Genomic DNA, 62,648 nt, shown 5'->3' on the forward strand with positions numbered 1-62,648 from the left:
GCCTCTTCATAGCTTACTTCTACCCTGAAGTAGTGAAATCAGGAAATTTAACTCCTTTCTGGGGATGTGAACAGTGGAGCAAGAAACAAAATTATGGGCATTTGGTCCTGTTTGAATATAAAACTCTTCAAATTAGGTCTATTCCCTAAGCTCAAATTCCATTATTAAAATAAGTCAGCTGGAACAGGATCCAGTGTATTAATATTAACATGAGAACACCAGGCCTTCTGTGCTGTATCCATATTCCCAGAGGTGCAGTCTGTACTGTTGGCACAACTGACAGATAAATAAAGTCACTCCTCCCCATTTGCTTCAGCTAGTTCAGAAATAAGGAGAATGGCTGATGTATTTAAGGATGAACTTTCATAGCTGGATAATGCTGACACTCCTGTCCCAGACTGTGATCTCAGTGTGAAGGACTGTTGTGGATAAAAGGGTCAACATACACAATAGCATGGGATGGCTGATGACAGGTTCACTTGCATCAGAATGATATTGGCACCCACACATATGAGTGAGCTTCTGAAAGCCTCATCTTGTGGCTGTCTTGGAAAAAAAAAAAAGCCTTAATATGAAGTTATGTGATCGGTATATGGTTTCTGCAATGGGTCCAGGTGGAAATGGTATTAAAAATCCTCTTGGTTTAAGGCTTATGCTGCTAAGCATTAATGCTGCTGATGATTTAAATGAGTAATCCATTGTGAGAGAGGGGAGAAATAAACAGGAAACTGTTCAAACTCAGTGAGATCCCAGTTGAAAAACCTATAGTAGTAATTCTGAGCACATTTTCATTCAAAACGAAAGCAAATGTGAGTCTTTTTCATGAACTCAGTATGCATGTGTGGAGACCAATAGCTACTGCTTCAGAAGGTGGGAGAAATATAGTGCAGGAGGAAAGGCAGAACAGAACAGCATTGTACTGGCCTCTCACACAATCCACAGTTTTGCAGCTGCTTGTACAAAAAATATCCACGTGTTAAGCTGTTCTACGTATTTACTCAAATTGATAGTATCTGTGGTACTATCTATCTACTACACACTTGGTTGTATTACAGGGATGATGTTAAGGTTTTATGTTGTTAAAGAAATGTTTGCAAGGATTCTTGAAGTGCACACCTAAAGATAAAAGGTAGCATTAGCAAGGGTATAGTCTATTGCCATTATATTTCCTGTTAAGTTACTGCTTTACAAAGAACACTCCTAAATCCACCTCTTAAGACAGTTTTATGGGGTACCTCCAAATTTGGCCTGTTATAACTAAATAGTTACCTATTTCAGTCCTGTTTTAATTTATCCCTTAGAACCAGTCTAACAGGTATCTAATAAATAGCCGCTGAGTATTAAGACTTTTACTGACAATACTTCAACTCCTGCACACATCCACAGCATTAATTTGACATAATCATCCAGCCTTGTTCAGAGAAAAAAGTTCAGGGGTAAAAGGATGCTTTCCAGATCCTCCAAATAATAATTATAACTCCCTTGGTTTTCAGCATGGCCTCATTTCACCCTAAATCTTTTCTAGAAGAGACTATTTTCAAACCATCTTGAAATATCCATGACCATATTTTTCAAATACTAAAAGCAACGCAGTGCTAACATAAACATGCCCTTATCTAGGGCTGCTGAGGATGTAGGAGATTTCCTGAGCATATCCTGAGCTTGAATCCGCTCAGTCACCAGCTGATAAAGTAACATGGCACTTTTGCAATTAAAATAGCAGCATTTAAATGGATTCCTTTAAAACAAGAATACTAAGATATAAATTTATTTGAGATCCTTTGTTGATTTTTATCTGTGTCAAAAGTAATCCTTGTTGTATTGTAAAATCAGAATGAAAAGAAAATGCAAACACAGAGTCAGGGTAATTCATAGACTGAACTGAAATATCTACTGCCAGGCTAAATGACCAGCAGTGAAAGACACAGTAGCTTCACAAAATCCTGTCCAAACATTAAAAGTGGAGGGAAAATATTTAACATGGTAAAGAGATGTCATAACTGGGGAGAACTGGAAAAAAATTAAGGAAAGTATATATGGAACAAAATATCAGTAAGAATTTGCTGCTCATTGTACCCATGCAAATGTTTGATTTTGTTATTTTTTCAATATTTCATTGAGGTCAAAGGGAATACAATGTATTTGGGTTTAGCTGCTGTATTTTCCATCTGGCATTTTGTGATGATTCCAACACAGAGGTACAGAAGAGAGGAAGCCTAGTCAGATAACTGTGCTCGTGGAAAATTTCAAATCAAATGAGTGTGCGCATCTATTTCCACCAGGAATCTAAATCACCATTTGCCTCTGAATCACTAACATCCTGCAAAGATTCTCATTCTGTCTGCTTGTCCAGCTATGCAGATTATTCAGATATTCATTATCAGCCTTTTCCTACATAAATAGCTGAAGACTTAGACATATCTGCTGCACACAGATGTGAGAGGAAATATTGTTATGAAAGCAGTTTAAAGATCAAGACTTCACATTACTGCAATGTAATAAGTGTAATGAAACAAGGCTCTGGGATGGTGTGAATACATTCACAAATCACTCTTCAAACATCAGTAAACACAAACATGAGTGCCACATGATGAGCTGCTGTTATTCATGAAGGCATATGTTGCATGCAATTTTTCCTTCTTAAACTCAATATCTTGCTTGTCAGAAGCTCTTTTGAGAGATTCAAGTAAAACCAGCTGTGGGTCTTTTAAAATTCAACATATGGGGATAAGTTTGGAAGCATCTAAAATGGAAATTAGCATCTCACCTTTGCAAAGAAGCTAATATGGAATCTGACATCAGCTTCTTTACTAATTTACATGTCAAATTCCCAGTTAGCCTCTTTGCGCAGGAAAAAGTCCGATTTCTGTTTGAAAGGCCCTTGAAGAGTTCATACCTTCTGTTTTTATGTGTTTCTGATGATTTCATGTTAGAATGGAGAGAGACATAATATGGCAAATTATATCTGAAATATTCAAGTAAGATATGGCTTTGGCTTCACAATAGTGTAAACATCAGAGAGTAAAATAACCTTAATAAAAATTCTGGATGAGTAAAATAAATAAGTATAACAACTCATTAATACAGCACATGACAACTTGGTTTGTTCTTAACTTGCTCTGAAAGCTTTGAATCATATTTCAATTTGAGGCATATTTTACTTTATCATAATTATTTAACATGTCATTTTATATGTAATAATTTCTTATTTTGCTATTTGGTATATGTGGCATTTCACAAATTGCAGGATGAAAACTTCTCTGCTTGGGAGAGTGTGCAATGCACGTCAGACTCTTCTCTTAAGCAAGAGTCTTACTGCCAAAGGACAGAAAACACAATTAGAATGAAATAGCATTAGAGCAAGGGACAAATTGGGCAGAGATATTAAGGGGTAAGAGCATTGAAGGTACATCGGGAAAGAATCTAGGATCTCATATATAAAGAATGTGGCTCAGTGTCACAGTGACAGAAAACATTTTAGGAATAAAACAACCATGCAAGAAGCAGACTTTTGTATCTCATAATCATCAGTAATCCCTCAGAAGAGGGAGTTTAGAAGACTAGCTGAGAGAAACAGATCACTTACTGCAAATAATAAATTCAGCTGAGGAGAAGCACTGATTGTTAGAATATGATTGACACTGGCTCTGGAGACAGATGTCCTCCTGCCCTCCCAGCTGGAAATGCTGACTGGGTGGAGCTGCTTTAGAAAATTAGCTGCTGCCATTGTACAGCTAAAAGAAGAGTGGACATGCAGAGGTGAATTTTCAAAGCAGTGTGTTTTGTTAACTACCCATTGACAAATAGAGGCAATTGTTAGTGAACCTCCTGCACATCCCTTTGAAAACTACTCAGTTTGTCTGAGGTGATATCTCACCATTTATGCCAGAAAAGGTGGCTTCCAAGATAGAGGTGGACTTTGCTTGACAATGGATAAAATGGGTGATCTCAGGAACCCTTTGCCTTTTGAAAAAACTGTGTGAGGTCTCTCATACTGCATTTCACATTCAATTTAGGTTTTTTTTGTCTTCTTGAAAGATCAAAGAATTTTTTGTTATGTCATCACACATGACATGGGTAATGAAAGCTTTGAGAAGCTAGAACTGACAGTTTGCAGCATGGCCTCTAATTCTGTAGCTGTTCAGTATTCTCATTTATATGGGGACAACATGGGGGAAATGATTAAGAATCCTTCACCTGGCAATCCTTGAACTCTCACCATTGTCAGCTGAGAACAAGTATAACCTCATTATTATTATGCCATACCCAAGTATGCTAACAATGAATAGATATGACTCTTAAGTGTTTCTCCACAGTAGCTTTGCAAAGTGCTGGAGCATTTGTGAGCTAGTTATAAATCACGTAAGTGTAAAGTTTTGAATCCCATGAAAAAATCTTTGGAGTAAATATCGCACAACAAAAAAAAAAGATTGACTCAAATTTTTAAACAATTCCACTAGCACGTTCTTGAACACATTGCTGTCTGAACATGTCTTGACTGTCTGTCTGGAAATTAGTAACATCAGATGTGGCTAAATCTCACATGAAACATGACACAAGAATTTATATTATTTATTATAGGTTTCTGGGTTTTGTTTGGTTTTTTTTTCATTTTGTTTCTTTCTTTTCCCTCTTCTTTTCTTCCTAGAAGTCTCTCTAAGGTGTGCAAACAATTGTACAAGACCATGTATACCAAAACAACAGTCATCAAGGAATGAATGAGTTATAATTTTGCTACAGTTAAAATTGTGCGTTACACTGTCCCACATGATGGAAACAACTCTCTTGCCTCTATGTGCATTCTTCTTGTTCTGAGTGCCACAGGAGAAAAAAAATATGAGGTTATACATTTTCACGGCATCCAGCAGCTTAAATGTGATTCAATCAATTACATTTTGGTTGTGGTTTTGAGGTGTGTGTCTAATTTTGCTGATGAGGTTTGTAATGGCACAGGTGCTACTTGAATTTTCACATGTGCAGTGTTAAATTGTTCTGGGCATGTCTCCAGAAAAAATGGTCTTTGTGTTTGTATTATCTGGACCTGAGCCAATATGAGGCCATGAATGAGATGCAACTCAGAAAAAGAGACTGAGTGTATTGTGCAAATAAGAATTTCATTCTGAACTGTGATCAATATTGCGTTGTATGTCAAGTAGGTATATGCGTTTCCATTGAAATGTCTACAAATATTTAGAAATCTTTTTCTTTCATACCAAAATGGGAAATCAAGTATCAAAATACTTGTTTGAAAATAAACAGAACAATTTGGGAATTAGAATGGTAACAAATTGGGAATTTGAGTGCCAAGACACTCAACTTTGACTTTAGCATAAAATATTAAAGCAAAAGCTTATATTTTGTCTCAATTTCATATTATTCTTTTTCCTTCACAGCTGTTTGACATGGAAATACAGTTTCATTGCTTCATGGCTTGTTTTTATCTGCATAAGTAGTGTCAGCTTCCCATGATAAATAAATTTCTGGAAATTCTGTGAATGTAACATGTAGGAAATTTGAAACCATTATGGGAAGAATAACAATAAACCTATAGAGAAGAGGTCTTTTAAAAGATGAGAACCAACTTTGCTTAACTTTGCTTACTTATAAATATTTTTATTTTTTTTTAAGGAAAAAATTACACCTTAATTTTACATATTTAAAAATTTGGTCCAGAAAAATATCATCTTTGGTAAGAAATATGGGAACTATTTTGAAGGATTGAGTTCAGAAGTTTAGGTTGCTTGCAATAGTATGTCTGTGCACAAAGAATGCCAGTTAAAACTTCGTTATTATTTTGTTGCCTTCTGTGATGTGAACACAAGAAGTATGAAGTATGCAGGGAGACTACCTGGTTTCACATGTTGTTTAAGAATAATATTATTAGTTTGGGGAATGAACATAGCCAGAGAATCTTAATTATATCTTTCCCAGTTTTCATCCCATTAAGATGCCTCCAACAGCCTTTATTTACAAGTTTAAATTTCTTTTACTAAATTGAGGCTAAATTGAGAATTTTTGAACAGTTCCCCAGTCCATGTTTTTTAACACCAGGTCCTCTGTGGAAGCAGTTTAGCTGCATAATTTGACATAGTCTGAATGTCAGTGCAAACATACCACAAATACTGAGTGACTGTTTAACCAAAAAAAAAAAATGTAGAGTGTACTTTGAAAAATTTATTAACAGTCTTTCACCCTTCAGTATTTTTATAAACTGTTTCCCAGTGAAAATGAGATGGTCCCTTAAACTGAAAAGTGATTAATTATATAAGCTATGTGACAGAAATGTTTATCATTATAAAAGAAAAACATTTACAGAGCGATTTCAGTAGTTTATAGTAAGGAAAGATAACTAATAGTTTGTTGCTATTTTGTGATTTTTCAGTGAGATAATCCATAGCTGGTGGCTTGGGCCATAGTTTCTATTTTTCAGCTCACCAAACATAAGAAACCTCCACTGGGTGGTTTATCTTAAAAGCAGATATCTTTTTGGTTTTCATTATTCAGACAGTAAAGAGGGAAGATCTTTGTGCTACATAGGAAAGTCTTAATGCAGCATATAGTCCTAAAGTAACTGCAGATACAGCAGAGAGCATTTACACTGCTCTTATCTTGCACTTAATGCACACAGAGTTTGCAGAAAATCCCTCATAACCATGATAAGTGTTGTGAAGGAGGATTTTGTAGAAAACAACACTCCTCTGAAAGCTTCAGAGGGCAGGACTGTCTTAGAAGGGTCAGATCCCAGGAAGTGTGCCCTGTGCTCCCAGTGTCTCAGCTGGCACAGTTGTCTCCCAGGCAGTCCTAGGTGTCCTTGCCCCTGTGCAAATGCCTGAGCATGCTCTGCTACTGCTGGTCAAAGTAACAGTAAAATTCAAGTTCCTGGCCCTTGCACTCCAGCTATTCAGACTCTGATTTGAATGCTTTTTCAGAAGGCAGTCTGAAGCACTGACTGAAATCATGAGGACTCTTTCTTCAGGAAAATGGGAAGAGCAAAATAGCTTTTAGTGAAAAATAATAATGATTTTGTCAGGATGTGTCTCAGCACTTATCCGTGCTGGCACCATAAACACAGCAGTAATTAAAGGTTGTCCCCTCTCTTCCTTTTTTCTCTTCTAGGAATGTCAGTGTGCAGTGTGGTGTGATGACATGACTCTTGATCTGATCTCCTGAAAGCAATTGCATTGCTGCCTCATCTTCACTATGCCCTCTTCTGACTCTGCTTGAATTTAGTCCCACTGATTTCAGTTTAAACAGATGGAGTTGGCTGAAAGCCCTTTGAAGACTGGCTTACCTATTCTAATGGAGAGCATAATGAAAGGACCTACTTACAAGTCCACAGCAATTCGGTGATGGTCAACAAATCTGTGATGTCATGTCCATTAGTTTAAAATGATGGATAAAAAATGGACAAAATTTCTGAGATGTCAGAGAGAGAGAGCTCACAGAACAATAGAAAACTTTGAGTGGTCTGCTTTGATTTAGACAACTGACTGCAGTGTTGCAAACATTTTTGCATGCAGAAACGGATGGCAAAACAGAGTTCAGAAATGAACCTCAAAAAACATAAAAGGTTCATAAGCCTTCAGTAGAATGAAGTATTGAAAATATTGGAACTTATTAGAAAGGTGACCAGAAAAAGGTGAAAGGTGACTTATATAATGAATCATACTGAGAAAATAAATGGGGAACTCTCATTTTGTCTTTACAGTAAAGTCATCTGACATAAAATATCAAGAGAAATGAAAACCACCAGATCTAACACTTAATAAATAAAATACCTTTTTTTTATTACCTTGTAAACACCACTGTAACAAAATGTTACTGAGGCCATGGGCTTAGCAGGATTCCAAGGAAAAGTAGATTTTATATAGGAACATATGCCATAATGCTAGCTGGGAAGGCTTATTTTTGAGGAAAGATAACCCTTCTACTCCTCATGAATTAAATAAAGCCATTGGAATAAATTTTCCCTTTATGTTCTGACATGAGGCAGTACTTCTGTTTCTATGAAACAAATTTGTCACGGAGTTAGGTGTTCACTCAGCGATCAGGCCAATGGGTCTTGTGAAGTTGTCACCTCTCAGACAGGAGATATTGACCTTCAGGTTACACTTGGTAACTAAGCTTTGTTTGCTTCTAGTCCAGCACAAAAAAGTGGCTTGAGAGAAACAGTTTCATGTTATATTTTAGCAGACCTAGGAACAGTGCTAGTCTTCCTCGCAAGTTACTTCACTCAGATGAGTGTCCGCAACTTTCCCACACTGGTTGAGATGTGCAAAGCTGTTTGACCCACCTCTTTCCCCTTTCAGAAACACTTTTATTTCCCCAGTGGTTTATAAGTTAAAAAGTACAAAATCCGAACTCTGAATAATTCCAAGTAAAATAATCAAATGCAGACTTGTTAATAATATATATATCAATTATATTGTAATATATGTATATAATGTATATTCTCACAGATATACCTGTGTATATACAAATGCATATTCATTCGTATATGTGTATATTACATGTGTATGAGAATATATATACATCCAAAACTTTACCTTCCCTCCGATTTCTTGCTTGCTATTAATAAATACAATGAATTTATATTATATTTCAACTTCATCAATGTGAAAAATCGCCTTATGATACATTGAGTTTGTAACCAACTCCTCTGAACACAGGACTGCAGATGCCAAGTGTTGTTTTACAGAGATATGGTATGTAACTTGAATTCAGTATTATTTAAAAAAATAACTCTGTCCCAGAGGAAGAAATTATTTCTCTTGCAAAATCAGCAGTGTCAAGAAACAAATCTTGTGAGGTGACAGTTGCATAGATTATTTGTTATGTGGTTTATTTTGAATACCTGTCTTTTAATTTTTCTATTTCTCTAAGGCAAGTCACTACATGCTAGCTGAGATGGAAAAACTGGGCTTTTTGAAGTAACAATCTAAAAATAAACCTCTTTTCCTCCCCCCCCCTTTTTTTTTTACACAATTGCCTACAGAATTTGTACAACCAGTAAGACTCAGAAAAAATTCCACATTTATCCAGTCATAAATACATGGAAGGAGAGTCCTTGCTTTGAGTTCATTTTGGGTTCAAGCCCTTATTTCCCAGGCGGATGAAATTCAATGAGGCCCAAAAGAAAAAAAAGAAAAAGGTTGCTCTTAAAACAAACAAGTCTCAAGAAGCAAAACAGTTTAACATTGAATCTTTCAATAGCAAAAACACATGCCCAGAGTTCCTATGCCTCCATTCTAACAATGCAAGGAGGTTTTGTAGGATGTTTATTATTCCCAGGAATAGAGAGCAAAAAAAGATATTATGCTTTCTCTCTGCTCAGAGAGACTATGACTGACTGTGATAATGACAATTTGGTTAGATGGGTAGGAAAATGGGAGCAGAAAAGCCTAGAGATACGGCCAAGTACAGTATCAAACCTCTTTCTGGAACCCAGAGAGAGGACACTGGACCGGGCCAGTCCATGGTGGAACACAGCAGTCTCAGGGTGATGTTTGTGGAGAAGGAGCTGTGATCCCTGGCAGGGCCTGTGGGCAGCTGGGAGGCCAAGGAGCCAGGAGGCAGAGGAACAGGGGGTACAGAGGAGAGGTGCTGAGGAGCAGGAGGGACTGAGGGGCAGGATTTCCGAGGAGCAGGGTGCTGAGGAGCAGGAGGCTGGCAGGCTGGTTACACCCCAGGAGGATGGTGTCCCCAGATTCCAGCAGAAGGCCAGTGAGGCTGGGAGCAGGCCACTGGGCACAGATTGCTGTCTTTCAAGTTCACATAATCAAACACATTGTGCCTTGTTGGTGCCAGGTGTTTGGCACAGACTGTGGGGACCGATTCTCCTGCCCAGGTGCTTGAGGGTGGCCCTGTGTGGGCTGGACTGGGTGGCCTCTGCCCTGTGCATCCTCCAGGAGACCATGGCTGCTGCTACAGGAGGTGAGCTGCTGGAGCTGAGCCCTGGCAGCGAGAGCTGGGCAGGTGTCAGGGCTATCCCCATGCTCTGCTCTGGTGTGTCCCTGCTGCCCTGCTCACCCCCCAGCAGAACACAGCTTTGGGTCATCTCACACTGCCATTCTCCCCTGCTTGGGCAGAGCTTCATCCATCAGATATGGTCTAGGTTTTTGAGTTTTAGCTTTTTTTTATTTAGACAAACCCAGACAACTGCTCCATGCATTCTGTTCCTTTTCTGTTTCCTGTTATAAAATATTGTTTTGTGAATCAATATGCATTAATTTTTTAAAAATCATCATTCTTTATTTTCTTTGCATCCACATCCCTCCCTTTCCTCTCAAACAGAAAAAAAAAAAAATAAAAAAAATATTAGGCCAAGTTTTCTTCTCCCCTGTCATTTTTGTTTCATCAGTTTGAAGAGAATAACTGAATGGCCATGTGGCTTGCTAGCTTGAATTTATATGTGTGGGCAGTGTGTTGTGTCAGACACCCAACAGCATTACCTCCTGCAAGACTTCCCAACATCCTGATTTTTAATGACTGGGGCTACTTCAAAATCTAGGTTTTCATATGTCTCTGAACTTCAACTCAGTGCTAAATTCAATACTTTGTACACAGAGAAGGACCATGTGTTGGGGATGATGGAAGACCAAAAGCAGGGACAATTGTGATGACTACCATCTGCCCCTGTAGGTCAGATCATTGTGGAGTCATGCTGGATGCTTCAGAAGCAAATCAAAATGTGAACAGCACAATAGATTTGAACTATTGAAGTTCCTGATTTTGCTTCCCAATAAACTCATGATGTAGTAGCTACATAATGCAAAAGAGGAAAGATTACAACCAGGGAAATAAAAAAAAAAAAAAAGTGCATTGTCATTATCCTGGCTGCTTGCCCTGGTTTAGGGACCCAGGACACTGCTTTATCAGCACATGAGTCAATGAGGACTGAGGGTATTCTCAGGCAATTTATTTTCTCAAGAACTTGAGGGTTTCCCAGGTTGAGGCATGTGAAAACTACCATGTTAGAGCTGACTGTCTCTTCTAATGCCCAGTGTTGGAAAGTGATGGTGAAAAAGGATGTACACAAATCTACAGGAGCCCAGACCCTTTGATACTTTGTAAATTATTTGTTTACTGTACTTTTGAAATTTCTGTTATTATTTTAATACCTTATTTTTTATCAGTTTGTGACCCAGAACATAAACATTTACCATCTTTTTCCTGATTTCTTTTAATAATTCTGCACGATTTTTTTTAGACAAAGGCCTCATCAGTGGAATGTATGATGATAGAGTGTGAACTAAGTTTATCATGACAAAAGATACATCAGTTTGATGTATTAACCCATCACTGCCTTGGAGGCAGTGAATAATTAGTGTAACCTGGCAATGAACAATATAAACTGAACCACAGAGATGGTCAGTGTTATCATCTTATGTTTCTGTAATGCAGAAAGGACACCAGGTTATCATGATTGTAGCAGCAGGAGAGTTTGTAGGATGAGCTCATGTGTAAATAGTTGCTCAAAAACACTGTGAACATTTATGAGGCTCATTATTTATCATTAATTATTTAACTGCAGGTCCCTATGTGGGCAGTGAAATCCTGCTGATTTACTACTTATCAGGAATAAATTACCACTTACAGCTTGGGGTTTTCATGCTTTTCCTTTTGTCATAAATAAACTAAACTAATAAGACTGTATCCTTCTTCATATTAAACTGACTGTTAGCAAGAGGCTTTTTGGCAAGTGACCTAATGTGAGACAAAATATAGGATAAATAAAAATTGTGTATTTTTACGAAAGCTCAAGTTGTTTGCAATAGATCTGAGAACTCAACGAGGGAACTCAGTACTTGCTTACATTTACATTATGTTTGTACTGATTTTTGAAACTGCTCATCAGCCACAATTAAAGCCAGATTTTTTTTCTGAGGAGCAGTTTCAAATTTTCAGTGCCTAATTGAGGACCAATAGTGAAATTCTTATTCTGGCATCCCTCAGATTCTCAAAATTGCAGCTCAGCTGCTGTCTAACCCTTAAGCCTCTGTTGCTGCCAGTAAGTCACTAAAGATGCTACTCGGGGCCACAATAGAAGTAAATCCTGATATCTTGAGAATGCTTTAATCCCTTCTTCATGTTTCAGAAGGATTCAAACCCCATGTAGTCTTCAGTGCATCTTTGGCAGGTATCCTGACTAGGCAGGCCTGACCTGAGGGATGACAATATTCCACAGCACTGTACCCAAGACACTGGCACCCAGAGTTGCACAGATCATTTACTCATTTACACGCACATGCTGCATGTATGTGCACAGAAATTTGGGTAATCCCAAAGTCCAGAAGTGGGTGCACTCTGCAGCCAAGAGGCCAGCTCTGTTACTTGGCTTGGCCAGGATGGCTTGGTAGTCAGCTCAGGGCTAAACCTTGTCAGGACTTGCATCCCAAACTGAGATCACACCTGTATTGCAGTAGAAGTGCTGCGAAGGTTGGTAACATATCCCTAGACCTAGAGACCTGGCTTCAAACCTCTGCTAACCCAGAAGAGTGTGTGAACAACTAAACCCCACCTAAATTTCTGGTCGTCTACAGAGGAGTTCCTCTAATATGACTACAACCCCTTGTGATGGGCTCTTAGATACATGAAATAAGCAGGTTTTATAAAGAGACACAATTTTGTCCCTGTAGAACCCAAGGGTGTATTTTATCTGAGCCAAACATTGTGCTTGAAAATGTGATGTCATCTACAGTTATTTTCTTTTATATGTATGAATATATGTGTGTATATATATATATATATATATATATGAAAAATATGTATACCTACCATGTACACAGTATACATACATTTTTACATGTGCATACATTGCATATATTTAATTACATGTACACTGACAGATACATACACACACACACACGCAATTGTATGAAATTCTGGTCTGTCAGATTTAAACCTTTTCCAGGCATAGGCAGAATGCCTTTTTTGTTTTACTCCAGCTTTTCATGCACAGCATTATAATTTCTATGTCAACTACTGCCTATTCTTATGAAATGTGCAAAATACCTAGATCACAAACTCATCTCAAAAATCTTCCCTTACTTTATAGAACTTGTGAAATCAAGGAGTAAGCCAGGTGTTTCATTTTAATAGTGTTATTCACACATAAATTATAAAAGGTGTATTTTTAGTTTAATAGATGTGTTAATAATAAATAAAATATTCTAAAGCTGACTCAGTGGCATGCTACAACACTTAGGAGTGAAATAGCAACTCTGCAAAAATGAGTGCCTACTTTTTTAGGATAACTTGCAGGATACTTGAAAAATATGTTATTCAAAACAATTTTTTTTTTTCATTTGTGGTTGGTGTTCTAAAATCTAATTTAATTATATGCCTGTAGGAGGAAGTGGCTAGTTATATGTAATTGCAATAAAAATGTCATTCTTGGGGCTAATTATGTATATAAAATTGTTTGGGCCTTCATCAAATATGTGTTCATAGTGTATAATAGTGAACATTGGTGGTATTATCTTAAAAGAAAAATGTGTTGCCAAACTGTAGTGAAAAATGAGATTTTTACAAGCAGCCTTAAAAGAAAATTTGTGATATTTCTACTGCTGAATTTAATTTATATTTTTAATGTTGATCAGAAATTTTTGGGGTTCTGCATTCTTTGGCTAAATTCAAAATGCATACACAACTAAGGGAAAGTAAAACCTGATGTATGTGATTTTAGCCACTTGCAAATACAAGGGGTTCAGCCCATTCTGTACTCACATGCATGCTGATGCAGGTATCTCTTTCTTATTACCTGTGAAGATGCACACAGGCCATCCCTGTAGAGTTTATCCTCCCACCACAGTCAAATTGATGTGAAAGGTCTTGCCAGTGGGTTATTTAAATCCTGATATTCTGTTCTGGCATGTCAAGAATGCAGGGTATAAATCTCTTGGCACTTACCTTTCTACACTGCCCACTAACATTTTCTACTGCTTCTACTGTCTGTCCTCATGACATTTCCTGGAGAGCTTAAACTGAAAGTGCTAATTATTAATTTAGGGCTAGATTCTGGCTCCTACAGCCACAGGCATGCTGCAGGGAATGAAAAGGGACTCCAAATTGCTATATGCACATTCCCTACCACTGAGATCCCCAAACATCCACTCCTTGACTCACATTAGGAAACCCTCACAATTCTTTTTAATCAAACTTTTCCACATTCATTTTTATTTCAGATTTCAAATAAAAAATCAGATTGTTAAAGTTTGAAATTATTTTTTTCCAAACATGCAAGTACATTTGCTCAGTTTGAACAATAGATTGGATTAATCACTGGTGAGGGTTTTTTTCACACCACAGAGGGGATTTAGCTCTAGGAAAGAAATATTTCATCATCCTGAGGCCAGTAAGGCTCAGTGTTATTATGTCAGTATAACAGGTTAACTGAGGCATAAAGGTGAAGTGACTTGCCTAAGGTCATGCAATAGATCAGTGGCAGAACTGTAAATCATAGAATCATGTACAGAGTCATTTAAATCCCTGAAAAATTCCTTGTTCCATAAGATTTTCTTACTCCCTCTTGTCAAGTATAAATAGTTCAGGCTTTCTTGGGGAGGCAGAAAGCCCTCTACTCTTTCACTTAATGGATTCCCAAGATAAAGCGTATTCACTGACCTGGCTCTAACAAGAAAACTCTCAAGCCAAACAGAAAGAGACTGTTTTATTCAAAACATTCCTTGAATTTCCTGCAACATCACCACGGATTGATTTACACATTTTTACAAATATACTTATTTTTAAGTAATCAGTTGTTCCTACTTCCCTGGTCATCAAGTCTCTTCCCCCAGCGGGGTCCCTTCCTACGTCTCTGCTGTATGAATTACTCTCTACACTGACAATTTTTCCTGTAATAGATTCTTATCTTCATTTATAGCCACACTATTAATGCATGCTATGGTAAATCAGAGGTCCTGGTTATGCACAGCTTATGAACTGTGATGGAATAATACCCCTAAACACATGAAAAAGCCCTCTGGCTTTCATCATCTCCCCCTTTAAGTCTTGCTCAAGTTATACTCTGAAAACATATCTGCTCAAGAATTGTTTGAGAGTGAAGATGGACTGAGGAATCTAGTGATGAATACTGTTAACATTATAATACCTCAAATGACAAATGTGTTTATAGAACCGTATATATATTGTATTCTCTCTGGTCTCTGCCTTGCGAAAAAACCAGGCACCTGCACTGATGTATTGGTATGAAAGAGAGGTGACTGCTAGGGAAGACAGGAGCCTCCCTTAGAATGGAAAATGTAAATCCCCTCCATCTAAGTCATTATAATTTTGAAATTAAGGAACTCGAAAGCAAATATATGGGAATGGAAATACCAGTCCTTGACTAAAATGTATAAGGCAAACAAACAGCAATAACCACGGGATTAATAACAAAACAGAAGAAGGGAATCTGTAAGAGAATTCTTGGCTGAGATGGAAAAGGATAAAGAAGAGGCATTGTTTAACAAACCCCCTCAGGTAGTCATCCCAGTGCACCTGCAGGGCACAGAGGAAGAGCCAGCAGAAACAGCAAGACTGAGCAGATATCCTGGGCCAGTAAATGAGCTGTATCAGAAGTTTTCAGATGCTGGCTGAAAATGAAGGGTATAACAGAAGGAAATGGGGGGAAGAGGAAGATGACGAAGGAAAAGAAGAACAACAACAATAACAAAAACAAAAAAAACCAACAACACAATATTCTTGCAGAGAAAGAAATCAAAATCAGCAATACAAATGTGGAAAAAGACAATTAGGATGGAAATGAAGAAGGCAGCAACATTGATGCAAAGGCAGAAAGCAGCACCGGAAATGAAGCAAAGGAAGCCAATGAAGTCGCAAAAGAAGAAGTAAACCATGGTGAGAATTTTAAGGAAACTCATGCTGCTGGAAACGAAGAAGAAGCGGAAGAAGGAGCAGAAGAAGAAGCGGAAGAAGAAGCAGAAGAAGAAGAAGATAAAGAAGCAGAAGAAGCAGAAGAAGCAGAAGAAGAAGCAGAAGAAGAAGAAGAAGAAGGAGAAGAAGAAGAAGAAGAAGAAGAAGAAGAAGAAGAAGAAGAAGAAGAAGAAGAAGAAGAAGAAGAAGAAGAAGAAGAAGAAGAAGAAGAAGAAGAAGAAGAAGAAGAAGAAAAAGGAGGACACAGCACTGTTGCACAGGAAGAAATCGAAAGCAATGACGCAAAAGTGGAAGAAGACAATAAGGATGGAAATGAAGACGACAACAACGTTGATGCAAAGACAGAAAGCAGTGCTGGAAATGAAGCACAAAAAGGCAACGATGGTGCAAAGGAAGAAATAAACCGTGGTTTAAAGGAGGGCGAGGAAGCCAATGCTGCCGGACTGGAAGAAGACAAACGGGATGCAAAGAGAGAAGACGACGGCCACAATATCAAGGGGAACCTCGCAAGGCCTTTAGAGGAGCGCATAGAGTTGCATGTAGTGGACCTGGACAAAGGCTGCTCGCTGGTAGTGGAGCTGATGGACAAGCTGAGAGACATCTTTGGACACGACTTTTCCAACTATTTCTACCCGGTGCCACAACAAGCCATCGGAGTGGGCAGTGCCTTTGAAGGCTGGAGTCCCCATGCACAAGATGTTGTGTACCGTGTGCTTGTACCCCTGAGTCCCCCTCCAGGACACGCCTTCCACCTGGAGCTGGACGCCGCAGGGATGCTCCAGAGGAACTCCCGTGTCCGTGTGGAGCTGCTGTGCACCTGCAGAGGGGAGCAGCTGCGGGAGGACATGCTGTGCTTCCTCCACCACTCCGAGGAGGAGCTGAGAAGGAAGCAGGACCCCAGCCTCCTGCAGACCCCGTGCACTGGCTCCTACCTAGACGTGGAGAAAACTGTCCAGTGGTTCTACCGATTTGTGAGAGCAGCCCGGCTGCTTTTGCCTGCGTCCTGCCACTGGCATTTAATGTTGCAGCCCTGCAGCCGCTCCTGTAAATTTCAGCTCAGCAAAGACACAGAAAGCTTCACGGTGGAGGTGATCTTTGGGGTGCAGCAAGGAGACACAGATATCTTTGTGGGCAGCCAGCCTGCAGAAGTAGGCACGCCAAGCACAACGTGGCGCGAGACTTACGCCGTGGCAGAGGCAAAATTCTTCAGGCACGTTTCCGGGCAGGCTCCCCAGGACAGCTGGCACTGCAAGTGCCTGCAGCTCCTCAGCTGCTTCCCGATGGGCGGAGGTTTTTCCAGCTACGCCTTGAAGACTGTGGTGATGCACCTCCTGAGCACCGTACCCCCGACACGCTGGGGCAGGAGGGACTTCCGTCAGTGACTGATGGATATCCTGAAGTACCTGCGGTGCTCGCTGGAGACAAAGCAACTTCACCACTTTGTCGTGGGCAATGAGAAGTTTCCCAAGGAGATCAAACTGCCCTCCGGCTTGTGGCTGGCTCAACCACCCAACCTCTTTCAGCCCCTGGCGAGCAGCCCGGATGCCCACACGAAGGTCGTGCAGGAGTACATCCGCCTGCTGCATCGGCTCAAACAAGTGCTGATCTGCGGCCATTGAAAGGGATCTTCCTGCACGGAGCTGTGCTTGTGGGGCCCCTTGGCAGACCCTGTAGATATTAACCTCCCGTAGTTAGCGCATTTTTACAGTACGTGTTAACCCCCCCATAGTTAGTGCATTTACTATACGTATTACAGCCCCGTAATTAGTGCTTTTCCCATATGCGTTAGGACCCTCTAGTTAGCGAAAGTACCAGACAGATTGCGACACTTTAGGTGGCGCTTTTCCTGTAGATAGTAATGCCCTCTAGTTAGTGAATTCAGCGTTCCAGACCCTTCTTTGTTATTGTTTCAATAAACGCATTTATTCCTTAAATGGACTGTGCAAGCTCTTCTTGAAATCCAACAGACCTAGAATACTGGCAAATTCCACCAGTGGTGAATTTGTGACTGGCTGGGAGTAGGCCCTGTTATTAGCAAGCCTTTGGAACAAAGGCACGCCATTCTCTCTCCACATTGCTCCTCTCAATGCTCTCCCAGGTGCAGAAGCCACTGAAGACCCTGGTGGCTCCAAAGATGAGGTTTGCCCTGTGTTCCCCTTGCACATGCTGGCCATTTCACAGGGGCTCTGAAACTGTCCCTGGCAGCTCCGGCTGGGCAGGGACAAAGCAAGAGGCACCACTGCTCTGTGCATCCTTCTGTGTTCGCTGGGGAACACAATTCAATGAGGATCCTGCCTGATCCCAGACACTCTGCAGGGCGTTGGCGCCACAGAAACCAACTTGTTGGGCATGCGGAAGGAGCACTGTGCACTGTTGACAGTGGGAGCTGCCCACTGGAAATCACCCCCCGTCAGCTGCTCATCACCCCTGGGAAACCGGGCAATCAAGGTCCTCTCGCAGTGGCACAGCAGGAACTGAGATCCTGCCATGGAGAAGCCCCATGTCAGCAGCAGCAGATTCACCACTGCAACCCCCAGGACAGTCACTTAGGTGCCAAGAGCACCCCCACAAGCACGCATGTCAGCACCGAGGCAAGCGATTCCATCTCAGAGCAGGAGATTTCTGTGCGCAAAGCCTTCACGGGCCATGCCACCCAATTTCAGATTGAAAAGCTTTTGGGGGGCTTCTTCCCGTTTATTCAAGCGAGCCGCCGGGGCTCCATTATGACCCGTTAGTGTGCTCTTTGCGTGGCTCACGACTTTGCTTGCACCGAGGCCATTATGAGTCCCAGGGCTGAGGTAGAGATGGAGGGCGGGGCTGGTCTGGCCGGGATGCACTCTGACACCTGTGACATCACAGCACCTGTGTCACAATGGGTACAGCTAGCAACATTAGGAGCAGGTGACGCTGGCCCAGCACAGCCTCGGCGAGCGGCGAGTGTGCACGCAGACGGGAGGCTGTGCTGAACGCCGAAGGAGGACGCCGACGGCAGAAACGCGAGTACCCGGGCAGCCGGGTCTCAGCGGGCATCCAGAGGCCACGCTCTGGCAGGAGCACCTTTGCCAGGGCGCGGTGCCACTGCCGGGCCAGCGGCGCAGGCCTTGCAGCCTGCCAGCTGCCTGGCCCCCTTCCTCTTGCCTGCTTTCACATCCCCGGGGGCTCCTGTCCCCATTTCCCTTATCAGTACCCCCTTTCCCATCCCCACTCGAGCCCTGCAAAGCACCTGAGGCCATGCTGGCCACGGCATTTCTCCTCTGGCTTGCGCAAGGCCTCATCCAGTACCCGCAGCAGGCTGGGGACGGGCTGGATGAGGCCTCACGGGAGCGCATGCAGCAGCGTGCTGAGTATCTGAACCAGCAGATGGCTCAGCTGCTTGAGGAGCTGGAACAGAAGAACCTGGAGCAGAGTGGTGGTGCCTGGGGAGCCCTGCTGGTCTGGCAGTTCTGGGCTCTAACTGGAATCGTGGTCCTTCTTGTGGCACTGTGGTTTGGACTCGGGAAAATCAGACGCAATCCCGACAACAGTGGCGTCAAGAAGAGGTCCAGCAGCAACTTGGTGGAGGAAGAAGTTGAAGGAGAAGGAGGAGAAGAAGAAGGAGGAGACACCATTGTTGCAGAGAAAGAAATAGAAAGCACCCCTGTGGAAGAAGGCACTATGGATGGAAATGAAGAAGGCAGCAACGTTGATGCAAAGGCAGAAAGCAGTGCTGGAAATGAGGCAGAAGAAGGCAATGAGGATGCAACAGGAGGAGTAAACCAGGGTGAGAAGTTTGAGGAAGCCAATGCAGCTGGAAATGAGGAAGAAGAAGAAGAAGAAGAAGAAGAAGCAGAAGAAGAAGAAGAAGAAGGAGAAGAAGAAGAAGAAAAAGGAGGACATAGCACTGTTGCAAAGGAAGAAATCAAAAGCAACGATGCAAAAGTGGAAGAAGACAATAAGGATGGAAATGAAGACGACAACAACGTTGATGCAAAGACAGAAAGCGGTGCTGGAAATGAAGCACAAAAAGGCAACGATGGTGCAAAGGAAGAAATAAACCGTGGTTTAAAGGAGGGCGAGGAAGCCAATGCTGCCGGACTGGAAGAAGACAAACGGGATGCAAAGAGAGAAGACGACGGCCACAGTATCAAGGGGAACCTCGCAAGGCCTTTAGAGGAGCGCATAGAGTTGCATGTAGTGGACCTGGACAAAGGCTGCTCGCTGGTAGTGGAGCTGATGGACAAGCTGAGAGACATCTTTGGACAAGACTTTTCCAACTATTTCTACCCGGTGCCACAACAAGCCATCGGAGTGGGCAGTGCCTTTGAAGGCTGGAGTCCCCATGCACAAGATGTTGTGTACCGTGTGCTTGTACCCCTGAGTCCCCCTCCAGGACACGCCTTCCACCTGGAGCTGGACGCCGCAGGGATGCTCCAGAGGAACTCCCGTGTCCGTGTGGAGCTGCTGTGCACCTGCAGAGGGGAGCAGCTGCGGGAGGACATGCTGTGCTTCCTCCACCACTCCGAGGAGGAGCTGAGAAGGAAGCAGGACCCCAGCCTCCTGCAGACCCTGTGCACTGGCTCCTACCTAGACGTGGAGAAAACTGTCCAGTGGTTCTACCGATTTGTGAGAGCAGCCCGGCTGCTTTTGCCTGCGTCCTGCCACTGGCATTTAATGTTGCAGCCCTGCAGCCGCTCCTGTAAATTTCAGCTCAGCAAAGACACAGAAAGCTTCACGGTGGAGGTGATCTTTGGGGTGCAGCAAGGAGACACAGATATCTTTGTGGGCAGCCAGCCTGCAGAAGTAGGCACGCCAAGCACAACGTGGCGCGAGACTTACGCCGTGGCAGAGGCAAAATTCTTCAGGCACGTTTCCGGGCAGGCTCCCCAGGACAGCTGGCACTGCAAGTGCCTGCAGCTCCTCAGCTGCTTCCCGATGGGCGGAGGTTTTTCCAGCTACGCCTTGAAGACTGTGGTGATGCACCTCCTGAGCACCGTACCCCCGACACGCTGGGGCAGGAGGGACTTCCGTCAGCGACTGATGGATATCCTGAAGTACCTGCGGTGCTCGCTGGAGACAAAGCAACTTCACCACTTTGTCGTGGGCAATGAGAAGTTTCCCAAGGAGATCAAATTGCCCTCCGGCTTGCGGCTGGCTCAACCACCCAACCTCTTTCAGACCCTGGCGAGCAGCCCGGATGCCCACACGAAGGTCGTGCAGGAGTACATCCGCCTGCTGCATCGGCTCAAACAAGTGCTGATCTGCGGCCATTGAAAGGGATCTTCCTGCACGGAGCTGTGCTTGTGGGGCCCCTTGGCAGACCCTGTAGATATTAACCTCCCGTAGTTAGTGCATTTTTACAGTATGTGTTAACCCCCCCATAGTTAGTGCATTTACTATACGTATTACAGCCCCGTAATTAGTGCTTTTCCCATATGCGTTAGGACCCTCTAGTTAGTGAAAGTACCAGACAGATTGCGACACTTTAGGTGGCGCTTTTCCTGTAGATAGTAATGCCCTCTAGTTAGTGAATTCAGCGTTCCAGACCCTTCTTTGTTATTGTTTCAATAAACGCATTTATTCCTTAAATGGACTGTGCAAGCTCTTCTTGAAATCCAACAGACCTAGAATACTGGCAAATTCCACCAGTGGTGAATTTGTGACTGGCTGGGAGTAGGCCCTGTTATTAGCAAGCCTTTGGAACAAAGGCACGCCATTCTCTCTCCACATTGCTCCTCTCAATGCTCTCCCAGGTGCAGAAGCCACTGAAGACCCTGGTGGCTCCAAAGATGAGGTTTGCCCTGTGTTCCCCTTGCACATGCTGGCCATTTCACAGGGGCTCTGAAACTGTCCCTGGCAGCTCCGGCTGGGCAGGGACAAAGCAAGAGGCACCACTGCTCTGTGCATCCTTCTGTGTTCGCTGGGGAACACAATTCAATGAGGATCCTGCCTGATCCCAGACACTCTGCAGGGCGTTGGCGCCACAGAAACCAACTTGTTGGGCATGCGGAAGGAGCACTGTGCACTGTTGACAGTGGGAGCTGCCCACTGGAAATCACCCCCCGTCAGCTGCTCATCACCCCTGGGAAACCGGGCAATCAAGGTCCTCTCGCAGTGGCACAGCAGGAACTGAGATCCTGCCATGGAGAAGCCCCATGTCAGCAGCAGCAGATTCACCACTGCAACCCCCAGGACAGTCACTTAGGTGCCAAGAGCACCCCCACAAGCACACATGTCAGCACCAAAGCAAGCGATTCCGTCTCAGAGCAGGAGATTTCTGTGCGCAAAGCCTTCACGGGCCATGCCACCCAATTTCAGATTGAAAAGCTTTTGGGGGGCTTCTTCCCATTTATTCAAGCGAGCCGCCGGGGCTCCATTATGACCCTTAGTGTGCTCTTTGCGTGGCTCACGTCTTTGCTTGCCCGGGGCCATTATGAGTCCCAGGGCTGAGGTAGAGATGGAGGGCGGGGCTGGTCTGGCCGGGATGCACTCTGACACCTGTGACATCACAGCACCTGTGTCACAATGGGTGCAGCTAGCAACATTAGGAGCAGGTGACGCTGGCCCAGCACAGCCTCGGCGAGCGGCGAGTGTGCACGCAGACGGGAGGCTGTGCTGAACGCCGAAGGAGGACGCCAACGGCAGAAACGCGAGTACCCGGGCAGCCGGGTCTCAGCGGGCATCCAGAGGCCACGCTCTGGCAGGAGCACCTTTGCCAGGGCACGGTGCCGCTGCCGGGCCAGCGGCACAGGCCTTGCAGCCTGCCAGCTGCCTGGCCCCCCTCCTCTTGCCTGCTTTCAGATCCCCGGGGGCTCCTGTCCCCATTTCCCTTATCAGTACCCCCTTTCCCATCCCCACTCGAGCCCTGCAAAGCACCTGAGGCCATGCTGGCCACGGCATTTCTCCTCTGGCTTGCGCAAGGCCTCATCCAGTACCCGCAGCAGGCTGGGGACGGGCTGGATGAGGCCGCACGGGAGCGCATGCAGCAGCGTGCTGAGTATCTGAACCAGCAGATGGCTCAGCTGCTTGAGGAGCTGGAGCAGAAGAACCTGGAGCAGAGTGGTGGTGCCTGGGGAGCCCTGCTGGTCTGGCAGTTCTGGGCTCTAACTGGAATCATGGTCCTTCTTGTGGCACTGTGGTTTGGACTCGGGAAAATCAGACGCAATCCCGACAACAGTGGCGTCAAGGAGAGGTCCAGCAGCAACTTGGTGGAGGAAGAAGTTGAAGGAGAAGGAGGAGAAGAAGAAGGAGGAGACACCATTGTTGCAGAGAAAGAAATAGAAAGCACCCCTGTGGAAGAAGGCACTATGGATGGAAATGAAGAAGGCAGCAACGTTGATGCAAAGGCAGAAAGCAGTGCTGGAAATGAAGCAGAAGAAGGCAATGAGGACGCAACAGGAGGAGTAAACCAGGGTGAGAAGTTTGAGGAAGCCAATGCAGCTGAAAATGAGGAAGAAGATAAAGAAGGAGGCAGAGGCAACACAGCGGCAGAGAGAGAAATCAAAAGCAACAATGCAAATGTGGAAGAAAACATGATGGATGGAAATGACGAAGGCAGCACCATTGATGTAAAGGCTGAAAGCAGCGCTGGAAATGAAGCAAAAGACGGCAATGATGATGCAAAAGAAGGAGTAAACCATGGTGAGAATTTTGAGGAAGCACATGCTGCTGGAAACGAAGAAGAAGATAAAGAAGAAGAAGAAGAAGCAGAAGCAGAAGAAGAAGCAGAAGAAGAAGAAGAAGAAGCAGAAGAAGAAGAAGAAGAAGAAAAAGGAGGACACAGCACTGTTGCAAAGGAAGAAATCGAAAGCAACGACGCAAAAGTGGAAGAAGACAATAAGGATGGAAATGAAGACGACAACAACGTTGATGCAAAGACAGAAAGCGGTGCTGGAAATGAAGCACAAAAAGGCAACGATGGTGCAAAGGAAGAAATAAACCGTGGTTTAAAGGAGGGCGAGGAAGCCAATGCTGCCGGACTGGAAGAAGACAAACGGGATGCAAAGAGAGAAGACGACGGCCACAATATCAAGGGGAACCTCGCAAGGCCTTTAGAGGAGCGCATAGAGTTGCATGTAGTGGACCTGGACAAAGGCTGCTCGCTGGTAGTGGAGCTGATGGACAAGCTGAGAGACATCTTTGGACAAGACTTTTCCAACTATTTCTACCCGGTGCCACAACAAGCCATCGGAGTGGGCAGTGCCTTTGAAGGCTGGAGTCCCCATGCACAAGATGTTGTGTACCGTGTGCTTGTACCCCTGAGTCCCCCTCCAGGACACGCCTTCCACCTGGAGCTGGACGCCGCAGGGATGCTCCAGAGGAACTCCCGTGTCCGCGTGGAGCTGCTGTGCACCTGCAGAGGGGAGCAGCTGCGGGAGGACATGCTGTGCTTCCTCCACCACTCCGAGGAGGAGCTGAGAAGGAAGCAGGACCCCAGCCTCCTGCAGACCCTGTGCACTGGCTCCTACCTAGACGTGGAGAAAACTGTCCAGTGGTTCTACCGATTTGTGAGAGCAGCCCGGCTGCTTTTGCCTGCGTCCTGCCACTGGCATTTAATGTTGCAGCCCTGCAGCCGCTCCTGTAAATTTCAGCTCAGCAAAGACACAGAAAGCTTCACGGTGGAGGTGATCTTTGGGGTGCAGCAAGGAGACACAGATATCTTTGTGGGCAGCCAGCCTGCAGAAGTAGGCACGCCAAGCACAACGTGGCGCGAGACTTACGCCGTGGCAGAGGCAAAATTCTTCAGGCACGTTTCCGGGCAGGCTCCCCAGGACAGCTGGCACTGCAAGTGCCTGCAGCTCCTCAGCTGCTTCCCGATGGGCGGAGGTTTTTCCAGCTACGCCTTGAAGACTGTGGTGATGCACCTCCTGAGCACCGTACCCCCGACACGCTGGGGCAGGAGGGACTTCCGTCAGCGACTGATGGATATCCTGAAGTACCTGCAGTGCTCGCTGGAGACAAAGCAACTTCACCACTTTGTCGTGGGCAATGAGAAGTTTCCCAAGGAGATCAAACTGCCCTCCGGCTTGTGGCTGGCTCAACCACCCAACCTCTTTCAGCCCCTGGCGAGCAGCCCGGATGCCCACACGAAGGTCGTGCAGGAGTACATCCGCCTGCTGCATCGGCTCAAACAAGTGCTGATCTGCGGCCATTGAAAGGGATCTTCCTGCACGGAGCTGTGCTTGTGGGGCCCCTTGGCAGACCCTGTAGATATTAACCTCCCGTAGTTAGCGCATTTTTACAGTACGTGTTAACCCCCCCATAGTTAGTGCATTTACTATACGTATTACAGCCCCGTAATTAGTGCTTTTCCCATATGCGTTAGGACCCTCTAGTTAGTGAAAGTACCAGACAGATTGCGACACTTTAGGTGGCGCTTTTCCTGTAGATAGTAATGCCCTCTAGTTAGTGAATTCAGCGTTCCAGACCCTTCTTTGTTATTGTTTCAATAAATGCATTTATTCCTTAAATGGACTGTGCAAGCTCTTCTTGAAATCCAACAGACCTAGAATACTGGCAAATTCCACCAGTGGTGAATTTGTGACTGGCTGGGAGTAGGCCCTGTTATTAGCAAGCCTTTGGAACAAAGGCACGCCATTCTCTCTCCACATTGCTCCTCTCAATGCTCTCCCAGGTGCAGAAGCCACTGAAGACCCTGGTGGCTCCAAAGATGAGGTTTGCCCTGTGTTCCCCTTGCACATGCTGGCCATTTCACAGGGGCTCTGAAACTGTCCCTGGCAGCTCCGGCTGGGCAGGGACAAAGCAAGAGGCACCACTGCTCTGTGCATCCTTCTGTGTTCGCTGGGGAACACAATTCAATGAGGATCCTGCCTGATCCCAGACACTCTGCAGGGCGTTGGCGCCACAGAAACCAACTTGTTGGGCATGCGGAAGGAGCACTGTGCACTGTTGACAGTGGGAGCTGCCCACTGGAAATCACCCCCCGTCAGCTGCTCATCACCCCTGGGAAACCGGGCAATCAAGGTCCTCTCGCAGTGGCACAGCAGGAACTGAGATCCTGCCATGGAGAAGCCCCATGTCAGCAGCAGCAGATTCACCACTGCAACCCCCAGGACAGTCACTTAGGTGCCAAGAGCACCCCCACAAGCACACATGTCAGCACCAAAGCAAGCGATTCCGTCTCAGAGCAGGAGATTTCTGTGCGCAAAGCCTTCACGGGCCATGCCACCCAATTTCAGATTGAAAAGCTTTTGGGGGGCTTCTTCCCGTTTATTCAAGCGAGCCGCCGGGGCTCCATTATGACCCGTTAGTGTGCTCTTTGCGTGGCTCACGACTTTGCTTGCACCGGGGCCATTATGAGTCCCAGGGCTGAGGTAGAGATGGAGGGCGGGGCTGGTCTGGCCGGGATGCACTCTGACACCTGTGACATCACAGCACCTGTGTCACAATGGGTGCAGCTAGCAACATTAGGAGCAGGTGACGCTGGCCCAGCACAGCCTCGGCGAGCGGCGAGTGTGCACGCAGACGGGAGGCTGTGCTGAACGCCGAAGGAGGACGCCAACGGCAGAAACGCGAGTACCCGGGCAGCCGGGTCTCAGCGGGCATCCAGAGGCCACGCTCTGGCAGGAGCACCTTTGCCAGGGCACGGTGCCGCTGCCGGGCCAGCGGCACAGGCCTTGCAGCCTGCCAGCTGCCTGGCCCCCCTCCTCTTGCCTGCTTTCAGATCCCCGGGGGCTCCTGTCCCCATTTCCCTTATCAGTACCCCCTTTCCCATCCCCACTCGAGCCCTGCAAAGCACCTGAGGCCATGCTGGCCACGGCATTTCTCCTCTGGCTTGCGCAAGGCCTCATCCAGTACCCGCAGCAGGCTGGGGACGGGCTGGATGAGGCCGCACGGGAGCGCATGCAGCAGCGTGCTGAGTATCTGAACCAGCAGATGGCTCAGCTGCTTGAGGAGCTGGAGCAGAAGAACCTGGAGCAGAGTGGTGGTGCCTGGGGAGCCCTGCTGGTCTGGCAGTTCTGGGCTCTAACTGGAATCATGGTCCTTCTTGTGGCACTGTGGTTTGGACTCGGGAAAATCAGACGCAATCCCGACAACAGTGGCGTCAAGGAGAGGTCCAGCAGCAACTTGGTGGAGGAAGAAGTTGAAGGAGAAGGAGGAGAAGAAGAAGGAGGAGACACCATTGTTGCAGAGAAAGAAATAGAAAGCACCCCTGTGGAAGAAGGCACTATGGATGGAAATGAAGAAGGCAGCAACGTTGATGCAAAGGCAGAAAGCAGTGCTGGAAATGAAGCAGAAGAAGGCAATGAGGACGCAACAGGAGGAGTAAACCAGGGTGAGAAGTTTGAGGAAGCCAATGCAGCTGAAAATGAGGAAGAAGATAAAGAAGGAGGCAGAGGCAACACAGCGGCAGAGAGAGAAATCAAAAGCAACAATGCAAATGTGGAAGAAAACATGATGGATGGAAATGACGAAGGCAGCACCATTGATGTAAAGGCTGAAAGCAGCGCTGGAAATGAAGCAAAAGACGGCAATGATGATGCAAAAGAAGGAGTAAACCATGGTGAGAATTTTTAGGAAGCCCATGCTGCTGGAAACGAAGAAGAAGATAAAGAAGAAGAAGAAGAAGCAGAAGCAGAAGAAGAAGCAGAAGAAGAAGAAGAAGAAGCAGAAGAAGAAGAAGAAGAAGAAAAAGGAGGACACAGCACTGTTGCAAAGGAAGAAATCGAAAGCAACGACGCAAAAGTGGAAGAAGACAATAAGGATGGAAATGAAGACGACAACAACGTTGATGCAAAGACAGAAAGCGGTGCTGGAAATGAAGCACAAAAAGGCAACGATGGTGCAAAGGAAGAAATAAACCGTGGTTTAAAGGAGGGCGAGGAAGCCAATGCTGCCGGACTGGAAGAAGACAAACGGGATGCAAAGAGAGAAGACGACGGCCACAATATCAAGGGGAACCTCGCAAGGCCTTTAGAGGAGCGCATAGAGTTGCATGTAGTGGACCTGGACAAAGGCTGCTCGCTGGTAGTGGAGCTGATGGACAAGCTGAGAGACATCTTTGGACAAGACTTTTCCAACTATTTCTACCCGGTGCCACAACAAGCCATCGGAGTGGGCAGTGCCTTTGAAGGCTGGAGTCCCCATGCACAAGATGTTGTGTACCGTGTGCTTGTACCCCTGAGTCCCCCTCCAGGACACGCCTTCCACCTGGAGCTGGACGCCGCAGGGATGCTCCAGAGGAACTCCCGTGTCCGTGTGGAGCTGCTGTGCACCTGCAGAGGGGAGCAGCTGCGGGAGGACATGCTGTGCTTCCTCCACCACTCCGAGGAGGAGCTGAGAAGGAAGCAGGACCCCAGCCTCCTGCAGACCCTGTGCACTGGCTCCTACCTAGACGTGGAGAAAACTGTCCAGTGGTTCTACCGATTTGTGAGAGCAGCCCGGCTGCTTTTGCCTGCGTCCTGCCACTGGCATTTAATGTTGCAGCCCTGCAGCCGCTCCTGTAAATTTCAGCTCAGCAAAGACACAGAAAGCTTCACGGTGGAGGTGATCTTTGGGGTGCAGCAAGGAGACACAGATATCTTTGTGGGCAGCCAGCCTGCAGAAGTAGGCACGCCAAGCACAACGTGGCGCGAGACTTACGCCGTGGCAGAGGCAAAATTCTTCAGGCACGTTTCCGGGCAGGCTCCCCAGGACAGCTGGCACTGCAAGTGCCTGCAGCTCCTCAGCTGCTTCCCGATGGGCGGAGGTTTTTCCAGCTACGCCTTGAAGACTGTGGTGATGCACCTCCTGAGCACCGTACCCCCGACACGCTGGGGCAGGAGGGACTTCCGTCAGCGACTGATGGATATCCTGAAGTACCTGCAGTGCTCGCTGGAGACAAAGCAACTTCACCACTTTGTCGTGGGCAATGAGAAGTTTCCCAAGGAGATCAAACTGCCCTCCGGCTTGCGGCTGGCTCAACCACCCAACCTCTTTCAGCCCCTGGCGAGCAGCCCGGATGCCCACACGAAGGTCGTGCAGGAGTACATCCGCCTGCTGCATCGGCTCAAACAAGTGCTGATCTGCGGCCATTGAAAGGGATCTTCCTGCACGGAGCTGTGCTTGTGGGGCCCCTTGGCAGACCCTGTAGATATTAACCTCCCGTAGTTAGCGCATTTTTACAGTACGTGTTAACCCCCCCATAGTTAGTGCATTTACTATACGTATTACAGCCCCGTAATTAGTGCTTTTCCCATATGCGTTAGGACCCTCTAGTTAGTGAAAGTACCAGACAGATTGCGACACTTTAGGTGGCGCTTTTCCTGTAGATAGTAATGCCCTCTAGTTAGTGAATTCAGCGTTCCAGACCCTTCTTTGTTATTGTTTCAATAAATGCATTTATTCCTTAAATGGACTGTGCAAGCTCTTCTTGAAATCCAACAGACCTAGAATACTGGCAAATTCCACCAGTGGTGAATTTGTGACTGGCTGGGAGTAGGCCCTGTTATTAGCAAGCCTTTGGAACAAAGGCACGCCATTCTCTCTCCACATTGCTCCTCTCAATGCTCTCCCAGGTGCAGAAGCCACTGAAGACCCTGGTGGCTCCAAAGATGAGGTTTGCCCTGTGTTCCCCTTGCACATGCTGGCCATTTCACAGGGGCTCTGAAACTGTCCCTGGCAGCTCCGGCTGGGCAGGGACAAAGCAAGAGGCACCACTGCTCTGTGCATCCTTCTGTGTTCGCTGGGGAACACAATTCAATGAGGATCCTGCCTGATCCCAGACACTCTGCAGGGCGTTGGCGCCACAGAAACCAACTTGTTGGGCATGCGGAAGGAGCACTGTGCACTGTTGACAGTGGGAGCTGCCCACTGGAAATCACCCCCCGTCAGCTGCTCATCACCCCTGGGAAACCGGGCAATCAAGGTCCTCTCGCAGTGGCACAGCAGGAACTGAGATCCTGCCATGGAGAAGCCCCATGTCAGCAGCAGCAGATTCACCACTGCAACCCCCAGGACAGTCACTTAGGTGCCAAGAGCACCCCCACAAGCACACATGTCAGCACCAAAGCAAGCGATTCCGTCTCAGAGCAGGAGATTTCTGTGCGCAAAGCCTTCACGGGCCATGCCACCCAATTTCAGATTGAAAAGCTTTTGGGGGGCTTCTTCCCATTTATTCAAGCGAGCCGCCGGGGCTCCATTATGACCCTTAGTGTGCTCTTTGCGTGGCTCACGTCTTTGCTTGCCCGGGGCCATTATGAGTCCCAGGGCTGAGGTAGAGATGGAGGGCGGGGCTGGTCTGGCCGGGATGCACTCTGACACCTGTGACATCACAGCACCTGTGTCACAATGGGTGCAGCTAGCAACATTAGGAGCAGGTGACGCTGGCCCAGCACAGCCTCGGCGAGCGGCGAGTGTGCACGCAGACGGGAGGCTGTGCTGAACGCCGAAGGAGGACGCCAACGGCAGAAACGCGAGTACCCGGGCAGCCGGGTCTCAGCGGGCATCCAGAGGCCACGCTCTGGCAGGAGCACCTTTGCCAGGGCACGGTGCCGCTGCCGGGCCAGCGGCACAGGCCTTGCAGCCTGCCAGCTGCCTGGCCCCCCTCCTCTTGCCTGCTTTCAGATCCCCGGGGGCTCCTGTCCCCATTTCCCTTATCAGTACCCCCTTTCCCATCCCCACTCGAGCCCTGCAAAGCACCTGAGGCCATGCTGGCCACGGCATTTCTCCTCTGGCTTGCGCAAGGCCTCATCCAGTACCCGCAGCAGGCTGGGGACGGGCTGGATGAGGCCGCACGGGAGCGCATGCAGCAGCGTGCTGAGTATCTGAACCAGCAGATGGCTCAGCTGCTTGAGGAGCTGGAGCAGAAGAACCTGGAGCAGAGTGGTGGTGCCTGGGGAGCCCTGCTGGTCTGGCAGTTCTGGGCTCTAACTGGAATCATGGTCCTTCTTGTGGCACTGTGGTTTGGACTCGGGAAAATCAGACGCAATCCCGACAACAGTGGCGTCAAGGAGAGGTCCAGCAGCAACTTGGTGGAGGAAGAAGTTGAAGGAGAAGGAGGAGAAGAAGAAGGAGGAGACACCATTGTTGCAGAGAAAGAAATAGAAAGCACCCCTGTGGAAGAAGGCACTATGGATGGAAATGAAGAAGGCAGCAACGTTGATGCAAAGGCAGAAAGCAGTGCTGGAAATGAAGCAGAAGAAGGCAATGAGGACGCAACAGGAGGAGTAAACCAGGGTGAGAAGTTTGAGGAAGCCAATGCAGCTGAAAATGAGGAAGAAGATAAAGAAGGAGGCAGAGGCAACACAGCGGCAGAGAGAGAAATCAAAAGCAACAATGCAAATGTGGAAGAAAACATGATGGATGGAAATGACGAAGGCAGCACCATTGATGTAAAGGCTGAAAGCAGCGCTGGAAATGAAGCAAAAGACGGCAATGATGATGCAAAAGAAGGAGTAAACCATGGTGAGAATTTTGAGGAAGCACATGCTGCTGGAAACGAAGAAGAAGATAAAGAAGAAGAAGAAGAAGCAGAAGCAGAAGAAGAAGCAGAAGAAGAAGAAGAAGAAGCAGAAGAAGAAGAAGAAGAAGAAAAAGGAGGACACAGCACTGTTGCAAAGGAAGAAATCGAAAGCAACGACGCAAAAGTGGAAGAAGACAATAAGGATGGAAATGAAGACGACAACAACGTTGATGCAAAGACAGAAAGCGGTGCTGGAAATGAAGCACAAAAAGGCAACGATGGTGCAAAGGAAGAAATAAACCGTGGTTTAAAGGAGGGCGAGGAAGCCAATGCTGCCGGACTGGAAGAAGACAAACGGGATGCAAAGAGAGAAGACGACGGCCACAATATCAAGGGGAACCTCGCAAGGCCTTTAGAGGAGCGCATAGAGTTGCATGTAGTGGACCTGGACAAAGGCTGCTCGCTGGTAGTGGAGCTGATGGACAAGCTGAGAGACATCTTTGGACAAGACTTTTCCAACTATTTCTACCCGGTGCCACAACAAGCCATCGGAGTGGGCAGTGCCTTTGAAGGCTGGAGTCCCCATGCACAAGATGTTGTGTACCGTGTGCTTGTACCCCTGAGTCCCCCTCCAGGACACGCCTTCCACCTGGAGCTGGACGCCGCAGGGATGCTCCAGAGGAACTCGCGTGTCCGCGTGGAGCTGCTGTGCACCTGCAGAGGGGAGCAGCTGCGGGAGGACATGCTGTGCTTCCTCCACCACTCCGAGGAGGAGCTGAGAAGGAAGCAGGACCCCAGCCTCCTGCAGACCCTGTGCACTGGCTCCTACCTAGACGTGGAGAAAACTGTCCAGTGGTTCTACCGATTTGTGAGAGCAGCCCGGCTGCTTTTGCCTGCGTCCTGCCACTGGCATTTAATGTTGCAGCCCTGCAGCCGCTCCTGTAAATTTCAGCTCAGCAAAGACACAGAAAGCTTCACGGTGGAGGTGATCTTTGGGGTGCAGCAAGGAGACACAGATATCTTTGTGGGCAGCCAGCCTGCAGAAGTAGGCACGCCAAGCACAACGTGGCGCGAGACTTACGCCGTGGCAGAGGCAAAATTCTTCAGGCACGTTTCCGGGCAGGCTCCCCAGGACAGCTGGCACTGCAAGTGCCTGCAGCTCCTCAGCTGCTTCCCGATGGGCGGAGGTTTTTCCAGCTACGCCTTGAAGACTGTGGTGATGCACCTCCTGAGCACCGTACCCCCGACACGCTGGGGCAGGAGGGACTTCCGTCAGCGACTGATGGATATCCTGAAGTACCTGCAGTGCTCGCTGGAGACAAAGCAACTTCACCACTTTGTCGTGGGCAATGAGAAGTTTCCCAAGGAGATCAAACTGCCCTCCGGCTTGTGGCTGGCTCAACCACCCAACCTCTTTCAGCCCCTGGCGAGCAGCCCGGATGCCCACACGAAGGTCGTGCAGGAGTACATCCGCCTGCTGCATCGGCTCAAACAAGTGCTGATCTGCGGCCATTGAAAGGGATCTTCCTGCACGGAGCTGTGCTTGTGGGGCCCCTTGGCAGACCCTGTAGATATTAACCTCCCGTAGTTAGCGCATTTTTACAGTACGTGTTAACCCCCCCATAGTTAGTGCATTTACTATACGTATTACAGCCCCGTAATTAGTGCTTTTCCCATATGCGTTAGGACCCTCTAGTTAGTGAAAGTACCAGACAGATTGCGACACTTTAGGTGGCGCTTTTCCTGTAGATAGTAATGCCCTCTAGTTAGTGAATTCAGCGTTCCAGACCCTTCTTTGTTATTGTTTCAATAAATGCATTTATTCCTTAAATGGACTGTGCAAGCTCTTCTTGAAATCCAACAGACCTAGAATACTGGCAAATTCCACCAGTGGTGAATTTGTGACTGGCTGGGAGTAGGCCCTGTTATTAGCAAGCCTTTGGAACAAAGGCACGCCATTCTCTCTCCACATTGCTCCTCTCAATGCTCTCCCAGGTGCAGAAGCCACTGAAGACCCTGGTGGCTCCAAAGATGAGGTTTGCCCTGTGTTCCCCTTGCACATGCTGGCCATTTCACAGGGGCTCTGAAACTGTCCCTGGCAGCTCCGGCTGGGCAGGGACAAAGCAAGAGGCACCACTGCTCTGTGCATCCTTCTGTGTTCGCTGGGGAACACAATTCAATGAGGATCCTGCCTGATCCCAGACACTCTGCAGGGCGTTGGCGCCACAGAAACCAACTTGTTGGGCATGCGGAAGGAGCACTGTGCACTGTTGACAGTGGGAGCTGCCCACTGGAAATCACCCCCCGTCAGCTGCTCATCACCCCTGGGAAACCGGGCAATCAAGGTCCTCTCGCAGTGGCACAGCAGGAACTGAGATCCTGCCATGGAGAAGCCCCATGTCAGCAGCAGCAGATTCACCACTGCAACCCCCAGGACAGTCACTTAGGTGCCAAGAGCACCCCCACAAGCACACATGTCAGCACCAAAGCAAGCGATTCCGTCTCAGAGCAGGAGATTTCTGTGCGCAAAGCCTTCACGGGCCATGCCACCCAATTTCAGATTGAAAAGCTTTTGGGGGGCTTCTTCCCGTTTATTCAAGCGAGCCGCCGGGGCTCCATTATGACCCGTTAGTGTGCTCTTTGCGTGGCTCACGACTTTGCTTGCACCGGGGCCATTATGAGTCCCAGGGCTGAGGTAGAGATGGAGGGCGGGGCTGGTCTGGCCGGGATGCACTCTGACACCTGTGACATCACAGCACCTGTGTCACAATGGGTGCAGCTAGCAACATTAGGAGCAGGTGACGCTGGCCCAGCACAGCCTCGGCGAGCGGCGAGTGTGCACGCAGACGGGAGGCTGTGCTGAACGCCGAAGGAGGACGCCAACGGCAGAAACGCGAGTACCCGGGCAGCCGGGTCTCAGCGGGCATCCAGAGGCCACGCTCTGGCAGGAGCACCTTTGCCAGGGCACGGTGCCGCTGCCGGGCCAGCGGCACAGGCCTTGCAGCCTGCCAGCTGCCTGGCCCCCCTCCTCTTGCCTGCTTTCAGATCCCCGGGGGCTCCTGTCCCCATTTCCCTTATCAGTACCCCCTTTCCCATCCCCACTCGAGCCCTGCAAAGCACCTGAGGCCATGCTGGCCACGGCATTTCTCCTCTGGCTTGCGCAAGGCCTCATCCAGTACCCGCAGCAGGCTGGGGACGGGCTGGATGAGGCCGCACGGGAGCGCATGCAGCAGCGTGCTGAGTATCTGAACCAGCAGATGGCTCAGCTGCTTGAGGAGCTGGAGCAGAAGAACCTGGAGCAGAGTGGTGGTGCCTGGGGAGCCCTGCTGGTCTGGCAGTTCTGGGCTCTAACTGGAATCATGGTCCTTCTTGTGGCACTGTGGTTTGGACTCGGGAAAATCAGACGCAATCCCGACAACAGTGGCGTCAAGGAGAGGTCCAGCAGCAACTTGGTGGAGGAAGAAGTTGAAGGAGAAGGAGGAGAAGAAGAAGGAGGAGACACCATTGTTGCAGAGAAAGAAATAGAAAGCACCCCTGTGGAAGAAGGCACTATGGATGGAAATGAAGAAGGCAGCAACGTTGATGCAAAGGCAGAAAGCAGTGCTGGAAATGAAGCAGAAGAAGGCAATGAGGACGCAACAGGAGGAGTAAACCAGGGTGAGAAGTTTGAGGAAGCCAATGCAGCTGAAAATGAGGAAGAAGATAAAGAAGGAGGCAGAGGCAACACAGCGGCAGAGAGAGAAATCAAAAGCAACAATGCAAATGTGGAAGAAAACATGATGGATGGAAATGACGAAGGCAGCACCATTGATGTAAAGGCTGAAAGCAGCGCTGGAAATGAAGCAAAAGACGGCAATGATGATGCAAAAGAAGGAGTAAACCATGGTGAGAATTTTGAGGAAGCCCATGCTGCTGGAAACGAAGAAGAAGATAAAGAAGAAGAAGAAGAAGCAGAAGCAGAAGAAGAAGCAGAAGAAGAAGAAGAAGAAGCAGAAGAAGAAGAAGAAGAAGAAAAAGGAGGACACAGCACTGTTGCAAAGGAAGAAATCGAAAGCAACGACGCAAAAGTGGAAGAAGACAATAAGGATGGAAATGAAGACGACAACAACGTTGATGCAAAGACAGAAAGCGGTGCTGGAAATGAAGCACAAAAAGGCAACGATGGTGCAAAGGAAGAAATAAACCGTGGTTTAAAGGAGGGCGAGGAAGCCAATGCTGCCGGACTGGAAGAAGACAAACGGGATGCAAAGAGAGAAGACGACGGCCACAATATCAAGGGGAACCTCGCAAGGCCTTTAGAGGAGCGCATAGAGTTGCATGTAGTGGACCTGGACAAAGGCTGCTCGCTGGTAGTGGAGCTGATGGACAAGCTGAGAGACATCTTTGGACAAGACTTTTCCAACTATTTCTACCCGGTGCCACAACAAGCCATCGGAGTGGGCAGTGCCTTTGAAGGCTGGAGTCCCCATGCACAAGATGTTGTGTACCGTGTGCTTGTACCCCTGAGTCCCCCTCCAGGACACGCCTTCCACCTGGAGCTGGACGCCGCAGGGATGCTCCAGAGGAACTCCCGTGTCCGTGTGGAGCTGCTGTGCACCTGCAGAGGGGAGCAGCTGCGGGAGGACATGCTGTGCTTCCTCCACCACTCCGAGGAGGAGCTGAGAAGGAAGCAGGACCCCAGCCTCCTGCAGACCCTGTGCACTGGCTCCTACCTAGACGTGGAGAAAACTGTCCAGTGGTTCTACCGATTTGTGAGAGCAGCCCGGCTGCTTTTGCCTGCGTCCTGCCACTGGCATTTAATGTTGCAGCCCTGCAGCCGCTCCTGTAAATTTCAGCTCAGCAAAGACACAGAAAGCTTCACGGTGGAGGTGATCTTTGGGGTGCAGCAAGGAGACACAGATATCTTTGTGGGCAGCCAGCCTGCAGAAGTAGGCACGCCAAGCACAACGTGGCGCGAGACTTACGCCGTGGCAGAGGCAAAATTCTTCAGGCACGTTTCCGGGCAGGCTCCCCAGGACAGCTGGCACTGCAAGTGCCTGCAGCTCCTCAGCTGCTTCCCGATGGGCGGAGGTTTTTCCAGCTACGCCTTGAAGACTGTGGTGATGCACCTCCTGAGCACCGTACCCCCGACACGCTGGGGCAGGAGGGACTTCCGTCAGCGACTGATGGATATCCTGAAGTACCTGCAGTGCTCGCTGGAGACAAAGCAACTTCACCACTTTGTCGTGGGCAATGAGAAGTTTCCCAAGGAGATCAAACTGCCCTCCGGCTTGTGGCTGGCTCAACCACCCAACCTCTTTCAGCCCCTGGCGAGCAGCCCGGATGCCCACACGAAGGTCGTGCAGGAGTACATCCGCCTGCTGCATCGGCTCAAACAAGTGCTGATCTGCGGCCATTGAAAGGGATCTTCCTGCACGGAGCTGTGCTTGTGGGGCCCCTTGGCAGACCCTGTAGATATTAACCTCCCGTAGTTAGCGCATTTTTACAGTACGTGTTAACCCCCCCATAGTTAGTGCATTTACTATACGTATTACAGCCCCGTAATTAGTGCTTTTCCCATATGCGTTAGGACCCTCTAGTTAGTGAAAGTACCAGACAGATTGCGACACTTTAGGTGGCGCTTTTCCTGTAGATAGTAATGCCCTCTAGTTAGTGAATTCAGCGTTCCAGACCCTTCTTTGTTATTGTTTCAATAAACGCATTTATTCCTTAAATGGACTGTGCAAGCTCTTCTTGAAATCCAACAGACCTAGAATACTGGCAAATTCCACCAGTGGTGAATTTGTGACTGGCTGGGAGTAGGCCCTGTTATTAGCAAGCCTTTGGAACAAAGGCACGCCATTCTCTCTCCACATTGCTCCTCTCAATGCTCTCCCAGGTGCAGAAGCCACTGAAGACCCTGGTGGCTCCAAAGATGAGGTTTGCCCTGTGTTCCCCTTGCACATGCTGGCCATTTCACAGGGGCTCTGAAACTGTCCCTGGCAGCTCCGGCTGGGCAGGGACAAAGCAAGAGGCACCACTGCTCTGTGCATCCTTCTGTGTTCGCTGGGGAACACAATTCAATGAGGATCCTGCCTGATCCCAGACACTCTGCAGGGCGTTGGCGCCACAGAAACCAACTTGTTGGGCATGCGGAAGGAGCACTGTGCACTGTTGACAGTGGGAGCTGCCCACTGGAAATCACCCCCCGTCAGCTGCTCATCACCCCTGGGAAACCGGGCAATCAAGGTCCTCTCGCAGTGGCACAGCAGGAACTGAGATCCTGCCATGGAGAAGCCCCATGTCAGCAGCAGCAGATTCACCACTGCAACCCCCAGGACAGTCACTTAGGTGCCAAGAGCACCCCCACAAGCACACATGTCAGCACCAAAGCAAGCGATTCCGTCTCAGAGCAGGAGATTTCTGTGCGCAAAGCCTTCACGGGCCATGCCACCCAATTTCAGATTGAAAAGCTTTTGGGGGGCTTCTTCCCGTTTATTCAAGCGAGCCGCCGGGGCTCCATTATGACCCTTAGTGTGCTCTTTGCGTGGCTCACGTCTTTGCTTGCCCGGGGCCATTATGAGTCCCAGGGCTGAGGTAGAGATGGAGGGCGGGGCTGGTCTGGCCGGGATGCACTCTGACACCTGTGACATCACAGCACCTGTGTCACAATGGGTGCAGCTAGCAACATTAGGAGCAGGTGACGCTGGCCCAGCACAGCCTCGGCGAGCGGCGAGTGTGCACGCAGACGGGAGGCTGTGCTGAACGCCGAAGGAGGAGGCCGACGGCAGAAACGCGAGTACCCGGGCAGCCGGGTCTCAGCGGGCATCCAGAGGCCACGCTCTGGCAGGAGCACCTTTGCCAGGGCACGGTGCCGCTGCCGGGCCAGCGGCACAGGCCTTGCAGCCTGCCAGCTGCCTGGCCCCCCTCCTCTTGCCTGCTTTCAGATCCCCGGGGGCTCCTGTCCCCATTTCCCTAATCAGTACCCCCTTTCCCATCCCCACTCGAGCCCTGCAAAGCACCTGAGGCCATGCTGGCCACGGCATTTCTCCTCTGGCTTGCGCAAGGCCTCATCCAGTACCCGCAGCAGGCTGGGGACGGGCTGGATGAGGCCTCACGGGAGCGCATGCAGCAGCGTGCTGAGTATCTGAACCAGCAGATGGCTCAGCTGCTTGAGGAGCTGGAGCAGAAGAACCTGGAGCAGAGTGGTGGTGCCTGGGGAGCCCTGCTGGTCTGGCAGTTCTGGGCTCTAACTGGAATCATGGTCCTTCTTGTGGCACTGTGGTTTGGACTCGGGAAAATCAGACGCAATCCCGACAACAGTGGCGTCAAGGAGAGGTCCAGCAGCAACTTGGTGGAGGAAGAAGTTGAAGGAGAAGGAGGAGAAGAAGAAGGAGGAGACACCATTGTTGCAGAGAAAGAAATAGAAAGCACCCCTGTGGAAGAAGGCACTATGGATGGAAATGAAGAAGGCAGCAACGTTGATGCAAAGGCAGAAAGCAGTGCTGGAAATGAGGCAGAAGAAGGCAATGAGGATGCAACAGGAGGAGTAAACCAGGGTGAGAAGTTTGAGGAAGCCAATGCAGCTGGAAATGAGGAAGAAGAAGAAGAAGAAGAAGAAGAAGCAGAAGAAGAAGAAGAAGAAGGAGAAGAAGAAGAAGAAAAAGGAGGACATAGCACTGTTGCAAAGGAAGAAATCAAAAGCAACGATGCAAAAGTGGAAGAAGACAATAAGGATGGAAATGAAGACGACAACAACGTTGATGCAAAGACAGAAAGCGGTGCTGGAAATGAAGCACAAAAAGGCAACGATGGTGCAAAGGAAGAAATAAACCGTGGTTTAAAGGAGGGCGAGGAAGCCAATGCTGCCGGACTGGAAGAAGACAAACGGGATGCAAAGAGAGAAGACGACGGCCACAATATCAAGGGGAACCTCGCAAGGCCTTTAGAGGAGCGCATAGAGTTGCATGTAGTGGACCTGGACAAAGGCTGCTCGCTGGTAGTGGAGCTGATGGACAAGCTGAGAGACATCTTTGGACAAGACTTTTCCAACTATTTCTACCCGGTGCCACAACAAGCCATCGGAGTGGGCAGTGCCTTTGAAGGCTGGAGTCCCCATGCACAAGATGTTGTGTACCGTGTGCTTGTACCCCTGAGTCCCCCTCCAGGACACGCCTTCCACCTGGAGCTGGACGCCGCAGGGATGCTCCAGAGGAACTCGCGTGTCCGCGTGGAGCTGCTGTGCACCTGCAGAGGGGAGCAGCTGCGGGAGGACATGCTGTGCTTCCTCCACCACTCCGAGGAGGAGCTGAGAAGGAAGCAGGACCCCAGCCTCCTGCAGACCCTGTGCACTGGCTCCTACCTAGACGTGGAGAAAACTGTCCAGTGGTTCTACCGATTTGTGAGAGCAGCCCGGCTGCTTTTGCCTGCGTCCTGCCACTGGCATTTAATGTTGCAGCCCTGCAGCCGCTCCTGTAAATTTCAGCTCAGCAAAGACACAGAAAGCTTCACGGTGGAGGTGATCTTTGGGGTGCAGCAAGGAGACACAGATATCTTTGTGGGCAGCCAGCCTGCAGAAGTAGGCACGCCAAGCACAACGTGGCGCGAGACTTACGCCGTGGCAGAGGCAAAATTCTTCAGGCACGTTTCCAGGCAGGCTCCCCAGGACAGCTGGCACTGCAAGTGCCTGCAGCTCCTCAGCTGCTTCCCGATGGGCGGAGGTTTTTCCAGCTACGCCTTGAAGACTGTGGTGATGCACCTCCTGAGCACCGTACCCCCGACACGCTGGGGCAGGAGGGACTTCCGTCAGCGACTGATGGATATCCTGAAGTACCTGCGGTGCTCGCTGGAGACAAAGCAACTTCACCACTTTGTCGTGGGCAATGAGAAGTTTCCCAAGGAGATCAAATTGCCCTCCGGCTTGCGGCTGGCTCAACCACCCAACCTCTTTCAGCCCCTGGCGAGCAGCCCGGATGCCCACACGAAAGTCGTGCAGGAGTACATCCGCCTGCTGCATCGGCTCAAACAAGTGCTGATCTGCGGCCATTGAAAGGGATCTTCCTGCACGGAGCTGTGCTTGTGGGGCCCCTTGGCAGACCCTGTAGATATTAACCTCCCGTAGTTAGCGCATTTTTACAGTACGTGTTAACCCCCCCATAGTTAGTGCATTTACTATACGTATTACAGCCCCGTAATTAGTGCTTTTCCCATATGCGTTAGGACCCTCTAGTTAGTGAAAGTACCAGACAGATTGCGACACTTTAGGTGGCGCTTTTCCTGTAGATAGTAATGCCCTCTAGTTAGTGAATTCAGCGTTCCAGACCCTTCTTTGTTATTGTTTCAATAAACGCATTTATTCCTTAAATGGACTGTGCAAGCTCTTCTTGAAATCCAACAGACCTAGAATACTGGCAAATTCCACCAGTGGTGAATTTGTGACTGGCTGGGAGTAGGCCCTGTTATTAGCAAGCCTTTGGAACAAAGGCATGCCATTCTCTCTCCACATTGCTCCTCTCAATGCTCTCCCAGGTGCAGAAGCCACTGAAGACCCTGGTGGCTCCAAAGATGAGGTTTGCCCTGTGTTCCCCTTGCACATGCTGGCCATTTCACAGGGGCTCTGAAACTGTCCCTGGCAGCTCCGGCTGGGCAGGGACAAAGCAAGAGGCACCACTGCTCTGTGCATCCTTCTGTGTTCGCTGGGGAACACAATTCAATGAGGATCCTGCCTGATCCCAGACACTCTGCAGGGCGTTGGCGCCACAGAAACCAACTTGTTGGGCATGCGGAAGGAGCACTGTGCACTGTTGACAGTGGGAGCTGCCCACTGGAAATCACCCCCCGTCAGCTGCTCATCACCCCTGGGAAACCGGGCAATCAAGGTCATCTCGCAGTGGCACAGCAGGAACTGAGATCCTGCCATGGAGAAGCCCCATGTCAGCAGCAGCAGATTCACCACTGCAACCCCCAGGACAGTCACTTAGGTGCCAAGAGCACCCCCACAAGCACGCATGTCAGCACCGAGGCAAGCGATTCCATCTCAGAGCAGGAGATTTCTGTGCGCAAAGCCTTCACGGGCCATGCCACCCAATTTCAGATTGAAAAGCTTTTGGGGGGCTTCTTCCCGTTTATTCAAGCGAGCCGCCGGGGCTCCATTATGACCCGTTAGTGTGCTCTTTGCGTGGCTCACGACTTTGCTTGCACCGAGGCCATTATGAGTCCCAGGGCTGAGGTAGAGATGGAGGGCGGGGCTGGTCTGGCCGGGATGCACTCTGACACCTGTGACATCACAGCACCTGTGTCACAATGGGTACAGCTAGCAACATTAGGAGCAGGTGACGCTGGCCCAGCACAGCCTCGGCGAGCGGCGAGTGTGCACGCAGACGGGAGGCTGTGCTGAACGCCGAAGGAGGACGCCGACGGCAGAAACGCGAGTACCCGGGCAGCCGGGTCTCAGCGGGCATCCAGAGGCCACGCTCTGGCAGGAGCACCTTTGCCAGGGCGCGGTGCCACTGCCGGGCCAGCGGCGCAGGCCTTGCAGCCTGCCAGCTGCCTGGCCCCCTTCCTCTTGCCTGCTTTCACATCCCCGGGGGCTCCTGTCCCCATTTCCCTTATCAGTACCCCCTTTCCCATCCCCACTCGAGCCCTGCAAAGCACCTGAGGCCATGCTGGCCACGGCATTTCTCCTCTGGCTTGCGCAAGGCCTCATCCAGTACCCGCAGCAGGCTGGGGACGGGCTGGATGAGGCCTCACGGGAGCGCATGCAGCAGCGTGCTGAGTATCTGAACCAGCAGATGGCTCAGCTGCTTGAGGAGCTGGAACAGAAGAACCTGGAGCAGAGTGGTGGTGCCTGGGGAGCCCTGCTGGTCTGGCAGTTCTGGGCTCTAACTGGAATCGTGGTCCTTCTTGTGGCACTGTGGTTTGGACTCGGGAAAATCAGACGCAATCCCGACAACAGTGGCGTCAAGAAGAGGTCCAGCAGCAACTTGGTGGAGGAAGAAGTTGAAGGAGAAGGAGGAGAAGAAGAAGGAGGAGACACCATTGTTGCAGAGAAAGAAATAGAAAGCACCCCTGTGGAAGAAGGCACTATGGATGGAAATGAAGAAGGCAGCAACGTTGATGCAAAGGCAGAAAGCAGTGCTGGAAATGAGGCAGAAGAAGGCAATGAGGATGCAACAGGAGGAGTAAACCAGGGTGAGAAGTTTGAGGAAGCCAATGCAGCTGGAAATGAGGAAGAAGAAGAAGAAGAAGAAGAAGAAGCAGAAGAAGAAGAAGAAGAAGGAGAAGAAGAAGAAGAAAAAGGAGGACATAGCACTGTTGCAAAGGAAGAAATCAAAAGCAACGATGCAAAAGTGGAAGAAGACAATAAGGATGGAAATGAAGACGACAACAACGTTGATGCAAAGACAGAAAGCGGTGCTGGAAATGAAGCACAAAAAGGCAACGATGGTGCAAAGGAAGAAATAAACCGTGGTTTAAAGGAGGGCGAGGAAGCCAATGCTGCCGGACTGGAAGAAGACAAACGGGATGCAAAGAGAGAAGACGACGGCCACAGTATCAAGGGGAACCTCGCAAGGCCTTTAGAGGAGCGCATAGAGTTGCATGTAGTGGACCTGGACAAAGGCTGCTCGCTGGTAGTGGAGCTGATGGACAAGCTGAGAGACATCTTTGGACAAGACTTTTCCAACTATTTCTACCCGGTGCCACAACAAGCCATCGGAGTGGGCAGTGCCTTTGAAGGCTGGAGTCCCCATGCACAAGATGTTGTGTACCGTGTGCTTGTACCCCTGAGTCCCCCTCCAGGACACGCCTTCCACCTGGAGCTGGACGCCGCAGGGATGCTCCAGAGGAACTCCCGTGTCCGTGTGGAGCTGCTGTGCACCTGCAGAGGGGAGCAGCTGCGGGAGGACATGCTGTGCTTCCTCCACCACTCCGAGGAGGAGCTGAGAAGGAAGCAGGACCCCAGCCTCCTGCAGACCCTGTGCACTGGCTCCTACCTAGACGTGGAGAAAACTGTCCAGTGGTTCTACCGATTTGTGAGAGCAGCCCGGCTGCTTTTGCCTGCGTCCTGCCACTGGCATTTAATGTTGCAGCCCTGCAGCCGCTCCTGTAAATTTCAGCTCAGCAAAGACACAGAAAGCTTCACGGTGGAGGTGATCTTTGGGGTGCAGCAAGGAGACACAGATATCTTTGTGGGCAGCCAGCCTGCAGAAGTAGGCACGCCAAGCACAACGTGGCGCGAGACTTACGCCGTGGCAGAGGCAAAATTCTTCAGGCACGTTTCCGGGCAGGCTCCCCAGGACAGCTGGCACTGCAAGTGCCTGCAGCTCCTCAGCTGCTTCCCGATGGGCGGAGGTTTTTCCAGCTACGCCTTGAAGACTGTGGTGATGCACCTCCTGAGCACCGTACCCCCGACACGCTGGGGCAGGAGGGACTTCCGTCAGCGACTGATGGATATCCTGAAGTACCTGCGGTGCTCGCTGGAGACAAAGCAACTTCACCACTTTGTCGTGGGCAATGAGAAGTTTCCCAAGGAGATCAAATTGCCCTCCGGCTTGCGGCTGGCTCAACCACCCAACCTCTTTCAGACCCTGGCGAGCAGCCCGGATGCCCACACGAAGGTCGTGCAGGAGTACATCCGCCTGCTGCATCGGCTCAAACAAGTGCTGATCTGCGGCCATTGAAAGGGATCTTCCTGCACGGAGCTGTGCTTGTGGGGCCCCTTGGCAGACCCTGTAGATATTAACCTCCCGTAGTTAGTGCATTTTTACAGTATGTGTTAACCCCCCCATAGTTAGTGCATTTACTATACGTATTACAGCCCCGTAATTAGTGCTTTTCCCATATGTGTTAGGACCCTCTAGTTAGTGAAAGTACCAGACAGATTGCGACACTTTAGGTGGCGCTTTTCCTGTAGATAGTAATGCCCTCTAGTTAGTGAATTCAGCGTTCCAGACCCTTCTTTGTTATTGTTTCAATAAACGCATTTATTCCTTAAATGGACTGTGCAAGCTCTTCTTGAAATCCAACAGACCTAGAATACTGGCAAATTCCACCAGTGGTGAATTTGTGACTGGCTGGGAGTAGGCCCTGTTATTAGCAAGCCTTTGGAACAAAGGCACGCCATTCTCTCTCCACATTGCTCCTCTCAATGCTCTCCCAGGTGCAGAAGCCACTGAAGACCCTGGTGGCTCCAAAGATGAGGTTTGCCCTGTGTTCCCCTTGCACATGCTGGCCATTTCACAGGGGCTCTGAAACTGTCCCTGGCAGCTCCGGCTGGGCAGGGACAAAGCAAGAGGCACCACTGCTCTGTGCATCCTTCTGTGTTCGCTGGGGAACACAATTCAATGAGGATCCTGCCTGATCCCAGACACTCTGCAGGGCGTTGGCGCCACAGAAACCAACTTGTTGGGCATGCGGAAGGAGCACTGTGCACTGTTGACAGTGGGAGCTGCCCACTGGAAATCACCCCCCGTCAGCTGCTCATCACCCCTGGGAAACCGGGCAATCAAGGTCCTCTCGCAGTGGCACAGCAGGAACTGAGATCCTGCCATGGAGAAGCCCCATGTCAGCAGCAGCAGATTCACCACTGCAACCCCCAGGACAGTCACTTAGGTGCCAAGAGCACCCCCACAAGCACGCATGTCAGCACCGAGGCAAGCGATTCCATCTCAGAGCAGGAGATTTCTGTGCGCAAAGCCTTCACGGGCCATGCCACCCAATTTCAGATTGAAAAGCTTTTGGGGGGCTTCTTCCCGTTTATTCAAGCGAGCCGCCGGGGCTCCATTATGACCCGTTAGTGTGCTCTTTGCGTGGCTCACGACTTTGCTTGCACCGAGGCCATTATGAGTCCCAGGGCTGAGGTAGAGATGGAGGGCGGGGCTGGTCTGGCCGGGATGCACTCTGACACCTGTGACATCACAGCACCTGTGTCACAATGGGTACAGCTAGCAACATTAGGAGCAGGTGACGCTGGCCCAGCACAGCCTCGGCGAGCGGCGAGTGTGCACGCAGACGGGAGGCTGTGCTGAACGCCGAAGGAGGACGCCGACGGCAGAAACGCGAGTACCCGGGCAGCCGGGTCTCAGCGGGCATCCAGAGGCCACGCTCTGGCAGGAGCACCTTTGCCAGGGCGCGGTGCCGCTGCCGGGCCAGCGGCGCAGGCCTTGCAGCCTGCCAGCTGCCTGGCCCCCCTCCTCTTGCCTGCTTTCAGATCCCCGGGGGCTCCTGTCCCCATTTCCCTTATCAGTACCCCCTTTCCCATCCCCACTCGAGCCCTGCAAAGCACCTGAGGCCATGCTGGCCACGGCATTTCTCCTCTGGCTTGCGCAAGGCCTCATCCAGTACCCGCAGCAGGCTGGGGACGGGCTGGATGAGGCCTCACGGGAGCGCATGCAGCAGCGTGCTGAGTATCTGAACCAGCAGATGGCTCAGCTGCTTGAGGAGCTGGAACAGAAGAACCTGGAGCAGAGTGGTGGTGCCTGGGGAGCCCTGCTGGTCTGGCAGTTCTGGGCTCTAACTGGAATCGTGGTCCTTCTTGTGGCACTGTGGTTTGGACTCGGGAAAATCAGACGCAATCCCGACAACAGTGGCGTCAAGAAGAGGTCCAGCAGCAACTTGGTGGAGGAAGAAGTTGAAGGAGAAGGAGGAGAAGAAGAAGGAGGAGACACCATTGTTGCAGAGAAAGAAATAGAAAGCACCCCTGTGGAAGAAGGCACTATGGATGGAAATGAAGAAGGCAGCAACGTTGATGCAAAGGCAGAAAGCAGTGCTGGAAATGAGGCAGAAGAAGGCAATGAGGATGCAACAGGAGGAGTAAACCAGGGTGAGAAGTTTGAGGAAGCCAATGCAGCTGGAAATGAGGAAGAAGAAGAAGAAGAAGAAGAAGAAGCAGAAGAAGAAGAAGAAGAAGGAGAAGAAGAAGAAGAAAAAGGAGGACATAGCACTGTTGCAAAGGAAGAAATCAAAAACAACGATGCAAAAGTGGAAGAAGACAATAAGGATGGAAATGAAGACGACAACAACGTTGATGCAAAGACAGAAAGTGGTGCTGGAAATGAAGCACAAAAAGGCAACGATGGTGCAAAGGAAGAAATAACCCGTGGTTTAAAGGAGGGCGAGGAAGCCAATGCTGCCGGACTGGAAGAAGACAAACGGGATGCAAAGAGAGAAGACGACGGCCACAGTATCAAGGGGAACCTCGCAAGGCCTTTAGAGGAGCGCATAGAGTTGCATGTAGTGGACCTGGACAAAGGCTGCTCGCTGGTAGTGGAGCTGATGGACAAGCTGAGAGACATCTTTGGACAAGACTTTTCCAACTATTTCTACCCGGTGCCACAACAAGCCATCGGAGTGGGCAGTGCCTTTGAAGGCTGGAGTCCCCATGCACAAGATGTTGTGTACCGTGTGCTTGTACCCCTGAGTCCCCCTCCAGGACACGCCTTCCACCTGGAGCTGGACGCCGCAGGGATGCTCCAGAGGAACTCCCGTGTCCGTGTGGAGCTGCTGTGCACCTGCAGAGGGGAGCAGCTGCGGGAGGACATGCTGTGCTTCCTCCACCACTCCGAGGAGGAGCTGAGAAGGAAGCAGGACCCCAGCCTCCTGCAGACCCTGTGCACTGGCTCCTACCTAGACGTGGAGAAAACTGTCCAGTGGTTCTACCGATTTGTGAGAGCAGCCCGGCTGCTTTTGCCTGCGTCCTGCCACTGGCATTTAATGTTGCAGCCCTGCAGCCGCTCCTGTAAATTTCAGCTCAGCAAAGACACAGAAAGCTTCACGGTGGAGGTGATCTTTGGGGTGCAGCAAGGAGACACAGATATCTTTGTGGGCAGCCAGCCTGCAGAAGTAGGCACGCCAAGCACAACGTGGCGCGAGACTTACGCCGTGGCAGAGGCAAAATTCTTCAGGCACGTTTCCGGGCAGGCTCCCCAGGACAGCTGGCACTGCAAGTGCCTGCAGCTCCTCAGCTGCTTCCCGATGGGCGGAGGTTTTTCCAGCTACGCCTTGAAGACTGTGGTGATGCACCTCCTGAGCACCGTACCCCCGACACGCTGGGGCAGGAGGGACTTCCGTCAGCGACTGATGGATATCCTGAAGTACCTGCGGTGCTCGCTGGAGACAAAGCAACTTCACCACTTTGTCGTGGGCAATGAGAAGTTTCCCAAGGAGATCAAATTGCCCTCCGGCTTGCGGCTGGCTCAACCACCCAACCTCTTTCAGACCCTGGCGAGCAGCCCGGATGCCCACACGAAGGTCGTGCAGGAGTACATCCGCCTGCTGCATCGGCTCAAACAAGTGCTGATCTGCGGCCATTGAAAGGGATCTTCCTGCACGGAGCTGTGCTTGTGGGGCCCCTTGGCAGACCCTGTAGATATTAACCTCCCGTAGTTAGTGCATTTTTACAGTATGTGTTAACCCCCCCATAGTTAGTGCATTTACTATACGTATTACAGCCCCGTAATTAGTGCTTTTCCCATATGTGTTAGGACCCTCTAGTTAGTGAAAGTACCAGACAGATTGCGACACTTTAGGTGGCGCTTTTCCTGTAGATAGTAATGCCCTCTAGTTAGTGAATTCAGCGTTCCAGACCCTTCTTTGTTATTGTTTCAATAAACGCATTTATTCCTTAAATGGACTGTGCAAGCTCTTCTTGAAATCCAACAGACCTAGAATACTGGCAAATTCCACCAGTGGTGAATTTGTGACTGGCTGGGAGTAGGCCCTGTTATTAGCAAGCCTTTGGAACAAAGGCACGCCATTCTCTCTCCACATTGCTCCTCTCAATGCTCTCCCAGGTGCAGAAGCCACTGAAGACCCTGGTGGCTCCAAAGATGAGGTTTGCCCTGTGTTCCCCTTGCACATGCTGGCCATTTCACAGGGGCTCTGAAACTGTCCCTGGCAGCTCCGGCTGGGCAGGGACAAAGCAAGAGGCACCACTGCTCTGTGCATCCTTCTGTGTTCGCTGGGGAACACAATTCAATGAGGATCCTGCCTGATCCCAGACACTCTGCAGGGCGTTGGCGCCACAGAAACCAACTTGTTGGGCATGCGGAAGGAGCACTGTGCACTGTTGACAGTGGGAGCTGCCCACTGGAAATCACCCCCCGTCAGCTGCTCATCACCCCTGGGAAACCGGGCAATCAAGGTCCTCTCGCAGTGGCACAGCAGGAACTGAGATCCTGCCATGGAGAAGCCCCATGTCAGCAGCAGCAGATTCACCACTGCAACCCCCAGGACAGTCACTTAGGTGCCAAGAGCACCCCCACAAGCACGCATGTCAGCACCGAGGCAAGCGATTCCATCTCAGAGCAGGAGATTTCTGTGCGCAAAGCCTTCACGGGCCATGCCACCCAATTTCAGATTGAAAAGCTTTTGGGGGGCTTCTTCCCGTTTATTCAAGCGAGCCGCCGGGGCTCCATTATGACCCGTTAGTGTGCTCTTTGCGTGGCTCACGACTTTGCTTGCACCGAGGCCATTATGAGTCCCAGGGCTGAGGTAGAGATGGAGGGCGGGGCTGGTCTGGCCGGGATGCACTCTGACACCTGTGACATCACAGCACCTGTGTCACAATGGGTACAGCTAGCAACATTAGGAGCAGGTGACGCTGGCCCAGCACAGCCTCGGCGAGCGGCGAGTGTGCACGCAGACGGGAGGCTGTGCTGAACGCCGAAGGAGGACGCCGACGGCAGAAACGCGAGTACCCGGGCAGCCGGGTCTCAGCGGGCATCCAGAGGCCACGCTCTGGCAGGAGCACCTTTGCCAGGGCGCGGTGCCGCTGCCGGGCCAGCGGCGCAGGCCTTGCAGCCTGCCAGCTGCCTGGCCCCCTTCCTCTTGCCTGCTTTCACATCCCCGGGGGCTCCTGTCCCCATTTCCCTTATCAGTACCCCCTTTCCCATCCCCACTCGAGCCCTGCAAAGCACCTGAGGCCATGCTGGCCACGGCATTTCTCCTCTGGCTTGCGCAAGGCCTCATCCAGTACCCGCAGCAGGCTGGGGACGGGCTGGATGAGGCCTCACGGGAGCGCATGCAGCAGCGTGCTGAGTATCTGAACCAGCAGATGGCTCAGCTGCTTGAGGAGCTGGAACAGAAGAACCTGGAGCAGAGTGGTGGTGCCTGGGGAGCCCTGCTGGTCTGGCAGTTCTGGGCTCTAACTGGAATCGTGGTCCTTCTTGTGGCACTGTGGTTTGGACTCGGGAAAATCAGACGCAATCCCGACAACAGTGGCGTCAAGAAGAGGTCCAGCAGCAACTTGGTGGAGGAAGAAGTTGAAGGAGAAGGAGGAGAAGAAGAAGGAGGAGACACCATTGTTGCAGAGAAAGAAATAGAAAGCACCCCTGTGGAAGAAGGCACTATGGATGGAAATGAAGAAGGCAGCAACGTTGATGCAAAGGCAGAAAGCAGTGCTGGAAATGAGGCAGAAGAAGGCAATGAGGATGCAACAGGAGGAGTAAACCAGGGTGAGAAGTTTGAGGAAGCCAATGCAGCTGGAAATGAGGAAGAAGAAGAAGAAGAAGAAGAAGAAGCAGAAGAAGAAGAAGAAGAAGGAGAAGAAGAAGAAGAAAAAGGAGGACATAGCACTGTTGCAAAGGAAGAAATCAAAAGCAACGATGCAAAAGTGGAAGAAGACAATAAGGATGGAAATGAAGACGACAACAACGTTGATGCAAAGACAGAAAGCGGTGCTGGAAATGAAGCACAAAAAGGCAACGATGGTGCAAAGGAAGAAATAACCCGTGGTTTAAAGGAGGGCGAGGAAGCCAATGCTGCCGGACTGGAAGAAGACAAACGGGATGCAAAGAGAGAAGACGACGGCCACAGTATCAAGGGGAACCTCGCAAGGCCTTTAGAGGAGCGCATAGAGTTGCATGTAGTGGACCTGGACAAAGGCTGCTCGCTGGTAGTGGAGCTGATGGACAAGCTGAGAGACATCTTTGGACAAGACTTTTCCAACTATTTCTACCCGGTGCCACAACAAGCCATCGGAGTGGGCAGTGCCTTTGAAGGCTGGAGTCCCCATGCACAAGATGTTGTGTACCGTGTGCTTGTACCCCTGAGTCCCCCTCCAGGACACGCCTTCCACCTGGAGCTGGACGCCGCAGGGATGCTCCAGAGGAACTCCCGTGTCCGTGTGGAGCTGCTGTGCACCTGCAGAGGGGAGCAGCTGCGGGAGGACATGCTGTGCTTCCTCCACCACTCCGAGGAGGAGCTGAGAAGGAAGCAGGACCCCAGCCTCCTGCAGACCCTGTGCACTGGCTCCTACCTAGACGTGGAGAAAACTGTCCAGTGGTTCTACCGATTTGTGAGAGCAGCCCGGCTGCTTTTGCCTGCGTCCTGCCACTGGCATTTAATGTTGCAGCCCTGCAGCCGCTCCTGTAAATTTCAGCTCAGCAAAGACACAGAAAGCTTCACGGTGGAGGTGATCTTTGGGGTGCAGCAAGGAGACACAGATATCTTTGTGGGCAGCCAGCCTGCAGAAGTAGGCACGCCAAGCACAACGTGGCGCGAGACTTACGCCGTGGCAGAGGCAAAATTCTTCAGGCACGTTTCCGGGCAGGCTCCCCAGGACAGCTGGCACTGCAAGTGCCTGCAGCTCCTCAGCTGCTTCCCGATGGGCGGAGGTTTTTCCAGCTACGCCTTGAAGACTGTGGTGATGCACCTCCTGAGCACCGTACCCCCGACACGCTGGGGCAGGAGGGACTTCCGTCAGCGACTGATGGATATCCTGAAGTACCTGCGGTGCTCGCTGGAGACAAAGCAACTTCACCACTTTGTCGTGGGCAATGAGAAGTTTCCCAAGGAGATCAAATTGCCCTCCGGCTTGCGGCTGGCTCAACCACCCAACCTCTTTCAGACCCTGGCGAGCAGCCCGGATGCCCACACGAAGGTCGTGCAGGAGTACATCCGCCTGCTGCATCGGCTCAAACAAGTGCTGATCTGCGGCCATTGAAAAGGATCTTCCTGCACGGAGCTGTGCTTGTGGGGCCCCTTGGCAGACCCTGTAGATATTAACCTCCCGTAGTTAGTGCATTTTTACAGTATGTGTTAACCCCCCATAGTTAGTGCATTTACTATACGTATTACAGCCCCGTAATTAGTGCTTTTCCCATATGTGTTAGGACCCTCTAGTTAGTGAAAGTACCAGACAGATTGCGACACTTTAGGTGGCGCTTTTCCTGTAGATAGTAATGCCCCCTAGTTAGTGAATTCAGCGTTCCAGACCCTTCTTTGTTATTGTTTCAATAAACGCATTTATTCCTTAAATGGACTGTGCAAGCTCTTCTTGAAATCCAACAGACCTAGAATACTGGCAAATTCCACCAGTGGTGAATTTGTGACTGGCTGGGAGTAGGCCCTGTTATTAGCAAGCCTTTGGAACAAAGGCATGCCATTCTCTCTCCACATTGCTCCTCTCAATGCTCTCCCAGGTGCAGAAGCCACTGAAGACCCTGGTGGCTCCAAAGATGAGGTTTGCCCTGTGTTCCCCTTGCACATGCTGGCCATTTCACAGGGGCTCTGAAACTGTCCCTGGCAGCTCCGGCTGGGCAGGGACAAAGCAAGAGGCACCACTGCTCTGTGCATCCTTCTGTGTTCGCTGGGGAACACAATTCAATGAGGATCCTGCCTGATCCCAGACACTCTGCAGGGCGTTGGCGCCACAGAAACCAACTTGTTGGGCATGCGGAAGGAGCACTGTGCACTGTTGACAGTGGGAGCTGCCCACTGGAAATCACCCCCCGTCAGCTGCTCATCACCCCTGGGAAACCGGGCAATCAAGGTCCTCTCGCAGTGGCACAGCAGGAACTGAGATCCTGCCATGGAGAAGCCCCATGTCAGCAGCAGCAGATTCACCACTGCAACCCCCAGGACAGTCACTTAGGTGCCAAGAGCACCCCCACAAGCACACATGTCAGCACCAAAGCAAGCGATTCCGTCTCGGAGCAGGAGATTTCTGTGCGCAAAGCCTTCACGGGCCATGCCACCCAATTTCAGATTGAAAAGCTTTTGGGGGGCTTCTTCCCGTTTATTCAAGCGAGCCGCCGGGGCTCCATTATGACCCGTTAGTGTGCTCTTTGCGTGGCTCACGTCTTTGCTTGCCCGGGGCCATTATGAGTCCCAGGGCTGAGGTAGAGATGGAGGGCGGGGCTGGTCTGGCCGGGATGCACTCTGACACCTGTGACATCACAGCACCTGTGTCACAATGGGTACAGCTAGCAACATTAGGAGCAGGTGACGCTGGCCCAGCACAGCCTCGGCGAGCGGCGAGTGTGCACGCAGACGGGAGGCTGTGCTGAACGCCGAAGGAGGACGCCGACGGCAGAAACGCGAGTACCCGGGCAGCCGGGTCTCAGCGGGCATCCAGAGGCCACGCTCTGGCAGGAGCACCTTTGCCAGGGCGCGGTGCCGCTGCCGGGCCAGCGGCACAGGCCTTGCAGCCTGCCAGCTGCCTGGCCCCCCTCCTCTTGCCTGCTTTCAGATCCCCGGGGGCTCCTGTCCCCATTTCCCTTATCAGTACCCCCTTTCCCATCCCCACTCGAGCCCTGCAAAGCACCTGAGGCCATGCTGGCCACGGCATTTCTCCTCTGGCTTGCGCAAGGCCTCATCCAGTACCCGCAGCAGGCTGGGGACGGGCTGGATGAGGCCTCACGGGAGCGCATGCAGCAGCGTGCTGAGTATCTGAACCAGCAGATGGCTCAGCTGCTTGAGGAGCTGGAACAGAAGAACCTGGAGCAGAGTGGTGGTGCCTGGGGAGCCCTGCTGGTCTGGCAGTTCTGGGCTCTAACTGGAATCGTGGTCCTTCTTGTGGCACTGTGGTTTGGACTCGGGAAAATCAGACGCAATCCCGACAACAGTGGCGTCAAGGAGAGGTCCAGCAGCAACTTGGTGGAGGAAGAAGTTGAAGAAGAAGGAGGAGAAGAAGAAGGAGGAGACACCATTGTTGCAGAGAAAGAAATAGAAAGCACCCCTGTGGAAGAAGGCACTATGGATGGAAATGAAGAAGGCAGCAACGTTGATGCAAAGGCAGAAAGCAGTGCTGGAAATGAAGCAGAAGAAGGCAATGAGGACGCAACAGGAGGAGTAAACCAGGGTGAGAAGTTTGAGGAAGCCAATGCAGCTGGAAATGAGGAAGAAGATAAAGAAGGAGGCAGAGGCAACACAGCGGCAGAGAGAGAAATCAAAAGCAACAAGGCAAATGTGGAAGAAAACACGATGGATGGAAATGAAGAAGGCAGCACCATTGATGTAAAGGCTGAAAGCAGCGCTGGAAATGAAGCAAAAGACGGCAATGATGATGCAAAAGAAGGAGTAAACCATGGTGAGAATTTTGAAAAAGCCCATGCTGCTGGAAACGAAGAAGAAGATAAAGAAGAAGAAGAAGAAGCAGAAGCAGAAGAAGAAGCAGAAGAAGAAGATAAAGAAGCAGAAGAAGAAGAAAAAGGAGGACACAGCACTGTTGCAAAGGAAGAAATCGAAAGCAACGACGCAAAAGTGGAAGAAGACAATAAGGATGGAAATGAAGACGACAATAACGTTGATGCAAAGACAGAAAGCGGTGCTGGAAATGAAGCACAAAAAGGCAACGATGGTGCAAAGGAAGAAATAACCCGTGGTTTAAAGGAGGGCGAGGAAGCCAATGCTGCCGGACTGGAAGAAGACAAACGGGATGCAAAGAGAGAAGACGACGGCCACAGTATCAAGGGGAACCTCGCAAGGCCTTTAGAGGAGCGCATAGAGTTGCATGTAGTGGACCTGGACAAAGGCTGCTCGCTGGTAGTGGAGCTGATGGACAAGCTGAGAGACATCTTTGGACAAGACTTTTCCAACTATTTCTACCCGGTGCCACAACAAGCCATCGGAGTGGGCAGTGCCTTTGAAGGCTGGAGTCCCCATGCACAAGATGTTGTGTACCGTGTGCTTGTACCCCTGAGTCCCCCTCCAGGACACGCCTTCCACCTGGAGCTGGACGCCGCAGGGATGCTCCAGAGGAACTCCCGTGTCCGTGTGGAGCTGCTGTGCACCTGCAGAGGGGAGCAGCTGCGGGAGGACATGCTGTGCTTCCTCCACCACTCCGAGGAGGAGCTGAGAAGGAAGCAGGACCCCAGCCTCCTGCAGACCCTGTGCACTGGCTCCTACCTAGACGTGGAGAAAACTGTCCAGTGGTTCTACCGATTTGTGAGAGCAGCCCGGCTGCTTTTGCCTGCGTCCTGCCACTGGCATTTAATGTTGCAGCCCTGCAGCCGCTCCTGTAAATTTCAGCTCAGCAAAGACACAGAAAGCTTCACGGTGGAGGTGATCTTTGGGGTGCAGCAAGGAGACACAGATATCTTTGTGGGCAGCCAGCCTGCAGAAGTAGGCATGCCAAGCACAACGTGGCGCGAGACTTACGCCGTGGCAGAGGCAAAATTCTTCAGGCACGTTTCCGGGCAGGCTCCCCAGGACAGCTGGCACTGCAAGTGCCTGCAGCTCCTCAGCTGCTTCCCGATGGGCGGAGGTTTTTCCAGCTACGCCTTGAAGACTGTGGTGATGCACCTCCTGAGCACCGTACCCCCGACACGCTGGGGCAGGAGGGACTTCCGTCAGCGACTGATGGATATCCTGAAGTACCTGCGGTGCTCGCTGGAGACAAAGCAACTTCACCACTTTGTCGTGGGCAATGAGAAGTTTCCCAAGGAGATCAAATTGCCCTCCGGCTTGCGGCTGGCTCAACCACCCAACCTCTTTCAGACCCTGGCGAGCAGCCCGGATGCCCACACGAAGGTCGTGCAGGAGTACATCCGCCTGCTGCATCGGCTCAAACAAGTGCTGATCTGCGGCCATTGAAAGGGATCTTCCTGCACGGAGCTGTGCTTGTGGGGCCCCTTGGCAGACTCTGTAGATATTAACCTCCCGTAGTTAGTGCATTTTTACAGTACGTGTTAACCCCCCATAGTTAGTGCATTTACTATACGTATTACAGCCCCGTAATTAGTGCTTTTCCCATATGCGTTAGGACCCTCTAGTTAGTGAAAGTACCAGACAGATTGCGACACTTTAGGTGGCGCTTTTCCTGTAGATAGTAATGCCCCCTAGTTAGTGAATTCAGCGTTCCAGACCCTTCTTTGTTATTGTTTCAATAAACGCATTTATTCCTTAAATGGACTGTGCAAGCTCTTCTTGAAATCCAACAGACCTAGAATACTGGCAAATTCCACCAGTGGTGAATTTGTGACTGGCTGGGAGTAGGCCCTGTTATTAGCAAGCCTTTGGAACAAAGGCACGCCATTCTCTCTCCACATTGCTCCTCTCAATGCTCTCCCAGGTGCAGAAGCCACTGAAGACCCTGGTGGCTCCAAAGATGAGGTTTGCCCTGTGTTCCCCTTGCACATGCTGGCCATTTCACAGGGGCTCTGAAACTGTCCCTGGCAGCTCCGGCTGGGCAGGGACAAAGCAAGAGGCACCACTGCTCTGTGCATCCTTCTGTGTTCGCTGGGGAACACAATTCAATGAGGATCCTGCCTGATCCCAGACACTCTGCAGGGCGTTGGCGCCACAGAAACCAACTTGTTGGGCATGCGGAAGGAGCACTGTGCACTGTTGACAGTGGGAGCTGCCCACTGGAAATCACCCCCCGTCAGCTGCTCATCACCCCTGGGAAACCGGGCAATCAAGGTCCTCTCGCAGTGGCACAGCAGGAACTGAGATCCTGCCATGGAGAAGCCCCATGTCAGCAGCAGCAGATTCACCACTGCAACCCCCAGGACAGTCACTTAGGTGCCAAGAGCACCCCCACAAGCACACATGTCAGCACCGAGGCAAGCGATTCCGTCTCAGAGCAGGAGATTTCTGTGCGCAAAGCCTTCACAGGCCATGCCACCCAATTTCAGATTGAAAAGCTTGCCAGCCTCCTGGCCTTTGCCAGGGCGTGGTGCCGCTGCCGGGCCAGCGGCACAGGCCTTGCAGCCTGCCAGCTGTCTGGCCCCTTTCTTGCCTGCTTTCAGATCCCCGGGGGCTCCTGTCCCCATTTCCCTTATCAGTACCCCCTTCCCATTCCCACTCGAGTCCTGCAAAGCACCTGAGGCCATGCTGGCCACGGCATTTCTCCTCTGGCTTGCGCAAGGCCTCATCCAGTACCCGCAGCAGGCTGGGGACGGGCTGGATGAGGCCTCACGGGAGCGCATGCAGCAGCGTGCTGAGTATCTGAACCAGCAGATGGCTCAGCTGCTTGAGGAGCTGGAGCAGAAGAACCTGGAGCAGAGTGGTGGTGCCTGGGGAGCCCTGCTGGTCTGGCAGTTCTGGGCTCTAACTGGAATCGTGGTCCTTCTCGTGGCACTGTGGTTTGGACTCGGGAAAATCAGACGCAATCCCAACAACAGTGGCGTCAAGGAGAGGTGCAGCAGCAACTTGGTGGAGGAAGAAGAAGGAGAAGAAGAAGAACTAGATAATTAGAATTATTGTAATAAAATAAGTTCTCTTTCAGTTATGGTGAATTCCTTTCTCCATGAAATTGCAGCTCGATTTTGTCTTGTATTGAAGCCAAAGAATTCAGCTAATCCACAGTTGCCCCATCCTCACTTTTACCTTCCCTCCTTCCCCCAGGGCCCAGCCACAGTCTTTGTTTTTACAGGGGCCTGGTAAGTACTAGCAGTCAGATTTCCCTGCATATAATGGGGAGAATTTTATTTGTGTGAAGGATCAAAAGAAAGGACACCTTATCCCCAACAATTGAACTCTCTAATTTGTTTTCCATTGTGCTCAGAGGTTGATTCCATAAAGTGGAACAGTTTGCAAACATGTCATCTTTCTTCAGAAATGGTTCTTTATATGGTAGCAGGAAGAGAGACCCAGGATTCTAGTATATAATTATTGCTACAAATTAATGACATCTTGATCATGTAGAGTTTTAATTTTTGCAGTAGGAAAGAAAGGGGGATAAGCAAAGACTTCACGAGGTCAGAGAAATATAAAGTACGTATTAGAGATATTCATTGTTCTCTCAGTCTTTTTGTTCCTATTGAAGGCCAGATGCTGTTAGGTCAAGTGCAGCTGATAGTGCCAGGCTCCACTAGAGCAGTTTTAGTGAAGAGATCCAGTTTATTTGTGAGTGTTTGTCTGGGTCAGAGGGGTTAGTAGTTTGTAGAAAGAACTAGAAGAAAGGTTTATTTACTTCTTCCTTTTGCCAAAATTGAAGTTTGATTCAGAATGAGGGGATCATTTATTTGTTTTCTACTTTCTGACTGCTACAGAAGGAACTTTGAGTAAAATGTTTTGGTTTTGTTCTTTATCAGCACAGTCTGATGTCTGATTTTCACCCCTGTTGTATTATCAGGCACATATTTATCTCTTAAGGATTAATCTAGTGTAATGATTGTATCTTAGACCACTTGAAAAATGAAAGCACTGCAGAATGGTGATACATGAAAGTTACACTGATGGCAGCAAAACAAACTGTATTTAGTTTGACTTGAAGCTATGAAGTCCTTAGTATTTTAAAGCCTACTTCAGGGACCACATCTCTCCAAAGATAAAGATAAAGCCAAAGTTATGGACAGCAGAATTGCTCAAACTATCATTCTTCTGGTATGAATACAAATGGGCATTTTCACAAATAATTTTTATGGGACATTGTTGACTATGGATATTTGCCAAGACAGGTCACTCACAGGATGCATTTCTTTATGCACTGGTGAAAAAAAAAAGGACACTTATGGAAAAGAACCAGTTATGCTTTTCTCCATGTGTGGCTTGTAGTGGGGTAGAGAGAGAGAGAGAGAGAGACAGAGAAAATGCTGGCAAAAAACAGGAAGTATTTTTCAGGTGCTTTGTACATCACAGAAATAACAAATTGTGGAAGTTACTCATATTAGTAAGCTTGGCACCACATACTTAACTATTCTTAAAGTTGTTTATTCTCAAGCAAACAAAGAATGAAGTTTATATTGCTTCTTCTGATAATATTACAAAGGCAGCCTTCATTCCTGTCATGGAGTTACTTTACCTTTAAGGGAGTCAGAGTTGCTGGGAACTGCCTGGAGTCTTCTCCTGACCAATTATCGGTCATTGCTGAGAATTGACAGCAGTTTAGGCCATTGAACAGTGGGATCAACTTGTGAACCCTACCTTAAAGTGTAAAAGCAGAGCTCTCTGGGTTCTCTTTGTTTCCTGGCTGTGGAGAGTGGTGGAGCTCCAGGCCTCCCGTTCCTGCCCAGGCCATGTGGCCGGGTGGGGATGGGGCCGGGCCTGCCCCGTCTCCCGGCCGGGAGATGGGGGGGCCTGGGGAAGGTTTTCCCCGGGCCGGGCCAAGCCGATCTCTGGCTCGGCTGCAGGTTTTGCTGTAACTACATTCACTAGAAACTGCCGAGTGAAGAAGGAGAGAGGCCCTGGACTTGCAGCGGGCTGGAGCAGCGATCACACTCTCCAGAGCAGCTATGAAGAACTTTCCATCACAGACGGCTCCAGCTCCTGTTCGGCAGAGATCTCCGAACCATCTACAAAAGCCTGGGCAAGATTTTAACTCTTTCATTACCCAGATGCGACTTGGGGATTAATCTTTTTATCCAGAGAGAGAAAAAGAGAGTGATCAACATGAAAAGAGACTTTATAAACTACCAGTGTCAGGAAAGAAAAGAAGCTTCAGGAAAGGTAGAGAATTAAGAAGATGCTTTAAATTAAGCTGAAATATCTCTCTGTTAAAACTATGGAGATGGACAATGAAGTCCTGAAAAGAACTCCTTTAATTCATGATACAGGATCTAGAGAGGAATAAAGTGTTCAAAGTGTAAATTTGAGTAAAAAGTAGAGTAATTATGGTATAGTGAAGTGCTGGGAGATTTGAAGCCTTGAGAGGCAATGAGAAAACTGTTTTCTGGTGAAGCTCACAGAAACAGATGAAGAAGACTTTTTTTGCCTTTGAATAACTTATCCTTAAAAATGCTATCCCTAGACTCATGGCCCATACACACTTCAGAGTGATGTGAAAATGGGAGGAGTGAACTTTAATAATAGCAGCTCTGGGCAGCTAACATTAGGGCAATGGAAAACTATAACAAAAATAGTTTTCTTGTTAGAACCTCCATAAATTAACAGGAAGAAACTTCTGTTTCTCTACAAAGACTGGTGAAAGGACTGTAGCAAGAATTGGGACTGTTTTAACCATCAAAGTTCCAAAGTTTTTGTCTCTGTTGTCATGTGAACAAGGGAATAGTGAGTAAATAGGGGATGAAAAGGTTTTTCTAGAAGTTTATTCTGGTGTTCTTATTATTGTAGTTTGTCAATAAACTTTCTTTTTTTCCCTTTTAAGTTTTATGCCTGTTTTGCTCTTGTTCTGATCCATATCTCACAGCAAGAAGTAAGTAATTTTCTTAGTTATTGGTTTAAAACCACGACAATTCCCTTCTTGCAACCTGTGGCTTACACAATTATTGCCAGTGAAGCCTTAATGAAACTGCAATCTTTTACTGTGTTTGTTTTGTATCAAAAGCTGTGGGTTATGGAAGGAATTAAGAAATGTCTATGTTAGCTGAATAGGTTTACATGAAAATGCATCTTGCAGCAGACAAAGGGAAAAAATTTGGATGACCCCTGAAGAATCTCAGCTGTGGCTGAAACATAGATTAGATGCTAACACTGAGAAGTTGCTCCAGGTTTAGATACAGTCAACAGCAAACTTTACAAGGCCCGTATAAAAAAAATCCCTGTGCTTCTGTACAACATGTGCACCCATTATTTGTCATTTTGAAAGAAGTTTAAATTCTATTGAGCTACACCAACACAGCCAGGGATTCAGAGCTCAAGAAATCCCTATTTTAAAGTTTATGAGGATCATGAGTGCCGAATTCTTTTCCTAGTGCTTAATATTTATCCATGCTGTTTAATGACTGAGGAATTTCACATTAGAGGCAGAAAACCCTGTTGGATCATTTTTGTTTAGTCTTCAGCACTTATAAAATAATTTGCAAAGTTGGTAGTCTAGGGAGAGGAGTTCTCTGACATGATATGTTCAATTCCACCAGCATTCAAAAAAATAATTACACATTGACCAGATTATTATTCAATTTTATATAGGGATACAGAAGAGAACTACCTGTTTTTAGGAGCTATGGTGAGTCAAAAATACATTTTGAGAAGACTAAATGTTTTGAAAATTCAGGCTGAATTAGAAAAATGTAACATTTGCAAAAAATTATGAAAACATAGTTTGAATTTCTACTCTTCTGTAGCTTCTCACAAATCACTGAATATTTTTAGCTGACTAGATTCTCTTTCCCACCATGAAGGGAAATATCTATTTTTACAAGAAAACTTAGTAAATTAAAATTTTTGTTAAGAGAAGTGTTCTGTTTTTATTTAGCATTTATTTAGCACCTTAACCATCAAAGAAAAGGTAATAACTTATTCTCATGGATTTAAAACCTCTAAATTTTGCACTGCTCTCCAATGTTCTGTGTATAGTCCTTTGCCTCATGTGAGATACCTGGTATCATAATAAACAAATAAAAAATTAATGCTCAGAATTCATGCATAATGATAAGTTATCCAGATAGGAAATGGAGAGAAACTATTTGTACCAGAACTTCAATTTCTCATGCAGAAGGACTGACAAGTCAATATGTCTAAAATCCCAGATGGTTTCTCTGGAGTTGTGACTTGCACTAAGCTTTAACAAGAGAAAAGCAGAAAAAAATCCTTCAATTTGCAGGTTTTTTTGTTGTTTTTTTTTTTTTTTTTAATTCCCAGTGGAATTACTCTAATAGAAATAGCAACAATAATAAATTAGATTCTCTTAGTGCCATATTGGGCATTGGCTGAACATATCCTCTAGAGATGCAGTATGGTATTTACATCATGTTGTAGTCAGAAAGAAGCTGGTAGGTTTTCTTTAGAAACTAAGCTCTTTTCTGCATACCTATGTGTGTAATCAATATTTTTTCCTCAAACATCTTCTCAGATTAGTCTGTGGTGAGGCACAATTTACAAAGGTCTCCTTGTTAAAGACTCATTACTAGTATGTCTGGAACCCTCTCCCCAATCTCCTCTTACCATGACATTTCTATTCACTAGGTGAGAATTCTATTTTTCTTCCAAGCCAGAGCTTTGCATGTATCAGAACCACTGGAGGGTAAACTTCACCATCTACCAGTCTTCATTCTTCAGTTCCAGCTTTGCCTTTTCTTTGTTCTTGTTATGAGATCTGTGTAACTCACTCTCCTAAATGGCACAAAAGTTAAATTAGGAAGTATCTCCCATTATATAGCTCTAAAGAAAGAGATGGTGTTGCTGTATTTATGATGGTTTAGTAGGTTTTCCTTAACTTTCAGCACCTTGTACTTTCTTAGGAGTCATGCAGGAAGAAGAGCTGTGGCCTTCACATGTGTCTGAGTGGTGACTGCTCATAACAGGTCCCCATAATATCTGGTTTCCATTAAAAAAAATTCACCTTATGTTTTCTATCATAGGGAAAAACTGTTCCAATAGGATTAGTGAAGGATTTATGTGGGATAGGAAGAGGGGAAGAATAAACTGTTTTCTTTATCTTACAAAGAATAGGTCAGCTGCAGTGATGAAACAGCCTGGAATTTCCAAAAGGAAGGTAGAGTAGGGTGTTGTCCTTTTCTGTGCCTTGAAGCTCTAGAGCAATTTTATCTTGTCAAAGCAAGATAATCTCAGTTGTGCCTACACAGCATGACTGAACCCTGACGTTCAAAGTTGCTCTAAGCAGGGAATCTGTCCTTGTTCGATATGTTAAGTGTTGTGCCCTCTGTATTCTTCTATAAATAATTGACTGAGTTTTAAAAAGGAAATAATTTGAAAACTAGTAGGGAAAAAAGAGAAGAAAATACTAGCAAGAGACAAGAACGAGTTTAGGGTGGATCTGCATAGCTAAGATTTGTGAAATACAGTTAACAATACTGCATCTTGCACATACATGTTGTTGATTGACTGGCCTCCCTGGGTCTGAGTTGGGGGCCATGGAGAGTACCTTTCTGCAGTCAGTGTGAAAAATAAAACATGTCAAATAATTATAGTAATGATACAAAGAGATGGGGATGCAACGTAAAATTTCATATTAAATCAAAGTCAAAAGTGCCTCTTGGCCTGGCCTGTTAATGCTTTCTGCAACCGTAAAATTTGGCTGCACTTGTGCAATATAATAGTGGTGAGAAAATGCTATGATTATTACCATGCTCTCAGAAAACAAATCCTAAAGCTGAACAACCAAGGTATGTAAAGCAATGGCAATTTATTTTCCTAACCAGCAGAGAAACACAAAAGTACAGAAAAAACACACTCCCAGCCTCTTACGATTAAGAAAACAAAAGATGTGTTTATGCAAATGGTGAAGAAATCCTAAAATGTTTCACCTGGCTTATGTCCCAAAGAGGAAGGCCCAGAAACCATTTCTCCTTGTCTGGTTCTTGGCAGG

The 62,648-nt window shown here is 48.9% G+C and overlaps 12 protein-coding genes across 12 annotated transcripts; all 12 read left to right on the plus strand.

Annotated features, from left to right (window-relative positions):
* The first annotated feature begins 15,438 nt into the window (after positions 1-15,438).
* On the plus strand, positions 15,439-17,516 carry LOC111924365 (inositol 1,4,5-trisphosphate receptor-interacting protein-like 1). Its single transcript, XM_023920544.2, is given in 2 exon segments — positions 15,439-15,561; positions 15,759-17,516. Coding segments are annotated over 2 exon segments (1,881 nt in total).
* Positions 17,377-21,462, plus strand: LOC147655954 (inositol 1,4,5-trisphosphate receptor-interacting protein-like 1). The gene has a single exon (XM_086864066.1). It carries the CDS (start codon positions 19,129-19,131, stop codon positions 21,145-21,147), a length of 2,019 nt encoding a protein of 672 aa, XP_086720192.1. The 5' UTR covers positions 17,377-19,128; the 3' UTR covers positions 21,148-21,462.
* A 1,146-nt stretch (positions 21,463-22,608) lies between these two features.
* On the plus strand, positions 22,609-26,233 carry LOC111943450 (uncharacterized). The gene has a single exon (XM_086864080.1). It carries the CDS (start codon positions 22,758-22,760, stop codon positions 25,026-25,028), a length of 2,271 nt encoding a protein of 756 aa, XP_086720206.1. The 5' UTR covers positions 22,609-22,757; the 3' UTR covers positions 25,029-26,233.
* A 407-nt stretch (positions 26,234-26,640) lies between these two features.
* Positions 26,641-27,411, plus strand: LOC147655955 (uncharacterized). The gene has a single exon (XM_086854891.1). It carries the CDS (start codon positions 26,641-26,643, stop codon positions 27,409-27,411), a length of 771 nt encoding a protein of 256 aa, XP_086711017.1.
* On the plus strand, positions 27,400-29,198 carry LOC147655956 (inositol 1,4,5-trisphosphate receptor-interacting protein-like 1). Its single transcript, XM_086864095.1, has one exon. It carries the CDS (start codon positions 27,874-27,876, stop codon positions 28,909-28,911), a length of 1,038 nt encoding a protein of 345 aa, XP_086720221.1. The 5' UTR covers positions 27,400-27,873; the 3' UTR covers positions 28,912-29,198.
* Positions 29,199-30,372: 1,174 nt separating this feature from the next.
* Positions 30,373-35,235, plus strand: LOC147655957 (uncharacterized). The gene has a single exon (XM_086864111.1). It carries the CDS (start codon positions 30,522-30,524, stop codon positions 32,790-32,792), a length of 2,271 nt encoding a protein of 756 aa, XP_086720237.1. The 5' UTR covers positions 30,373-30,521; the 3' UTR covers positions 32,793-35,235.
* On the plus strand, positions 34,405-36,990 carry LOC147655958 (uncharacterized). The gene has a single exon (XM_086864127.1). The coding sequence runs from the start codon at positions 34,405-34,407 to the stop codon at positions 36,673-36,675; it is 2,271 nt and encodes a 756-aa protein (XP_086720253.1). The 3' UTR covers positions 36,676-36,990.
* Positions 36,991-37,078: 88 nt separating this feature from the next.
* On the plus strand, positions 37,079-40,619 carry LOC147655959 (inositol 1,4,5-trisphosphate receptor-interacting protein-like 1). Its single transcript, XM_086864143.1, has one exon. The coding sequence runs from the start codon at positions 38,286-38,288 to the stop codon at positions 40,302-40,304; it is 2,019 nt and encodes a 672-aa protein (XP_086720269.1). The 5' UTR covers positions 37,079-38,285; the 3' UTR covers positions 40,305-40,619.
* A 1,220-nt stretch (positions 40,620-41,839) lies between these two features.
* On the plus strand, positions 41,840-44,250 carry LOC147655960 (inositol 1,4,5-trisphosphate receptor-interacting protein-like 1). Its single transcript, XM_086864187.1, has one exon. The coding sequence runs from the start codon at positions 41,917-41,919 to the stop codon at positions 43,933-43,935; it is 2,019 nt and encodes a 672-aa protein (XP_086720313.1). The 5' UTR covers positions 41,840-41,916; the 3' UTR covers positions 43,936-44,250.
* A 970-nt stretch (positions 44,251-45,220) lies between these two features.
* On the plus strand, positions 45,221-47,881 carry LOC147655961 (inositol 1,4,5-trisphosphate receptor-interacting protein-like 1). The gene has a single exon (XM_086864194.1). It carries the CDS (start codon positions 45,548-45,550, stop codon positions 47,564-47,566), a length of 2,019 nt encoding a protein of 672 aa, XP_086720320.1. The 5' UTR covers positions 45,221-45,547; the 3' UTR covers positions 47,567-47,881.
* Positions 47,882-49,178: 1,297 nt separating this feature from the next.
* LOC147655962 (inositol 1,4,5-trisphosphate receptor-interacting protein-like 1) lies at positions 49,179-51,511 on the plus strand. The gene has a single exon (XM_086864172.1). The coding sequence runs from the start codon at positions 49,179-49,181 to the stop codon at positions 51,195-51,197; it is 2,019 nt and encodes a 672-aa protein (XP_086720298.1). The 3' UTR covers positions 51,198-51,511.
* Positions 51,512-52,807: 1,296 nt separating this feature from the next.
* LOC147655963 (uncharacterized) lies at positions 52,808-55,383 on the plus strand. The gene has a single exon (XM_086864158.1). It carries the CDS (start codon positions 52,808-52,810, stop codon positions 55,067-55,069), a length of 2,262 nt encoding a protein of 753 aa, XP_086720284.1. The 3' UTR covers positions 55,070-55,383.
* Positions 55,384-62,648: the final 7,265 nt, after the last annotated feature.

The sequence above is a fragment of the Cyanistes caeruleus genome, chromosome 1, assembly GCF_971803275.1.
Source record: "Cyanistes caeruleus chromosome 1, bCyaCae1.hap1.1, whole genome shotgun sequence".
NCBI classification, from domain to species: Eukaryota; Metazoa; Chordata; class Aves; order Passeriformes; family Paridae; genus Cyanistes; species Cyanistes caeruleus.

Excerpts from the sequence above, each read along its gene's own strand:
- LOC147655963 (XM_086864158.1), top strand. The coding sequence starts at position 52,808 with ATGCTGGCCACGGCATTTCTCCTCTGGCTTGCGCAAGGCCTCATCCAG.
- LOC147655962 (XM_086864172.1), top strand. The coding sequence starts at position 49,179 with ATGCTGGCCACGGCATTTCTCCTCTGGCTTGCGCAAGGCCTCATCCAG.
- LOC147655958 (XM_086864127.1), top strand. The coding sequence starts at position 34,405 with ATGCTGGCCACGGCATTTCTCCTCTGGCTTGCGCAAGGCCTCATCCAG.
- LOC147655954 (XM_086864066.1), top strand. The coding sequence starts at position 19,129 with ATGCTGGCCACGGCATTTCTCCTCTGGCTTGCGCAAGGCCTCATCCAG.
- LOC147655957 (XM_086864111.1), top strand. The coding sequence starts at position 30,522 with ATGCTGGCCACGGCATTTCTCCTCTGGCTTGCGCAAGGCCTCATCCAG.
- LOC111943450 (XM_086864080.1), top strand. The coding sequence starts at position 22,758 with ATGCTGGCCACGGCATTTCTCCTCTGGCTTGCGCAAGGCCTCATCCAG.
- LOC147655955 (XM_086854891.1), top strand. The coding sequence starts at position 26,641 with ATGCTGGCCACGGCATTTCTCCTCTGGCTTGCGCAAGGCCTCATCCAG.
- LOC147655956 (XM_086864095.1), top strand. The coding sequence starts at position 27,874 with ATGGACAAGCTGAGAGACATCTTTGGACAAGACTTTTCCAACTATTTC.
- LOC147655961 (XM_086864194.1), top strand. The coding sequence starts at position 45,548 with ATGCTGGCCACGGCATTTCTCCTCTGGCTTGCGCAAGGCCTCATCCAG.
- LOC147655960 (XM_086864187.1), top strand. The coding sequence starts at position 41,917 with ATGCTGGCCACGGCATTTCTCCTCTGGCTTGCGCAAGGCCTCATCCAG.
- LOC147655959 (XM_086864143.1), top strand. The coding sequence starts at position 38,286 with ATGCTGGCCACGGCATTTCTCCTCTGGCTTGCGCAAGGCCTCATCCAG.